The sequence below is a fragment of the Salmo salar genome, unplaced genomic scaffold, assembly GCF_905237065.1.
Source record: "Salmo salar unplaced genomic scaffold, Ssal_v3.1, whole genome shotgun sequence".
NCBI classification, from domain to species: Eukaryota; Metazoa; Chordata; class Actinopteri; order Salmoniformes; family Salmonidae; genus Salmo; species Salmo salar.
The window spans coordinates 17,182-89,270 of record NW_025550412.1 but is presented as its reverse complement, the minus strand read 5'-3'; the positions used below and the strand labels follow the sequence as shown (position 1 = coordinate 89,270).

General features: G+C 43.8%; 2 protein-coding genes across 2 annotated transcripts; both read left to right on the top strand.

Annotated features, from left to right (window-relative positions):
- The first annotated feature begins 948 nt into the window (after window positions 1–948).
- On the top strand, window positions 949–4,075 carry LOC106578235 (early growth response protein 1-B-like). Its single transcript, XM_014156885.2, has 2 exons — window positions 949–1,405; window positions 1,713–4,075. The coding sequence occupies exons 1-2, from the start codon at window positions 1,282–1,284 to the stop codon at window positions 2,915–2,917; spliced, it is 1,329 nt and encodes a 442-aa protein (XP_014012360.1). The 5' UTR covers window positions 949–1,281; the 3' UTR covers window positions 2,918–4,075.
- A 21,946-nt stretch (window positions 4,076–26,021) lies between these two features.
- On the top strand, window positions 26,022–54,929 carry LOC123724039 (low affinity immunoglobulin gamma Fc region receptor II-b). Its single transcript, XM_045713769.1, has 7 exons — window positions 26,022–26,226; window positions 33,307–33,351; window positions 38,697–38,972; window positions 39,544–39,786; window positions 49,599–49,739; window positions 53,194–53,235; window positions 54,289–54,929. The coding sequence occupies exons 1-7, from the start codon at window positions 26,193–26,195 to the stop codon at window positions 54,309–54,311; spliced, it is 804 nt and encodes a 267-aa protein (XP_045569725.1). The 5' UTR covers window positions 26,022–26,192; the 3' UTR covers window positions 54,312–54,929.
- Window positions 54,930–72,089: the final 17,160 nt, after the last annotated feature.

Here is a 72,089-nt window from a genome sequence, read left to right as displayed (position 1 = left end):
CTGTGTGTTCCATCTTTGTGTGTTCCATCTCTGTGTGTTCCATCTCTGTGTTCCATCTCTGTGTGTTCCATCTTTGTGTTCCATCTCTGTGTGTTCCATCTCTGTGTTCCATCTCTCTGTGTTCCATCTCTGTGTTCCATCTCTGTGTGTTCCATCTTTGTGTGTTCCATCTCTGTGTTCCATCTCTGTGTGTTCCATCTCTGTGTTCCATCTCTGTGTTCCATCTCTGTGTGTTCCATCTTTGTGTGTTCCATCTCTGTGTTCCATCTCTGTGTGTTCCATCTCTGTGTTCCATCTCTGTGTTCCTATCTGTGTTCCATCTCTGTGTTCCTATCTGTGTTCCATCTCTGTGTTCCTATCTGTGTTCCATCTCTGTGTTCCATCTCTGTGTGTTCCATCTTTGTGTGTTCCATCTCTGTGTTCCATCTCTCTGTGTTCCATCTCTGTGTTCCATCTCTGCGTGTTCCATCTTTGTGTGTTCCATCTTTGTGTGTTCCATCTCTGTGTTCCATCTCTGTGTTCCATCTCTGTGTTCCTATCTGTGTTCTATCTCTGTGTTCCATCTCTGTGTTCCATCTCTGTGTTCCATCTCTGTGTTCCTATCTGTGTTCCTCTCTGTGTTCCATCTCATGAAGGGGAAGCGGTATGTATTGTGTTTATTCCTCTAAATGGTCATCATTACTGTTCACCTGCATGCTGCAGTAGCACGACCCTTCAAACCGACATGTAGGTTTAACCCACTATGTGTTGTGTAATCGCCCCGGTGCTCTGGGCTCGGCAGGTGGGCGGGTTTCAGCGTAGAACACCAATCTTCAAGAGAATCCCCTCTTCTACGTCGCACACACACCCGTGTGTGTCCTTATAAGGCAGGGGATACCCGGCGTCATATCCTCTGTCCATGTTTGGGCATGATGCTACGCAGCGGGGGAATCCTCACGGACATAGAACCAATGGAGGGAGGAGGGGTTACCTAGCAGCCAGAAAAGTATAAAATGGAGAGGAGCAGAGCAAACCTCATTCAGACACATCTACCGGAATAACGGAATACAGCGACCATACAGCAAAGGACTTATCTTCCTCACCACTCCGAGGGAATCCCCACATTTAATAGAAGACTTAATTTGATTATCTTTTTTTTGTTTTGGGAGATTGATCAATCATTTAAATTGATTGATCGATTAATTTACCATTCAGGACCTAGCTTTTTATTAATATACGGAATTTAGCTTTAACGTTTTCCCTCTCGTTTTTATCGAGACCTACTTACCGGATCCGGTTAACATGCTGTTCACAGAGGAAGATATATTCATGTCGGAGTTCGAGGACGCATGTAGCGCCTGGGTGGACAGTGTCAGCTCAAGCAGTGACGGTACAGACTCTGATATCGGATCCCCAGCACAACAAGGTGGGTTTCTCTCTAGATTCTAACCCCCCCCCACCTGACTACAAGGATCAATGCATCAATGCATTATGAATAACATTTGAATACAGAACTCATAAAGAATGCATACGTATTCTCTGGTAGCTATTGTGCAATTGTTTTTTGTAGGCAAAAAAATACATAAGCTATAATTACATCTGTACAATAATATGTTACTTATGTAATGCAATGCAGCTAGAAGTTCCTCGTCGCCCACTGCTTGCTACCTTTGCTAATGTTAGCCTATCAGTTTATATAACGATAATAACCGCAGTTGTGTTGTCTCTCTCAGGTTGTGTGTTATCCCCGGAGACCGACGGATCCGATTCGGATTTCTTCTCCGACCTGAATGACTGTTCATCAGACAGCCTGTCCCTTCCTCTTGCCTACACCGGGAGCTTCTACACAGAGCCATTACAGGGGACGGTGCCACCCTGCAGCACAGAAGCTCTGCTCAACATGATCACTGAGATCGTTGGGATCTGCACGGTGGACGACCAGACGACCAGCGGGACTCCATCTGCCTCCCTTCCCACCTCTGAAACACCCTGCTCGGCCATGAGCATCGCCTCTCCCCCTCTTTACTCTCCCTCCATGGAGTCTGCCTCCAGCGGATACTGGAGCCAGGCTCTGACCGGAATTCCTTCTCTTTCCGCCGAGGTGGACATTCATACTCCCCCCGTTGCCCCTGTGGTGGTCAAGAACGAATTCAACAGCAACTGCGACGGCTGCGACAACGACCACTTCTCCCACCCTGGTCAGGATGCCTTCTCCCCGGGCAGCTTGGAACAGCTGTTCCCGCTGTCTGGTCAGTCTCTGGATCACCAGGTAGATGTAAAGAAGCTTCTGGACTCTCTGCTTCTGACTGACATTAAGACAGAGTGTATCATCAAGCAGGAGCCGTGCTACATGGGAGACTGGGCTCAGAATGACTCTGTACCTGTTAACGGAAGCTACGTCAACGAACCGGAGCCTCTGGAGTTCCAGACTGGGGACTCAGGGCCGCAGCAACCGGACGCTTGCAGCGACCTGGCCGCCTTCACCGCCTCTCTCTCCTCCTCCTCCCTGGATGCCATCCTCTCCTCCCTGCTGCCTAGCGTGTTCCCGAGGACCAGGGGCGTGCACGCCACCATTGGAGAGAGTAAAGCGACGACCCGCTCCAGTACCGGGGCCGTGAAGGTGAAACCGTTCCCGTGTCCAATAATCGGGTGTGAGAGGCGTTTCTCGCGCTCCGACGAGCTCAACCGCCACGTGCGCATCCACACGGGCCACAAGCCGTTCCAGTGCACAATCTGCCTGCGCAGTTTCAGCAGGAGCGACCACCTGACCACGCACACGCGCACGCACACTGGGGAGAAACCTTTCTCTTGCGAGGTGTGCGGGAAGCGGTTCGCGCGCAGCGACGAGAGGAAGAGGCATGGACGCGTGCACGTCAAGCAGCAGCTGAAAGCTCAGATGATGGCGGCTTATAACCTGGCCTTCCCCGGTGGAGTTTGAACTGAACTTTAACTCTCTAAAGCTGGCTTCGCTGCCCAGAGTTTAAACCTGCTCTTCAGAAGGCTTCGGTTGGTTCTGTCTGCCTGGTAACGTTGGCTGTTGGTCCGGTTCAGTTGGAGGTGTTGACTTCAAAACGGGCCATCGGTTGAAAAAAAAAAAATGGTGGAAAAGTTTCAACGAGAGAAAGAAAATAATCTCGTCTTGTCGGTTGGACATGGAACGTGGAACTATTTTAGAACGTCTGTACGTTGTACTTTGACATTATATCTAGCTGTTTGACTATATGTTGTGCTGAACAGCGGAAATGAACAGAAACTGATGAACTACGAGAGGATTAGTTGGTTTCAGCGCCACTGTGAGTGGACAGCTCCTTGTCTGTCAATCCGAACAGACTGAAACATACAGCACTTGTTTTGGTCACTCGACAGTTCTGGATTGTAAAACTGGTACAGTTTTCAGAGTTTTTTTTTCTTTTTGTGCAACATTGCATGATATTTGTTTTACATTGATGTGTTGATGTATATTTTATTATAGAAATCTCTAATGTAGAAGCTGGAATGTAACTTTTCTCTCTACGTTGAATCACATTTCTAGCCTTGATGTTTACTACATAGGCCTATATTTTATCATTCGAAATATATATTTGAAATCTTCATAACCAAAACACTATTTATATTCTATTCTCTCAATTGTATTTTTCTACCTGTATATATATATATATATTTATATTTGAAACTTCCTGTTTCCTGTGATAAACATTCTCTTTATTTTTTGGAACTTCCATTAGAACGTTGAACAGTCACAGATGTATTATGACATCACCGCTCTAATCAGCCTGACACGGTTTGGTGGCTCGTTGCTGCTCTGACACCTGTGGTTAACGGTAAATTAATAACAAGGGGTCTTGGAGTTTGATTGTACTTCTACATTCATACAAGACTCACCGGGGGGAAGAAAAAAAACAACAACAATATTCAACATTGTAGTTGATGAACCAAGTAGCACACATTGCTGTGCGTTTACGTACCATTAGTTCAACTGCTAACTCTTCTCTTGTTTGAGGCATGAAACGCAGATCTGTTTCTGTTGTAAATAGAAGACCTTGTGTTATTTTGTTTGCATGATGGTTATGAATAAAAAAAAACAGTGAAATGACAATTGAAAAGTTTCTATCGCTTAACTTCTTTATTCAGTACACACACACACACACACACACACACACACACACACACACACACACACACACACACACACACACACACACACACACACACACCACTCTGCGTGTATCTAGCACGCCTATATCGCCCCCTACTGTCTGACGAGTACTACAGCTCCATCATTGCAACTTATTATTTGAAACTATTTTGAATCAATAAAAAGGCAAATAACAGCCACAAATAAGGTCCATCACACAGATAACTACACAGCAGATAGACTACAGGACTGACCTACACAGCAGATAGACTACAGGACTAATCAGCAGATAGACTACAGGACTAACAGCAGATAGACTACAGGACTAACCTACACAGCAGACAGACTACAGGACTAACAGCAGATAGACTACAGGACTAACAGCAGATAGACTACAGGACTAACAGCAGATAGACTATAGGACTAACCTACACAGCAGATAGACTATAGGACTAACAGCAGATAGACTACAGGACTAACAGCAGATAGACTATAGGACTAACCTACACAGCAGATAGACTACAGGACTAACAGCAGATAGACTATAGGACTAACAGCAGATAGACTATAGGACTAACAGCAGATAGACTACAGGACTAACCTACACAGCAGACAGACTATAGGACTAACCTACACAGCAGATAGACTACAGGACTAACAGCAGATAGACTACAGGACTAACAGCAGATAGACTATAGGACTAACAGCAGATAGACTATAGGACTAATCTACACAGCAGATAGACTACAGGACTAACCTACACAGCAGATAGACTACAGGACTAACCTACACAGCAGATAGACTACAGGACTAACCTACACAGCAGATAGACTACAGGACTAACCTACACAGCAGATAGACTACAGGACTAACAGCAGATAGACTACAGGACTAACCTACACAGCAGATAGACTACAGGACTAACCTAGACTACAGGACTAACATAGACTACAGGACTAACATAGACTACAGGACTAACCTACACAGCAGATAGACTACAGGACTAACCTACACAGCAGATAGACTACAGGACTAACAGCAGATAGACTACAGGACTAACAGCAGATAGACTACAGGACTAACCTACACAGCAGATAGACTACAGGACTAACAGCAGATAGACTATAGGACTAACAGCAGATAGACTACAGGACTAACCTACACAGCAGATAGACTACAGGACTAACCTACACAGCAGATAGACTACAGGACTAACAGCAGATAGACTATAGGACTAACAGCAGATAGACTACAGGACTAACAGCAGATAGACTACAGGACTAACCTACACAGCAGATAGACTACAGGACTAACAGCAGATAGACTATAGGACTAACAGCAGATAGACTACAGGACTAACCTACACAGCAGATAGACTATAGGACTAACCTACACAGCAGATAGACTATAGGACTAACAGCAGATAGACTACAGGACTAACCTACACAGCAGATAGACTATAGGACTAATCTACACAGCAGATAGACTACAGGACTAATCTACACAGCAGACAGACTATAGGACTAACAGCAGATAGACTACAGGACTAATCTACACAGCAGATAGACTACATGACTAACCTACACAGCAGATAGACTACAGGACTAACAGCAGATAGACTATAGGACTAACCTACACAGCAGATAGACTACAGGACTAACCTACACAGCAGATAGACTACAGGACTAACCTACACAGCAGATAGACTACAGGACTAACCTACACAGCAGATAGACTATAGGACTAACAGCAGATAGACTACAGGACTAACCTACACAGCAGATAGACTACAGGACTAACCTACACAGCAGATAGACTACAGGACTAACCTACACAGCAGATAGACTACAGGACTAACAGCAGATAGACTACAGGACTAACAGCAGATAGACTACAGGACTAACCTACACAGCAGATAGACTACAGGACTAACCTACACAGCAGATAGACTACAGGACTAACAGCAGATAGACTACAGGACTAACAGCAGATAGACTATAGGACTAACAGCAGATAGACTATAGGACTAATCTACACAGCAGATAGACTACAGGACTAACCTACACAGCAGATAGACTACAGGACTAACAGCAGATAGACTACAGGACTAACCTACACAGCAGATAGACTACAGGACTAACCTACACAGCAGATAGACTACAGGACTAATCTACACAGCAGATAGACTACAGGACTAACAGCAGATAGACTACAGGACTAATCTACACAGCAGATAGACTACAGGACTAACAGCAGATAGACTACAGGACTAACCTACACAGCAGATAGACTATAGGACTAACAGCAGATAGACTATAGGACTAACAGCAGATAGACTACAGGACTAACAGCAGATAGACTACAGGACTAACCTACACAGCAGATAGACTACAGGACTAACCTACACAGCAGATAGACTACAGGACTAACAGCAGATAGACTACAGGACTAACCTACACAGCAGATAGACTACAGGACTAACCTACACAGCAGATAGACTACAGGACTAACCTACACAGCAGATAGACTACAGGACTAACAGCAGATAGACTACAGGACTAACAGCAGATAGACTACAGGACTAACAGCAGATAGACTACAGGACTAATCTACACAGCAGACAGACTATAGGACTAACCTACACAGCAGATAGACTACAGGACTAATCTACACAGCAGATAGACTACAGGACTAACAGCAGATAGACTACAGGACTAACCTACACAGCAGATAGACTACAGGACTAACCTACACAGCAGATAGACTACAGGACTAACAGCAGATAGACTACAGGACTAACAGCAGATAGACTACAGGACTAACCTACACAGCAGATAGACTACAGGACTAACCTACACAGCAGATAGACTATAGGACTAACAGCAGATAGACTACAGGACTAACAGCAGATAGACTACAGGACTAACCTACACAGCAGATAGACTACAGGACTAACCTACACAGCAGATAGACTACAGGACTAACCTACACAGCAGATAGACTACAGGACTAACAGCAGATAGACTACAGGACTAACAGCAGATAGACTATAGGACTAACAGCAGATAGACTACAGGACTAACCTACACAGCAGATAGACTACAGGACTAACAGCAGATAGACTACAGGACTAACAGCAGATAGACTATAGGACTAACAGCAGATAGACTACAGGACTAACAGCAGATAGACTACAGGACTAACAGCAGATAGACTACAGGACTAACCTACACAGCAGATAGACTACAGGACTAACCTACACAGCAGATAGACTACAGGACTAACAGCAGATAGACTACAGGACTAACCTACACAGCAGATAGACTACAGGACTAACCTACACAGCAGATAGACTACAGGACTAACCTACACAGCAGATAGACTACAGGACTAACCAGCAGATAGACTACAGGACTAACAGCAGATAGACTATAGGACTAACAGCAGATAGACTACAGGACTAACCTACACAGCAGATAGACTACAGGACTAACAGCAGATAGACTACAGGACTAACAGCAGATAGACTATAGGACTAACCTACACAGCAGATAGACTACAGGACTAACAGCAGATAGACTACAGGACTAACAGCAGATAGACTACAGGACTAACCTACACAGCAGATAGACTACAGGACTAACCTACACAGCAGATAGACTACAGGACTAACAGCAGATAGACTACAGGACTAACAGCAGATAGACTACAGGACTAACCTACACAGCAGATAGACTATAGGACTACAACAGCAGATAGACTACAGGACTAACAGACAGATAGACACAGGACTAACAGCAGATAGACTACAGGACAACAGACAGACAGACAGACTACAGGACTAACAGCAGATAGACAGACAGCAGACTAACAGACAGATAGACTACAGACTACTAGACAGAAGACAGATAGACTACAGGACTAACAGCAGATAGACTACAGGACTAACAGCAGATAGACTATAGGACTAACAGCAGATAGACTACAGGACTAACAGCAGATAGACTACAGGACTAACAGCAGATAGACTACAGGACTAACCTACACAGCAGATAGACTACAGGACTAACCTACACAGCAGATAGACTACAGGACTAATCTACACAGCAGATAGACTATAGGACTAACCTACACAGCAGATAGACTATAGGACTAACAGCAGATAGACTACAGGACTAACAGCAGATAGACTACAGGACTAACCTACACAGCAGACAGACTATAGGACTAACAGCAGATAGACTACAGGACTAACCTACACAGCAGATAGACTACAGGACTAACAGCAGATAGACTACAGGACTAACCTACACAGCAGATAGACTATAGGACTAACAGCAGATAGACTACAGGACTAACAGCAGATAGACTACAGGACTAACCTACACAGCAGACAGACTATAGGACTAACCTACACAGCAGATAGACTATAGGACTAACCTACGCAGCAGATAGACTACAGGACTAACCTACACAGCAGACAGACTATAGGACTAACCTACACAGCAGATAGACTACAGGACTAACAGCAGATAGACTACAGGACTAACCTACACAGCAGATAGACTACAGGACTAACAGCAGATAGACTACAGGACTAACCTACACAGCAGATAGACTACAGGACTAACCTACACAGCAGATAGACTATAGGACTAACAGCAGATAGACTACAGGACTAACAGCAGATAGACTACAGGACTAACCTACACAGCAGATAGACTACAGGACTAACCTACACAGCAGATAGACTACAGGACTAACAGCAGATAGACTACAGGACTAACCTACACAGCAGATAGACTACAGGACTAACCTACACAGCAGATAGACTACAGGACTAACCTACACAGCAGACAGACTATAGGACTAACAGCAGATAGACTATAGGACTAACAGCAGATAGACTACAGGACTAACCTACACAGCAGATAGACTACAGGACTAACCTACACAGCAGATAGACTACAGGACTAACCTACACAGCAGATGGACTACAGGACTAATCTACACAGCAGATAGACTACAGGACTAACCTACACAGCAGATAGACTATAGGACTAACAGCAGATAGACTACAGGACTAACCTACACAGCAGATGGACTACAGGACTAATCTACACAGCAGATAGACTACAGGACTAACCTACACAGCAGATAGACTATAGGACTAACAGCAGATAGACTACAGGACTAACCTACACAGCAGATGGACTACAGGACTAATCTACACAGCAGATAGACTACAGGACTAACCTACACAGCAGATAGACTACAGGACTAACAGCAGATAGACTATAGGACTAACAGCAGATAGACTACAGGACTAACCTACACAGCAGATAGACTACAGGACTAACCTACACAGCAGATAGACTATAGGACTAACCTACACAGCAGATAGACTATAGGACTAACAGCAGATAGACTACAGGACTAACCTACACAGCAGATAGACTACAGGACTAACCTACACAGCAGATAGACTACAGGACTAACCTACACAGCAGATAGACTACAGGACTAACAGCAGATAGACTACAGGACTAACCTACACAGCAGATAGACTACAGGACTAACCTACACAGCAGATAGACTACAGGACTAACCTACACAGCAGATAGACTACAGGACTAACAGCAGATAGACTACAGGACTAACCTACACAGCAGATAGACTACAGGACTAACCTACACAGCAGATAGACTATAGGACTAACCTACACAGCAGATAGACTACAGGACTAACAGCAGATAGACTATAGGACTAACCTACACAGCAGATAGACTACAGGACTAACAGCAGATAGACTACAGGACTAACCTACACAGCAGATAGACTACAGGACTAACCTACACAGCAGATAGACTATAGGACTAACCTACACAGCAGATAGACTACAGGACTAACAGCAGATAGACTACAGGACTAACAGCAGATAGACTACAGGACTAACAGCAGATAGACTATAGGACTAACCTACACAGCAGATAGACTACAGGACTAACCTACACAGCAGATAGACTATAGGACTAACAGCAGATAGACTACAGGACTAACCTACACAGCAGATAGACTACAGGACTAACAGCAGATAGACTACAGGACTAACCTACACAGCAGATAGACTACAGGACTAACAGCAGATAGACTACAGGACTAACCTACACAGCAGATAGACTACAGGACTAACCTACACAGCAGATAGACTACAGGACTAACCTACACAGCAGATAGACTACAGGACTAATCTACACAGCAGATAGACTATAGGACTAACAGCAGATAGACTACAGGACTAACAGCAGATAGACTACAGGACTAACCTACACAGCATAATGTTATTGTATGACCACAACAGACAGACAGACAGACAGACAGACAGACAGACAGACAGACAGACAGACAGACAGACAGATAGATAGATAGATAGATAGATAGATAGATAGATAGATAGATAGATAGATAGATAGATAGATAGATAGATAGATAGATAGATAGATAGATAGATAGATAGATAGATAGATAGATAGATAGATAGATAGATAGATAGATAGATAGATAGATAGACTCTTTCCACTCCTCTCCTCTTAGATCCAGAATTCCGTTACGTGACGTCAGCAGCAGCGGTTGGGCTCTGTCATCTACGGGAGGAAAGAGCGTCGCGTGTAGGGGAGGGATGCGCGCGTGGACACTACAGTGGACACTGCAGAGATCCACAGTGTTAGACCGGGCTGGTAAAGACCAGGTTAACTGTTTTTTTCAGAAAAACTGGCTTAAAATACTGGGATACAGGCGTGGTCAGACAGAGAGAGAGAGAGAGAGAGAGAGAGAGAGAGAGAGAGAGAGAGAGAAAGAGATCTGAGAGAGATCTTCTGCACAGATCCTGTCAGACCTGGACCCTGACAGTAAATCTCAGTTAGACAAAAATAATGGTGTTCCACAAAAGGTCCAGGTGCCAGGACTACGAAAACAAATTCCAATTAGACACTGTTTCCCTAGAGTACACAAAAAAACTATACATACCTCGGTCTAAACATCAGCGCCACAGGTAACTTCAACCATATGAGAGACAAGGCAAGAAGGGCCATCAAAAGGAACATAAAACTCGACATACGAATTAGGATCTTGGCAAAAAAATACATGAATCAGTTCGAGAGAGAGAGAGAGAGAGCGAGAGAGAGAGAGAGAGAAAGAGAGAGAGAGAGAGATCTGAGGAGAAGGGAGACTGGAGGTAAGATTTAACTTTTCTCTCTCTGTGATAATGAAGCTGATATTTATATATTTTCTACTATGTGTCTTTGATTCATCCTAGTTGTACCACGGCCTAAACCGCTGGAGGCTACAATTATCTAATACTATCACCATGAGTCCTTTACATAGTTCAATCCCTCCATCTATCACCATGAGTCCTTTACATAGTCGAATCCCTCCATCTCTCACCATGAGTCCTTTACATAGTTCAATCCCTCCATCTCTCACCATGAGTCCTTTACATAGTTCAATCCCTCCATCTATCACCATGAGTCCTTCATATAGTTCAATCCCTCCATCTCTCACCATGAGTCCTTTACATAGTTCAATCCCTCCATCTCTCACCATGAGTCCTTTACATAGTTCAATCCCTCCATCTCTCACCATGAGTCCTTTACATAGTTCAATCCCTCCATCTCTCACCATGAGTCCTTTACATAGTTCAATCCCTCCATCTCTCACCATGAGTCCTTTACATAGTTCAATCCCTCCATCTCTCACCATGAGTCCTTTACATAGTTCAATCCCTCCATCTCTCACCATGAGTCCTTTACATAGTTCAATCCCTCCATCTCTCACCATGAGTCCTTTACATAGTTCAATCCCTCCATCTATCATCATGAGTCCTTTACATAGTTCAATCCCTCCATCTATCACCATGAGTCCTTTACATAGTTCAATCCCTCCATCTATCTAATATTATTGCGGTCCATGTACGGTTCGTTAAAATCAATAATTTCTACTGCATGAATGGATTTTTCCATGTCCTCCACAAGATGTCGTTAATTAACAGAAACGTGTGGGCGTGGAGAGGAAGGGCTGTAACAGGATATATGTGTCAGAGGTTTTCAAAGTAAAAGCTGTGTGACTATTACAATGAACTGACCATCCGCTCCAGCTAGCTAGCTTTCTCCCAGGTTAGTTATAATAAGGGCCACCAACAAGTAACGTTAGTTAGTTAGCTAGCTGCTTCCTTCAACGCTTAGTGGCTTTACTGACAGACAACACAGGGAGCTTGTATCAAAAGCCATAAAGCATGGAGCTAATGGCTAAACTAGCTAGCGGGGCCATGCCTACCATGCCTTTTGGACCTCATAACTTTTTTTAGGGAAAAGTATAATCAGTGCTTTCGGAAAGTATTCAGACCCCTTGATTTTGTTACGTTACAGCCTTATTCTAAATTGTATTAAATTATTTTTTCCTCCATCATCAATCTACACACAATACTCCATAACGACAAAGCAAAAACAGGTGTTTAGAATTTTTTGCAAATTAATTAAACTTTTTTTTTTTTAAATATTACATTTACATAAGTATTATGACCCTTTAGTCAGTACTTTGTTGAAGCACCTTTGGCAGGAATTACAGCCTCAAGACTTCTTGGGTATGACGCTACAAGCTTGGCACACCTGTATTTGGGGTGTTTCTCCCATTCTTCTCTGCAGATCCTCTCAAGCTCTGTCAGGTTGGATGGGGAACGTCTGTCACATCTGCTCCTACTATGCCCTCTGGTGTTCATCTGGTGTCTTCTTGACCTGCAGTTACTCCCCCTGTACTCCCTCCCTCCCTCCCTCCCTCCCTCACTCACTCACTCACTCACTCACTCACTCACTCCCTCTCTCTCCCTCTCTGTGTGATTGTGTGGTCGGAGACAGGTCTGCTGGAGTCAGAGCAGATCCCTACCAGCTGCAAGTCATTCCATAATCAAGACCTCTACAAATACTCAGTCCTGCCAGATCGTAATCTCTGCTCAGTCAGTTTATTATTCTAGCCATTTATGGTTACTCAAGATTCTGTTACTCTGCTGTGCCTGTTTCCCTGCCTGACACCATTTATCCTCTTATTGCAGTGTCATGACGTTGGCCTGTGGGTAAGGTTTATGACCCCCCCCCCATAAATACCTTTCTCCCTTCCCTCTCTCTCTGACTCTACTGAAGGACTCTTGAATAGCCTTTGTTAAACATAGAGAGTCTGGGAACATCAAACAAGTCGGGGGAAAGGAACCATATTTCGGTAATAGAACCAGTTGAGAATATGCGTTGGTACTTAATGAATAGGATGTCTGTTCGGTTGTCATCTGAGACATTATGACTGATGACAGGACGACATAAACTGTATCTGAGAAAGTCTATACATTCTAGTTATCAGATTCATATGGATTTGTTGTGCAATTTAAATGCAATTTAAATGAAACTATTTGTGAAAAGATTAAATGTAATTTTAGCTTCCAAATGAGAGAATTGCGTTTTCATAAGGTTAGAGCCCTGCTCAAGCAGTGGCCCGCCCCTGTGAAGAGACAGGGGTTATAAACGATGAAACACACCCTTCTCCCCTCGCCACTATATAAGACAATGACACAATGTAACCAATGAGTGCCACTACGTGAGGTCTGCAGCCTCTGCGTTAAAAGGACACACATGTCAAGTACAGAACTAAGCCAACCTCAGCGTGAGCTTTGGTTGTGAATGGTATGAACTTTGAACTCTTATTCACTAAAGAAGTGAGACATCCTAGCCGTTGAGTTAGCAACAGCTGCTGTAAACGTTGGCTAGGAAAGGACGGACGACGTATCCAGTCTAACACACAACGAAGATACTACAACGTATCTAATTTACCACCAGAGACATTCTTCCGAGGACAGGAAGATCTCTGTTGGCCAACACGGCCAGCATCTACGACCAACCTACCGAAGCGCAGCTCAGAGTAAATATTTATTGCATTTTCCTTTTCCAAATGGGCGGTAATTTAGAATGCATAAGATTCTGTATTTACGATAGCATAGCTTCTCCCTTTGTTCCTCAGTCTTTCATTCAAGCCCAACCCCCTCTCTTTGTGTAACCAGCCGTCATACAGGTTCTGTCCCCCAGGGACGTTTTCTGTATGACATAATTTGCATTCTGTGTATATGTAATTCTGTGTGTTAGTTAGGTATTTAGTAAATAAATAATTAAACCCAATTTTGTATTGCTGATTCAACTTTTTAGCCAGGGTTCGTGAAGATAACCAAGAATTTACAACTTTCAGATGAGACTGAAATAAGGTGATGATTAATATTGACTGCTATTGATGTAAAATATTACTAGGTCTTTCAGAGTTTATTCGGAAGATAACAGCTCTATAAACACTCTTTCGTGGTGCCCCGACTTTCTAGTTAATTACATTTATATGATTAGCTCAATCAGGTAATATTAATTACAGAGAAATGATTTTATAGAATAGCATGTCATATCACTTAATCCGGCATAGCCAAAGACACGACAGCAGTTACCGCTCTGTCTGTGGCTCCTGTCTCCTGTTCCACATCTCACCACCCAACTACCTTGGATTCCCCTCAGGACCTGTTTTTCTACTCAGCTAACTCCAACCTCAGTCTCCACATCTGGTTTTTCCACAACTCATCCGAGTGTAACAATAAATATTTTGTTTCATCCCCGTTTCCTCATCTGAGTCTGCTCTTTGGTTCCACTTAATAACGTTGCTCCAGAGCTATTTTCAGGTCTCTCCAAAGATGATCCTCTCAAGTTCTGTCAGGTTGGATGGGGAGCATCGCTGCACAGCTATTTTCAGGTCTCTCCAGAGATGTTCAATCGGGTTCAAGTCCGGGCTCTTGCTGGGCCACTTAAGGACATGCAGAGACTTGTCCCGAAGCCACTGTTACGTTGTCTTGGCTGTGTGCTTAAGGTCGTTGTCCTGTTGGAAGGTGAACCTTCGCCCCCAGTCTGAGGTCCTGAGCACTCTGGAGCAGGTTTTCATCAAGGATCTCTCTGTACTTCACTCCGTGCATCTTTCCCTCGATCCTGACTAGTCTCCCAGTCCCTGCCTCTGAAAAACATCACCACCAAATGATGCTGCCACCACCATGCATCAAATCAAATTTTATTTGTCACATGCGCCTAATACAACAGGTGTTGTACACCTTACAGTGAAATGCTGAATACAACAGGTGTAGACCTTACAGTCCAATGCTTACTTACAGGCACTAACCAACAATGCAGTTTAAAGAAAAAAAAGTAAGAGATAAGAATAACTAATAATTAAAGAACAGCAGTAAAGAAAAATAGCGAGACTATATACCGATACAGAGTCAATCTGCCCTGGTATTGAGGTAATACGTACATGTAGGTAGAGTTATTAAAGTGACTATGCATAGATAATAACAGAGTAGCAGCAGTGTAGAAGGGGGGGGGCAATACAAATAGTCTGGGTAGCCATTTGATTAGCTGTTCAGGAGTCTTATGGCTTGGGGGTAGAAGCTGTTTAGAAGCCTCTTGGACCTAGACTTGGCACTCCGGTACCGCTTGCCATGCGGTAGCAGAGAGAACAGTCTATGACTAGGGTGGCTGGAGTCTTTGACAATTTTTAGGGCCTTCCTCTGACACCGCCTGGTATAGAGGTCCTGGATGGCAGGAAGCTTGGCCTCGATGATGTACTGGGCCATACGCACTACCCTCTGCAGTGCCATGCGGTCAGAGGCCGAGCAGTTGCCATACCAGTCAGGATGCTCACCTTAGGCATGGTGCCAGGTTTCCTTCAGACGTGACGCTTGGCATTCAGGTCAAAGAGTTCAATCTTGGTTTCATAAGACCAGAGAATCTTGTTTCTCATGGTCTGCATCCCTTAGGTGCCTTTTGTGAAACCACAAGCGTGCTGTCGTGCCTTTTACTGAGGAGTGGCTTCCGTCTGTCCACTCAACCATAAAGGCCTGATTGGTGGAGTGCTGCAGAGATAGATGGTTGTCTTTCTGGAAGGTTCTCCCATCTCCACAGAGGAACTCTGGAGCTCTGTCATAGTGACCATCAGGTTCTTGGTCCCTGACAAAGGCCCTTCTCCCCGATTGCTCAGTTTGGCCGGGCGCCCAGCTCTAGGAAGAGTCTTAGTGGTTTCAAAACTTCTTCCATTTAAGAATGATGGAGGCCACTGTGTTCCTGGGGACCTTCAATGCTACAGAAATATTTTGGTACAGAGTCGACACAATCCTGTCTCGGAGCTCTACAGACAATTCTTTCGACCTCATGCCTTGGTTTTTGCTCTGACATGCACTGTCAACTGTAGAACCTTATATAGACAGGTGTCTGCCTTTACAAATCATGTCCAATCAATTGAATTTATCACAGGTGGACTCCAATCAACTTGTAGAAAAATCACAAGGATGATCAATGGAAACAGGATGCAACTGAGGTCAATTTTGAGTCTCATAGCAAAGGGTCTGAATACTTACGTAAATAAGGTATTTCTGTTTTTAATTTTCATAAATCTGGAAAAAAGTTCTAAAAACCTGTTTTTGCTCTGTCATTATGAGGTATTGTGATGTCATTATGAGGTATTGTGATGTCATTATGAGGTATTGTGATGTGTGGACTGATGAGGAAAATGATTTATTTAATCCATTTTAGAATAAGGCTGTACCGTAACAAAAGTCAAGGGGTCTGAATACTTTCAGAACCTTCCCGGATGCACTGTATATACATATATACTGTATATATGAAACAATAACAATAATTCCATCAGAAAAAGGACATCTTTCAAAAAAACATACTGCTCAGGCTCTTGATTTTGTTTTAGGTTCATCTGTTAGGTGCATAACATTTTCTCTATAATTTAGCCGGTGTCATTTTTTCTTAAATGGAGAATTGCAACAAACTAACAGGGTGGAGGACACATAGAACATCTTAAATACAATAATAATAATGTAGTCTAACTAGGACTATAAAATAATGAAAACATGTTTTTAATATTTTATTATTTCATAGTTTATATTTCTTGTGGAAGTTGATGAATAACACCCGAGGACATAGCAAATCGTCAACATCCACTGAAAAAATATTGTTCAAAATGCATAAAAATTCTCTTTCAAGATGTATATGTTTGTGTTTTAAAGGTAATGGTCACCTGATGGATCACCACCTCAAGCTGAACCTCGGCAAGACGGAGCTGCTCTTCCTCCCGGGGAAGGACTGCCCTTTCCATGATCTCGCCATCACGGTTGGCAACTCCATTGTGTCCTCCTCCCAGAGTGCTAAGAACCTTGGCGTGATCCTGGACAACACCCTGTCGTTCTCTGCTAACATCAAGGCGGTGACCCGATCCTGTAGGTTCATGCTCTACAACATTCGCAGAGTACGACCCTGCCTCACACAGGAAGCGGCGCAGGTCCTAATCCAGGCAATTGTCATCTCCCGTCTGGATTACTGCAACTCGCTGTTGGCGGGGCTCCCTGCCTGTGCCATTAAACCCCTACAACTCATCCAGAACGCCGCAGCCCGTCTGGTGTTCAACCTTCCCAAGTTCTCTCACGTCACCCCGCTCCTCCGCACACTCCACTGGCTTCCAGTTGAAGCTTGCATCTGCTACAAGACCATGGTGCTTGCCTACGGAGCTGTGAGGGGAACGGCACCTCCGTACCTTCAGGCTCTGATCAGGCCCTACACCCAAAGAAGGGCACTGCGTTCATCCACCTCTGGCCTGCTCGCCTCCCTACCTCTGCAGAAGCACAGTTCCCGCTCAGCCCAGTCAAAACTGTTCGCTGCTCTGGCACCCCAATGGTGGAACAAGCTCCCTCACGACGCCAGGACAGCGGAGTCAATCACCACCTTCCGGAGACACCTGAAACCCCACCTCTTTAAGGAATACCTGGGATAGGATTAAGTAATCCTTCTAACACTCCCCACCCCCTACCCCCCCAAAAAAAAGATATAGATGTAATATTGTAAAGTGGTTGTCCACTGGATATCATAAAGTGAATGTACCAATTTGTAAGTCGCTCTGGATAAGAGCGTCTGCCAAATGACGTAAATGTAAATGATGTAAATGTATGTAGACCCCTTTCCTGCAGTCACATGACCAAATCACCCTCTAGTGGCCTCATGGGTGGTTCATCATGTTTTTTTATAATTTCATAATTAATTTACTTTATTTTAAAAACCTGCCCAAAATCCAGTGTTTCTACAGTATGTCAAACAGTTGTGTTATATTTCAGTCTAATGTGATGTATACAAAGTGTAATATTAGGATGCAAACTCAAAATGTAATACATTTCAACTCTGTATCTGACATGGTACAGGTGTCTTCTTTTCTTTAACACCATAACCATGTGTGTGAGGTGGATACTTTTGTTTAAAAGTAAATTTGTTTAAAACTACCAAGTAAAAGTCAGTGTGACCCTGATTTAGCCCACTGCAGTAAAAGGTTACAGCCTTTCGGAGTCCACATTTTACACTAAATAAGAAGGTATATTTCCTGGGGACAGAAAAGGCACTTCATTGTAGTAATGACCAAGCTAGCTAGTCATCATATAAAACAGGTGTGTGTATGTGTGTCAGTGGAGGCTCCTGATAAGAGAATTATCTAATAAAGGTAAATGAATAAAGAATCCATTACTAATTAGTAGTTATGTAGCATGGATAATGAATAATTAAAGTACTGAACGTTAGTCCCATTAAGGTCTAGTAGAGACCCGGAAGGGAGAGAGATGTGTGTGTGTGATTAGTGGGTCTAAGGGAACTGTGGAAATGTGTGTGGGTGAAGAGACCGGGAGTAGCCTTCAAGGTTCTCCTAATCTCTGGGGAAAGGAACAGGCAGCGCTGGATAGTGATTAACAGTGGTCGGAAGTCAAGGGAGGGATACTGTTCACCTACTGTTTGTGTGTATGTGTGTGCGTAGGTTATCAACTGTTGGTGTGGAGGTGTATGCGTAAGCGGAGAGAGAGGATAAAATGAACATCTGTTATTTGGACCTCAGAACATTCTCTGAATAAACTGAACAGACCTTTTGCAGAAAGCTTAGTCCTTGCCTAATTATTCTTTACCCAGTGTCATATAAACCTTGGGAATTAGTCAAGGCTTATTGATTGTTAATTATTATCATGGGGATAAAATAATTCCCACGACAGCTCCTCAGAGGAGTAAAGGGAGGACCATCCTCCACTATAAAAATAGAAACAGTGAAACATTAAAAAAGTTATACTCTTTAGATAAAACTATAATAAAAAAATATTCACGTCACCAAATAAATGATGAAAAAACACTGTTTTGCGATGAAGGTCTACAGTAGCCTCAACAGCACCATCGTGTAGCTAGCTTCCGTCCTCCTCTGGGTACATTGACTTCAATACAAAACCTTGGAGGCTCATGGTTCTCACCCCCTTCCATAGACTTACACAGTAATTATGACAGCTTACGGAGGACGTTCTCCAACCTATCAGAAATCTTGCAGCATGAACTGACATGCTGTCCACCCAATCAAAGGATTAGAAAATTAATCAAGTACTGAAAGCATAAGCTACACCTAGACCTGGAGCTGCTGCAGAAAATAGACCACTTCCTACAGGTAACATCCATAGACATGGAGCTGCAGCAGGTAGACCACTTCCTACAGGTAACATCCATGTCCTGTCTCAGCCTGGTCTCCATTGGCTCGGTGTCCTGGCTCAGCCTGGTCTCCAGCAGCTTGGTGTCCTGGATCAGCCTGGTCTCCAGCAGCTGGGTGACCTGGATCAGCCTGGTCTCCATTAGCTCGCTGTCCTGGATCAGCCTGGTCTCCATTGTCTCGGTGTCCTGGCTCAGCCTGGTCTGCAACAGCTCGGTGTCCTGGCTCAGCCTGGTCTCTATTAGCTCGGTGTCCTGTCTCAGCCTGGTCTCCATTAGCTCAGTGTCCTGGCTCAGCCTGGTCTCCATTAGCTCAGTGTCCTGGCTCAGCCTGGTCTGCAACAGCTCTGTGTCCTGTCTCAGCCTTGTCTCCATTAGCTTGGTGTCCTGGCTAAGCCTGGTCTGCAACAGCTCGGTGTCCTGGCTCAGCCTTGTCTCCATTAGCTCTGTGTCCTGTCTCAGCCTGGTCTCCTTCAGCTAAATTTATTGTACATAATTCTTGCCACCAACAAAAGGTTGAATATTTGGGGCATAAAACCATCGAAGCTCTGCATATTTTGTTGTGAGGATACAGAATCAATAGACCATTTGTTTTGGTATTGCCCTCAGGTAGCCTGTTTCTGGTCTCAGGTTCAGGAATGGCTGAAAATGCATAGCATTGATCTAAAATTGACCCTAGAAATACACGTGTGCACATGCGTATACATATGCTCGCATTAAAATGCACACACGGACACACACACACAAGGACACACACACACACAAGGACACACACACACAAGGACACAGGCGGGTTGGAGGTCTGGCCGTTGGGAGCTTGGGCTGGTGGCTGATAGGTCGTTGGTTCAGGTTGGGATGGTGGCTGATAGGTCGTTGGTTCAGGTTGGGATGGTGGCTGATAGGTCGTTGGTTCAGGTTGGGCTGGTGGCTGATAGGTCGTTGGTTTGGGTCTCCGTTTTGACTTGTTGGGAGATCTGTTGATGTGTCCTTGGGCAGGGCGTTGACCCTAGTTGCTTCTCTGGGTCGCTCTAGATGGGAGTCTGTTAGATGACTAATGTAATGTAAATGTTTCTCTGGGTCTCTCTAGATGGGAGTCTGTTAGATGACTAATGTAATGTAAATGGTTCTGTGGGTCTCTCTAGATGGGAGTCTGTTAGATGACTAATGTAAATGGTTCTGTGGGTCTCTCTAGATGGGAGTCTGTTAGATGACTAATGTAAATGGTTCTGTGGGCTCTAGATGGGAGTCTGTTAGATGACTAATGTAATGTAAATGGTTCTGTGGGTCTCTCTAGATGGGAGTCTGTTAGATGACTAATGTAAATGGTTCTGTGGGTCGCTCTAGATGGGAGTCTGTTAGATGACTAATGTAATGTAAATGGTTCTGTGGGTCTCTCTAGATGGGAGTCTGTTAGATGACTAATGTAATGTAAATGGTTCTATGGGTCTCTCTAGATGGGAGTCTGTTAGATGACTAATGTAAATGGTTCTGTGGGTCTCTAGATGGGAGTCTGTTAGATGACTAATGTAAATGGTTCTATGGGTCTCTCTAGATGGGAGTCTGTTAGATGACTAATGTAATGTAAATGGTTCTCTGGGTCTCTCTAGATGGGAGTCTGTTAGATGACTAATGTAAATGGTTCTGTGGGTCTCTCTAGATGGGAGTCTGTTAGATGACTAATGTAATGTAAATGGTTCTGTGGGTCTCTAGATGGGAGTCTGTTAGATGACTAATGTAATGTAAATGGTTCTGTGGGTCTCTCTAGATGGGAGTCTGTTAGATGACTAATGTAATGTAAATGGTTCTGTGGGTCTCTAGATGGGAGTCTGTTAGATGACTAATGTAAATGGTTCTGTGGGTCTCTCTAGATGGGAGTCTGTTAGATGACTAATGTAATGTAAATGGTTCTGTGGGTCTCTAGATGGGAGTCTGTTAGATGACTAATGTAAATGGTTCTGTGGGTCTCTCTAGATGGGAGTCTGTTAGATGACTAATGTAAATGGTTCTGTGGGTCTCTCTAGATGGGAGTCTGTTAGATGACTAATGTAAATGGTTCTGTGGGTCTCTCTAGATGGGAGTCTGTTAGATGACTAATGTAATGTAAATGGTTCTGTGGGTCTCTAGATGGGAGTCTGTTAGATGACTAATGTAAATGGTTCTGTGGGTCTCTCTAGATGGGAGTCTGTTAGATGACTAATGTAATGTAAATGTTGAGCGGCAGGTAGATTGTATCTTTAAATATTTGATAATAAAAATTAAAATAAATTGGAAAAATATATGATAATATTAATGTCAGGGGAGATATCAACACCCCCTCTGGTTCTCTGTGGTACTACAGCTACATCAAGGGGTAGTCTATTAATGTCAGGGGAGATATTAACACCCCCTGTGGTTTACTGTGGTACTACAGCTTCATCAAGGGGTAGTCTAGTAATGTCAGGGGAGATATCAACACCCCTGTGATTCTCTGTGGTATTACAGCTACATCAAGGGGTAGTCTATTAATGTCAGGGGAGATATTAACACCCCCTGTGGTTTACTGAGGTATTACAGCTACATCAAGGGGTAGTCTATTAATGTCAGGGGAGATATTAACACCCCCTGTGGTTTACTGTGGTATTACAGCTACATCAAGGGGTAGTCTAATAATGTCAGGGGAGATATCAACACTCCCTGTGATTTACTGTGGTATTACAGCTACATCAAGGGGTAGTCTATTAATGTCGGGTGAGATATCAACACCCCCTGTGGTTCTCTGTGGTATTACAGCTACAGAGGACAGGAACAAGGTAGTGTAGTGAACAACATTATATTGGTTCCTCTTTGGTTCTCTGTGGTATTACAGCTACAGATCAGGCTGATAACTAGTAAGATGTCAACTAGGCAAAGCTGCCTGAGCTGAACAGAAGAGGGAGCCATTTAGCAGAGTTGGGTCCAATGAAGAAAAGCACCATGGTCCAAACCAACCCTTAGCCCTACACCCTAGACCCTACTCCCTAGACCCTACACCCTAGACCCTACTCCCTAGACCCTACTCCCTAGACCCTACTCCCTAAACCCTACACCCTAGACCCTACTCCCTAGACCCTACTCCCTAGACCCTACTCCCTAGACCCTACACCCTAGACCCTACTCCCTAGACCCTACTCCCTAGACCCTACACCCTAGACCCTACTCCCTAGACCCTACTCCCTAGACCCTACACCCTAGACCCTACACCCTAGACCCTACTCCCTAGACCCTACACCCTAGACCCTACACCCTAGACCCTACTCCCTAGACCCTACTCCCTAGACCCTACACCCTAGACCCTACTTCCTAGACCCTACTCCCTAGCCCCTACTCCCTAGACCCTACTCCCTAGCCCCTACTCGCTAGACCCTACTCCCTAGACCCTACTCCCTAGACCCTACACCCTAGACCCTACTTCCTAGACCCTACTCCCTAGCCCCTACTCCCTAGCCCCTACACCCTAGCCCCTACTCGCTAGACCCTACTCCCTAGACCCTACACCCTTAGCCCCTACTCCCTAGACCCTACTCCCTAGACCCTACACCCTAGACCCTACTCCCTAGACCCTACTCCCTAGACCCTACTCCCTAAACCCTACACCCTAGACCCTACTCCCTAGACCCTACTCCCTAGACCCTACTCCCTAGACCCTACACCCTAGACCCTACTCCCTAGACCCTACTCCCTAGACCCTACACCCTAGACCCTACTCCCTAGACCCTACTCCCTAGACCCTACACCCTAGACCCTACACCCTAGACCCTACTCCCTAGACCCTACACCCTAGACCCTACACCCTAGACCCTACTCCCTAGACCCTACTCCCTAGACCCTACACCCTAGACCCTACTTCCTAGACCCTACTCCCTAGCCCCTACTCCCTAGACCCTACTCCCTAGCCCCTACTCGCTAGACCCTACTCCCTAGACCCTACTCCCTAGACCCTACACCCTAGACCCTACTCCCTAGACCCTACTCCCTAGACCCTACACCCTAGACCCTACTCCCTAGACCCTACTCCCTAGACCCTACTCCCTAGACCCTACACCCTAGACCCTACACCCTAGACCCTACTCCCTAGACCCTACACCCTAGACCCTACACCCTAGACCCTATACCCTAGACCCTACTTCCTAGACCCTACACCCTAGACCCTACTTCCTAGACCCTACTCCCTAGCCCCTACTCCCTAGCCCCTACACCCTAGCCCCTACTCGCTAGACCCTACTCCCTAGACCCTACACCCTTAGCCCCTACTCCCTAGACCCTACTCCCTAGACCCTACTCCCTAGACCCTACACCCTAGACCCTACTCCCTAGACCCTAACCCCTAGACCCTACTCCCTAGACCCTACTCCCTAGACACTACACCCTAGACCCTATACCCTAGACCCTACTCCCTAGCCCCTACACCCTAGACCCTACTCCCTAGACCCTACTCCCTAGACCCTACTCCCTAGACCCTACTCCCTACACCCTACACCCTAGACCCTACTCCCTAGACCCTACTCCCTAGACCCTACACCCTAGACCCTACACCCTAGACCCTACTCCCTAGACCCTACTCCCTAGACCCTAACCCCTAGCCCCTACTCCCTAAACCCTACTCCCTAAACCCTACACCCTAGACCCTACTCCCTAGACCCTACTCCCTACTCCCTAGACCCTACTCCCTAGACCCTACTCCCTAGCCCCTACTCCCTAGACCCTACTCCCTAGACCCTACTCCCTAGACCCTACTCCCTAGACCCTACTCTCTAGACCCTACTCCCTAGACCCTACTCCCTAGCCCCTACTCCCTAGACCCTAACCCCTAGCCCCTACTCCCTAGACCCTACTCCCTAGACCCTACACCCTAGACCCTACTCCCTAGACCCTACACCCTAGACCCTACTCCCTAGACCCTACTCCCTAGACCCTACTCCCTAGACCCTAACCCCTAGCCCCTACTCCCTAGACCCTACTCCCTAGACCCTACTCCCTAGACCCTAACCCCTAGACCCTACTCCCTAGACCCTACTCCCTAGACCCTACTCCCTAGACCCTACTCCCTAGACCCTACTCTCTAGACCCTACTCCCTAGACCCTACTCCCTAGACCCTAACCCCTAGACCCTACACCCTAGACCCTACTCCCTAGACCCTACTCCCTAGACCCTACTCCCTAGACCCTACTCCCTAGCCCCTAGACCCTACTCCCTAGACCCTACTCCCTAGACCCTACTCCCTAGACCCTACTCCCTAGCCCCTAACCCCTACACCCTACTCCCTAGACCCTACTCCCTAGACCCTACTCCCTAGACCCTACTCCCTAGACCCTACTCCCTACACCCTACTCCCTAGACCCTACTCCCTAGACCCTACTCCCTAGCCTCTACTCCCTAGACCCTACACCCTAGACCCTACTCCCTAGACCCTACTCCCTATCCCCTAACCCCTACACCCTACTCCATAGACCCTACTCCCTAGACCCTACTCCCTAGACCCTACTCCCTAGACCCTACTCCCTAGCCCCTACTCCCTAGACCCTAACCCCTAGACCCTACTCCCTAGACCCTACTCCATAGACCCTACTCCCTAGACCCTACTCCCTAGACCCTACTCCCTAGACCCTACTCCCTAGCCCCTAACCCCTACACCCTACTCCCTAGACCCTACTCCCTAGACCCTACTCCCTAGACCCTACTCCCTAGACCCTAACCCCTACACCCTACTCCCTAGACCCTAACCCCTACACCCTACTCCCTAGACCCTACTCCCTAGACCCTACTCCCTAGACCCTACTCCCTAGACCCTAACCCCTACACCCTACTCCCTAGACCCTACTCCCTAGACCCTACTCCCTAGACCCTACTCCCTAGACCCTACTCTCTAGACCCTACTCCCTAGACTCTCAAGCCTTTAGCTCCTCCTCCCTATAATAGTGGCTGATAGTAGGGGTTAGGGGTCAATCCTCTCAGATCTACAGTAGTGACTGATAGTAGGGGTTAGAGGTCAATCCTCTCAGATCTACAGTAGTGACTGATAGTAGGGGTTAGAGGTCAATCCTCTCAGATATACAGTAGTGACTGATAGTAGGGGTTTTGAGGTCAATCCTCTCAGAATAACACAGTTTAACGGACATGACCCAGAGGTGGGAGAAGTGGCAATGAAGAAATATACAGCGGTAGAGGAAGTATAGACAAAATAATCTAGTCTCTCTTCCTCGGTTTCATCACGTCATCTGCAGGGCCTAGTGTGTGGTCAGAACAGGAAGGAGGAGGAGTACTGTCTATAACTGGAGATCAGTCTCACTCAGAACTCACACCACTCTGCTGGCTACTCTGTTAGTAGTCTACTGTTTCCTCCTCTAGGGGGGTCAGGGTCTCAGTGTGTCAGAACAGGAAGGAGGAGGAGGAGGGTCTATAAGTCTATAACTGGAGATTACAGAGTCTCACTCAGCATCAAGACATGAGAGAACTGACACCACTCTGCTGGCAGCTCTGTAAGTACTCTCTCTCTCTGTCTCTCTCTCTCTCTCTCTCTCTCTCTCTCTCTCTCTCTCTGTCTCTCTCTCTCTCCCCCCCCTCTCTCTCTCTCTCTCTCTCTCTCTCTCTCTCTCTCTCTCTCTCTCTCTTTGTCTGTGTGTCGCGGCAGGTGAGATGGAGCACATCTGTCTTATACTCTGTGATTATCTGGTTTAATATCTGTATAGTTTAATATCTATATAGTTTAATATCTATATGGTTTAATATCTGTATAGTTTAATATCTGTGTGGTTTAATATCTGTATGGTGTAATATCTGTATAGTTTAACACCTCAGCCACGCTCAAGGTCATAAACGATATCTTAACCGCCATCGATAAGAAACAATACTGTGCTGCTGTTTTCATTGACCTGGCCAAAGCTTTCGACTCTGTCAATCACCACATCCTCATCGGCAGACTCAACAGCCTTGGTTTCTCAAATGACTGCCTCGCCTGGTTCACCAACTACTTCTCTGATAGAGTTCAGTGTGTCAAATCGGAGGGCCTGTTGTCCGGACCTCTGGCAGTCTCTATGGGGGTGCCACAGGGTTCAATTCTCGGGCCGACTCTTTTCTCTGTATACATCAACGATGCCGCTCTTGCTGCTGGTGAGTCTCTGATCCACCTCTACGCAGACGACACCATTCTGTATACGTCTGGCCCTTCTTTGGACACTGTGCTAACTACCCTCCAGACGAGCTTCAATGCCATACAACTCTCCTTCCGTGGTCTCCAACTGCTCCTAAATACAAGTAAAACTAAATGCATGCTCTTCAACCGATCACTAGCACGCGCTCCAGCAGGTATATCTCTCTGGTCACCCCCAAAGCCAATTCCTCCTTTGGCCGCCTCTCCTTCCAGTTCTCTGCTGACAATGATTGGAACGAACTACAAAAATCTCTAAAACTGGAAAAACTTATCTCCTTCACTAGCTTTAACCTGATATGGATAGGGGGCAGTATTTTCACGGCCGGGTGGAAAAAACGTGCCCTTATTAATCTGGTCACTATTCTTGCCCAGAAACTAGAATATGCATATAATTAGTAGATTTGGATAAAAAGCCTCTAAAGTTTCTGAAACTGTTTGAATGGTGTCTGTGAGTATAACAGAACTCATATGGCAGGCCAAAACCTGAGAAGATTCCATACAGGAAGTGCCCTGTCTGACCATTTCTGGTCCTTTAAGGTTATCTCTATCGAAAATACAGTATCTCTGCTGTAACGTGACAATTTCTAAGGCTTCCATAGGCTCTCTGAAGGTGCCAGAAAGTGGACTGAGATCTCTGCAGTCTCTGGGCAGGGTTCAGCAGCTCTGTTTGTGAGTGGACAGCCTAGTGGCTCAGAGCCTGGAGATGCACGCGCACGACAGTACTCCATGTTTTTCTTCACCTGTTTGAATGAAAACAACATCGTCCGGTTTGAATATTATCGCTATTTTATGAGGAAATTGATTTTAAACAGCGTTTGCTTCTAAGTAAGGTAAAGGAACATTTTGAAATGTTTTGTCACGATACGCGCCCGCACGTCACCGTTCGAATAGTGACCTGAACGCACGAACAAAACGGAGGATATTTGAACATAACTATGGATTATTTTGAACCAGAACAACATTTGTTGTTGAAGTAGAAGTCCTGGGAGTGCATTCTGACGAAGAACAGCAAAGGTAATCCAATTTTTCTTATAGTAATTCTGATTTAGTGAACGCCAAACTTGGTGGGTGTCAAATTAGCCAGCCCGTGATAGCGAGCTATCTACTCAGAATATTGCGAAATGTGCTTTTGCCGAAAAGCTATTTTAAAATCTGACACCGCGATTGCATAAAGGAGATCTGTATCTATAATTCTTAAAATAATTGTTATGTATTTTGTAAACGTTTATCAAGAGTAATTTAGTAAATTCATCGGAAGTTTTTGGTGTGTATGCTAGTTCTGAACAGCACATGCTAATATAAAAAGCTGGTTTTTGATATAAATATGAACTTCATTGAACAAAACATGCATGTATTGTATAACATAATGTCCTAGGAGTGTCACACACATGAAGTTTTGAAAAGATGTTACCTTTTTAACCCTTCGAAACAGCCCCTATGACCCCAATTTAACCTGTTTAGGATAGGGGGCAGTACTTCCTGCATGAAATCTTCTCAAGGTTTTGGCCTGCCATATGAGTTCTGTTATACTCACAGACATCATTCAAACAGTTATAGAAACTTGAGGGTGTTTTCTATCCAAAGCCAATAATTATATGCATATTCTAGTTACTGGGCAGGAGTAGTAACCAGATTAAATCGGGTACGTTTTTTATCCGGCCGTGCAAATACTGCCCCCTATCCCCAACAGGTTAATGCCACACGGTCAAGGTCAAGGTTAGGCTTGCACAGATCGGGAGGACCTCAGGAACGTTCCTGAGGTTGAATTGTGCTTCTAACCCTAACGGTTCTCCCGCTGTCACCCAAAATCACCTAAAATTTAGGGCCAGGCTTCATTTTGGGCCTACTTTTTTTCACGGTCGCTGTGCTCAGAGCGAGCTACGGTCAAGCGGGGCATCTCGTTGAACTCGGCACGGCCTAGATATTATGGTGATGCCATTGCAGGCTACTTTTTTCACCGTCGCTGCGCTCAGAGCGAGCTACGGTCAAGCGGGGCGTCTCGTTGAACTCGGCACAGCCTAGAGATAATGGTAATGCCATTGCAGGCTCTGTGTGTCTTTAAGTACCGCACTCTGTCACTCCATCCTTGCTGTGTTCGTGTGTGTGTGTGTGTGTGTGTGTGTGTGTGTGTGTGTGTGTGTGTGTGTGTGTGTGTGTGTGTGTGTGTGTGTGTGTGTGTGTGAGAGAGAGAGCTTTTCTTTGACATCTGTTGGGAGAAATGACTGATTTGCAGTTCATGAGGGTTGCCTAATCACACATATGAAGTTTTGAAAAGATCTGACCTTTTTAACCCTTCGAAACAGCCAGAATGACCCCAATTTAAGGCACTTCCGGTTGACACAGGAAGCTGAAAGTGAACACATATCCTCCATGGGGTAGGTTCTTACAGAATTATGAGTTTTAAATCTTTATGTTAAGAACTGACTGATTTACAGAGGGTTGAATGTGTGTGATTTCAGAAAATCACAGAAAATCACAGAAAATCACAGAAAATCACAGAAATCTCACAGAGCTCCGAAACCCACCTTAACGGATTCGTCTGAACATGCTGCAACTGGATCTGTAACTTTTTTGAAAAAATAAAATTTCTTTGAGCATCACCAATTGTACATTGTACTATTTCTCGTAATTTACGATAAATAAATGGCTAGTTCTTTTTTTCCTGACACCGTAGGTTCATGTACTTTGACGTGAAGTGGTCAAATTAGCGCTCTATTTTCGTTTTTGACCTTTCATCCCAGAGAAATGGTCTTAACTCAAAAAGCATCGACGCCATCTTGTTTCTGGGCTAACAACCCATTAGGCCAAACCTACGCTCACCAAGTTTCGTCTGTGAAGTCTTTTCCATTTAGGAGAAATTGCCATGTCGTGATTGGTGATATTTGTATATTTGCAATAAGATTCCATTCGCCATCTGGTGGAATTTACCGGGACAAAATTTTAACATTTTATAAAACGGAAACCGAATGTTCGTGAGACTTTATTTGATGACTTCCCGGAAGATCTTGCCCTGGTACACGGCCCGACGCCATCGGCAAATTTTAAAAACCAGTCACGGACATCTAGTAAGGGTCCGTACATTTGCAATATGGAGATTCTCATCGATCATACAGCAAATGCCGAAAAGTGCCCTTCATGTATGGTAAGGCAATAAATAGGCCATACTTCAGTGATTTTTGCAATTTGAGTGAAGGATGCTTTGTTGCGAAATAGGAAGCCTATTCTAGATTTGGATTGGAGATGCTTAATGTAGTAGTAAAACTATTTAGTAAAACTAAATGCATGCTCTTCAACCGATCGCTGCCTGCACCTGCCCGCCCGTCCAGCATCACTACTCTGGATGGTTCTGACTTAGAATATGTGGACAACTACAAATACCTAGGTGTCTGGTTAGACTGTAAACTCTCCTTCCAGACTCACATCAAACATCTCCAATCCAAAGTTAAATCTAGAATTGGCTTCCAGATTTGTACCTTGTCAGCTGGGGGATTTGAACTTAAAACCTTTCAGGTTACAAATCCAACGCGCTAACCACTAGGCTACGCTGCCGCCCCGGCATGGAACTCCCATCTTTTTAGCGCAGGTGAACAGCAAACCTGGTATTTAAGTGTAAGTAAATTGTAAAGTCTTCTGTCTGTAATGTATTTTCATTATATGTCGGACCCCAGTAAGAGTAGCTGTCTCCATGGCATCAGACCCCAGTTAGATTAGCTGTCTCCATGGCATCAGACCCCAGTAAGACTAGCTGTTGCCATGGTATCAGACCCCAGTAAGACTAGCTGTCTCCATGGTATCAGACCCCAGTAAGACTAGCTGTCTAGATGGTATCAGACCCCAGTTAGACTAGCTGTCTCCATGGTATCAGACCCCAGTAAGACTAGCTGTCTAGATGGTATCAGACCCCAGTTAGACTAGCTGTCTAGATGGTATCAGACCCCAGTAAGACTAGCTGTCTCCATGGTATCAGACCCCAGTTAGACTAGCTGTCTCCGTGGTATCAGACCCCAGTTAGACTAGCTGTCTCCATGGTATCAGACCGCAGTTAGACTAGCTGTCTCGATGGTATCAGACCCCAGTTAGACTAGCTGTCTCCATGGTATCAGACCCCAGTTAGACTAGCTGTCTCCGTGGTATCAGACCCCAGTTAGACTAGCTGTCTCCATGGTATCAGACCGCAGTTAGACTAGCTGTCTCGATGGTATCAGACCCCAGTTAGACTAGCTGTCTCCATGGTATCAGACCCCGGTAAGACTAGCTGTCTCGATGGTATCAGACCCCAGTTAGAATAGCTGTCTCCATGGTGTTAGACTAGCTGTCTCCATGGTGTTAGACTAGCTGTCTCCATGGTATCAGACCCCAGTTAGCCTCTCTGGGCTAGGCGGGACGAAATCGTCCCACCTACGCAACAGCCAGTGTAATCCCGTGGCGCGATTTTCAAATACCTTAGAAATGCTATTACTTCAATTTCTCAAACATATGACTATTTTACACCATTTTAAAGACAAGACTCTCGTTAATCTAACCACACTGTCCGATTTCAAAAAGGCTTTACAACGAAAGCAAAACATTAGATTATGTCAGCAGAGTACCCAGCCAGAAATAATCAGACACCCATTTTTCAAGCTAGCATATAATGTCACAAAACCCCAGAAGACAGCTAAATGCAGCACTAACCTTTGATGATCTTCATCAGATGACACACCTAGGACATTATGTTATACAATACATGCATGTTTTGTTCAATCAAGTTCATATTTATATCAAAAACCAGCTTTTTACTTAGCATGTGATGTTCAGAACTAGCATACCCCCCGCAAACCTCCGGTGAATTTACTAAATTACTCACGATAAACGTTCACAAAAAGCACAACAATTATTTTAAGAATTATAGATACAGAACTCCTTTGTGCAATCGAGGTATCCGATTTTAAAATTGCTTTTCGGTGAAAGCACATTTTGCAATATTCTGAGTACATAGCCCAGCCATCACGGCTAGCCATTTAGACACCGACCAAGTTTAGCCCTGACCAAACTCCGATTTACTATTACAAAAGTTTGATTACCTTTGATGTTCTTCGTCAGAATGCACTCCCAGGACTGCTACTTCAATAACAAATGTTGGTTTGGTCCAAAATAATCCATCGTTATATCCAAACAGCGGCGTTTTGTTCGTGCGTTCAAGACACTATCCAAAGTGTAAATCAGGGTCACGAGCATGGCGCAATTCGTGACAAAAAAATTCTAAATATTCCATTACCGTACTTCGAAGCATGTCAACCGCTGTTTAAAATCCATTTTTATGCCATTTTTCTCGTAAAAAAGCGATAATATTCCGACCGGGAATCTGCGTTTAGGTAAACAGACAAAAGAAAACAAAGCATTCTGTTGACGCGGGCACGCGCCTGAGTCTCACAGTACTGTGACCAGCCACTACCCAAACGCGCTACTTTTTTCAACCAGAGCCTGCAAAGCCACGATTCAGCTTTTTGCCGCCTTCTGAGAGTCCATGGGAGCCGTAGGAAGTGTCACGTAACAGCAGAGATCCTCTGTAATGGATAGAGATAATCAAGAAGGGCAAGAAATTGTCAGACAGGCCACTTCCTGCATGGAATCTTCTCAGGTTTTGGCCTGCCATATGAGTTCTGTTATACTCACAGACACCATTCAAACAGTTTTAGAAACTTTAGGGTGTTTTCTATCCAAAGGCAATAATTATATGCATATTTTAGTTTCTGGGCAGGAGTAGTAACCAGATTAAATCGGGTACGTTTTTTATCCAGCCGTGTCAATACTGCCCCCTAGCCCTAACAGGTTAGACTAGCTGTCTCCATGGTATCAGACCACAGTTAGACTAGCTGTCTCCATGGTATCAGACCCCAGTTAGACTAGCTGTCTCCATGGTATCAGACCCCATACTACCATTCATTTGTATGGATTACCTTCAGATGAAGGTTTAATATCTATATATATCTCCATACTTCCATTCATTTGTATGGGTTACCTTCAGATGAGTCCTGTGACACTTGTGGGGGTCGTAGAGCAAAACACACTTTCTACAGCAGATGAGTAAGGCCATCGTAGGGGATGTGTTGGAGTGAAAGCAAAAAAATAGATACCTCTTAAACAGAATGATTTTGTTGGGGATGTTTGTATTATGTTAATTAGATTGACGCACAAATGTGTCACTATACTATTAAGGAAATTAATATCTGTGGTACAGCCCAGTGTTTACATCATGTACCATAGTGATAGTTCTCTCTGTGTGTTTCAGTGTTTACACCATGTACCATAGTGATAGTTCTCTCTGTGTGTTTCAGTGTTTATATCATGTACCATAGTGATAGTTCTCTCTGTGTGTTTCAGTGTTTACATCATGTACCATAGTGATAGTTCTCTCTGTGTGTTTCAGTGCTGTTGAGTACACTGGTATACTGTAGCCTCGGACAAGGTGGAGGTGAGTACATTTATCTATATTCATCACCTGTTCTATAATAGTAACATTTATCTATATTCATCACCTGTTCTATAATAGTAACATTTAACTATATTCATCACCTGTTCTATAATAGTATCATTTCTTCCTGGTCTCTTCATTGGTTCTTCATGTCTCCAGTCCTTATTCTCTTAGTAAAGAAGGTTCCATAAAGGTTCCAATTGTTCTAGCTGCTCTCAGAAATGTTAGTCTGTGATGTGAGATACAGACTGAAATAGCTACATATTGACTATAGCCTCTTCCTCATTGATTCCCCGGCGTTTCAGGTGGTACTGGGGATTCCCCGGCTGGCCAATCACAATCCTAAGATTTCGTGGAAACAGAGGGCTTTTAAGGGGTGGTTGAAGGAGTGCTCGGGCAGATGTATAGGGGTTTCCATCGGTGCGACTACGTTGGAGAGTCCAGACCAAGTCTCTACCGTGCACATTCCCTCAGAGTATGCTGATTTGGCTATCGCCTTCAGTAAAACGAAGGCGACTCAATTACCACCTCATCGACGAGGAGATTGTGCGATAAACCTCCAGGTTAACGCTGCACTTCCCAGGAGTCACGTGTATCCCCTGTCTCAGGAAGAGACAGTGGCTATGGAAATATACGTCACTGAGTCCTTGAGGCAGGGATACATTCGGCCATCCAAATCACCTGTCTCCTCGAGCTACTTTTTTGTGAAGAAGGAGGAGGGAGGTTTGCGTCTGTGCATTGACTATAGAGGTCTAAATTCCATCACGGTGGGCTTCAGTTACCCGCTACCTCTCATCACTGCGGCGGTGGAGTCATTTCACGGGGCACGCTTCTTCACAAAACTGGATCTCAGGAGCGTGTACAATTTGGTGCGTATCCGAGATGGGGACGAGTGGAAAACCGCATTTAGTACCACATCTGGCCATTATGAGTACCTCGTCATGCCATATGGGTTGAAGAATGCTCCAGCCGTCTTCCAATCCATTGTGGACGAGATTCTCCGGGACCTGCTCGGTCAGGGTGTGGTGGTGTACATCGATGACATTCTGATCTACTCCGCCACACGCGACTGTTGGAGCATGACCTGTACGTCAAAGCCGTGAAATGTGAGTTCTCCAAACAAGCCGTCTCTTTTCTGGGGTATCACATTTCCACATCCTGGGTGGTGATGGAATGTTACCGCATTTCGGCCGTGCGTAATTGGCCGACTCCGACCATGGTTAAGGAGGTGCATCGGTTCTTAGGGTTTGCCAATTACTACCGGACGTTTATCCGGGGCTTTGGGCAGGTGGCGGCTCCCATTACCTCACTGATGAAGGCGGGGCCGGTGCGGCTGCGGTGGTCGGCGGAGGCGGACAGAGCCTTTTGTCGGCTGAAAACTCTGTTTACCGATGCTCCAGTGCTGGCGCATCCGGACCCCTCTTTGCCATTCATAGTGGAGGTGGATGCGTCCGAGGCTGGGGTTGGAGCCGTGCTGTCATAGCGCTCGGGCTCGCCCCCGAAGCTTCGCCCCTGTGCTTTCGTTTCTAAGAAGCTGAGTCCGGCGGAGCGTAACTATGATGTGGGGGACAGGGAGTTGCTGGCTGTGGTAAGGGCCCTGAAGGTGTGGAGACATTGGCTTGAGGGGGCGCGACACCCTTTTTTCATCTGGACTGATCACCGTAATCTGGAGTACATCCAGGCGGCGAGGAGACTGAACCCTCGTCAAGCCAGGTGGGCTGTGTTTTTCACGAGATTCCAGTTCACTATCTCGTATATCCCAGGTTCCCGGAACACTAAGGCCGACGCACTGTCTCGTCTCCATGACGCCGAGGAACGGTCCACCGATCCCACGCCCATACTTCCAGCCTCCTGCCTGGTGGCACCGGTGGTCTGGGAGGTGGATGCGGACATCGAGCGGGCGCTGCAGTCAGAACCTACTCCACCTCAGTGTCCCGCGGGTCGGAAGTACGTCCCGCTTGGTGTCCGCGATCGGTTGATTCGGTGGTCGCACACGCTACCCTCCTCGGGTCATCCAGGGATTGAGCGGACGGTGCGGGGTCTTAGAGGGAAGTACTGGTGGCTCACATTGGTGAGGGACGTGAGGCTCTATGTCTCCTCCTGTTCGGTGTGCGCCCAGTGTAAGGCTCCTAGACACCTGCCTAGAGGGAAACTACAGCCCCTCCCCGTTCCACAGCGGCCATGGTCCCACCTGTTGGTGGATTTCCTCACCGATCTCCCGCCGTCTCAGGGGAACACCACGATCCTGGTCGTTGTGGATCGGTTCTCTAAGTCCTGCCGTCTACTCCCTTTGCCCGGTCTTCCTACGGCCCTACAGACCGCGGAGGCCCTGTTTACTCACGTCTCACTGCGCCGCTGACAACTCTGGGCTGCAGACCACCGCTGAAGGCTCTGGGCTGCGGACCGCCGCTGAAGACTCCGGACTGCGGAGCGTCGCTGGAGGCTCCGGACTGAGGAGCGTTGCTGGAGGCTCCGGACTGAGGAGCATCGCTGGAGGCTCCAGACTGAGGAGCGTCGCTGGAGGCTCCGGACTGGGGAGCATCGCTGGAGGGTGCGTACTGGTGAGCGTCACTGGAGGCTCTGTACTGGTGAGCGTCACTGGAGGCTCCGGACGGAGGAGCGTCGCCGGAGGCTCCGGACTGGGAAGCGTCATTATCGGTTCCGGACTAGTGACCGCTGCTGCTGGCTCCATGCCATGGATAATCTCTACAGGTTCCGCGCCATGGATCATCACCGGAGGCTTCATACCATGGATGATCTCTACAGGTGCCGGGCCATGGATTATTCCTACAGGCTTCGTGCCAGGGTTTATCCCTACAGGCTCTGGACCATTTATAATCCCTTCAGGCTTTTTGCCAAGGATTATTTCTACAGGCTCCGGGCCATGGATTACCTCTCGAGGCTTCGTGCCATGGAACATCCCTACAGGCTCCGGGCTATGGATCATCACTGGAGGCTTCGTGCCATGGATCATCTCTATAGGCTTCAGACCATCGCTTATCACTGGAGGCTTAGATCGTGGAGCTGAAACAGGTCTCACCGGACTACGAAGACGCACTGAGGACCGAGTGCTCAAAAGCAGGCACCGGCCTTACTGGGCTACGGAGGCGAACTGGAGGGAGAGTGCGAGGAGCAGGCACAGGACGTACTGGATTATGGAGGCGCACTGGAGGGAGAGCACGATGAGCAGACACAGGACGTACTTGGCTACGGAGGCGCACTGGAGAGAGAGCGCGGGAGGCAGGCACATGCTCACCACAATAAGCACAGAGAGTTGGCTCAGGTCTCAGTCCTGGCCCAGCCAAACTCTCCGTGTGCCCCCCCCAAAAAAACTTTTGGGGGTTCCTCCCGTTCTTCCCCGGTAGTCTCCGATATCTCTCTATCACTTGCCCCCAAGTCCAGTTTCTCCTTTCCATCCACTCCTCATGTGACCAGGTGTCCATTTCTGCCTGGGCAAGCCGCTTGATCCAATCATGGTGGGTAGTTCTGTAACGTGGGTCGTATAAAGGGGTCCAAGGCGCGGCGTGTAGAGTGCTCATATTTACTTTAATGATAATACTTAACAAAAACAACAAAACGACAGCCAAAAGTTCCGTCAGGTGATAGTCACAAAACGGAAAACAACTACCCACAAAACCCCATAGACAAACCCCAACTTAAATATGATCTCCAATTAGAGACAACACGAACCAGCTGCCTCTAATTGGAGATCATCCAAAACTCAACCTAGAAATAGAAAAACAAGAACAAAACAGAAACAAAAAACATAGACTGCCCACCCATATCACACCCTGACCTAACTAACCAGAGAAAACACAGCTCTCAGTCAGAGCGTGACACTATATACAACCTATTGACTCCCCAAACTACCTCCTACCTACCCTACATAACCCTACACTAACCCTACCTACCCTACACTAACCCTACCTACCCTACACTAACCCTACACTAACCCTACCTACCCTACACTAACCCTACATAACCCTACACTAACTCTACATAACCCTACCTACCCTCACTAACCCTACCTTCACTACACTAACCCTACCTACCCCTACACTAACCCTACCTACCCCTACACTAACCCTACCTACCCTACCTAACCTACACTAACCCTACCTACCCTACACTAACCCCACCTACCCTATACTAACCCTATCTACCCTTACAATAACCCTACCTACCCCTCCCCCAACCCTACCTACCTTACACTAACTCTTTCTACCCCTACACTAACCCAACATACCAATAAACTAACCCTACCTACTCTACACTAGCCCTACCTACCCCTACACTAACCCTACCTACTCTACACTAATCCTACCTACCCCTACACTAACCCGACCTACTCTACACTAATCCTACCTACCCCTACACTAACCCTACCTACCCTACACTAACCCTACTTACCCCTTCACCAATCCTATCTACCCCTACACTAACCCTACCTACTCTACACTAATCCCACCTACCCCTACACTAACCCTCCCTACCCCTACACTAACCCAACCTACCACTACACTAACTCTTCCTACGCCTACATTAACCCTATCTACCCCTACACTAACCCTACCTACCCCTACACTAACCCTACCTACCCTACACTAACCCTACCTACCCTACACAAACCCTACCTACCCTACACTAACCCTACCTACCCCTACACTAACCCTACCTACCCCTACACTAGCCCTACCTACCCCTACCCTAACCCTACCTACCCTACCTAACCCTACCTACCCTACACTAACCCTACCTACCCCTACACTAACCCCACCTACCCTACACTACCCCTACCTAACCCTACACTAACCCTACCTTCCCCTACACGAACCCTACCTACCCCTACACTAACCCTACCTACCCTACACTAACCCTACCTACCCTACACTAACCCTACCGTCCCCTACACTAACCCTACCGTCCCCTACACTAACCCTACCTACCCTACACTAACCCTACCTACCTACTCTACACTATCCCTACCTACCCCTACACTAACCCCACCTACCCCTACACTAACTCTACCTACCCCTACACTAACCCTACCTACCTTACACGACAGAGATGTCTCTATATTTACAGGGTCAAACATGTCACCATTTGTGTATCTAGGTGTAATAAAGCCTTGTCTCCAGGTCTCAGGATAGTATCCTACCCTCATCACCAGGTTAAACAGCTAGAAAATAGCCTCTCTCTGCTGTGTTTCAGTATCTCTGTTCCAATACAGGCTCTACTGCTCTTGAGGGCCTATATTTAATAATCTTACTTTACTCACTCACTCTCTTTCTCTCTCTCTCCCTCTGTCTGTCTTCTCTCTCTCTGTCTCTCTGTCTCTTTCTCAGATCTCTCTCTTCCAGCCTCTCTGAGTGTCAGTCCTGACAGATCTCAGTTCTTTAAATATGAGTCTGTCTCTCTGAGCTGTGAGGTTCAGGGGAACTCTGCTGGATGGAGAGTGGTGAGGAACACATCGAGAGGAATCCTTTCAGAGTGTCATACTGACTGGGGAAAACAACAAGGGTCTTCATGCATCGTGTCACTAATACCATCAGACAGTGGAGTGTACTGGTGTGAGTCTGGGTCTGGAGAACACAGCAATGCTGTCAACATCACAGTACATGGTATGTCCACAAACACCATCTACTAACATTATAGTGTTTAGTGGTTCATCTGGTTTCAGATAGCTGATGTTATGTTTATATATGATGTTTATATATTATATACAGCTGGAGCTGTGATCCTGGAGAGCCCTGTTTATATATGATGTTTATATATTATATACAGCTGGAGCTGTGATCCTGGAGAGCCCTGTTTATATATGATGTTTATATATTATATACAGCTGGTGCTGTGATCCTGGAGAGACCTGTTTATATATGATGTTTATATATTATATACAGCTGGAGCTGTGATCCTGGAGAGCCCTGTTTATATATGATGTTTATATATTATATACAGCTGGAGCTGTGATCCTGGAGAGACCTGTTTAAATATGATGTTTATATATTATATACAGCTGGAGCTGTGATCCTGGAGAGACCTGTTTATATATGATGTTTATATATTATATACAGCTGGAGCTGTGATCCTGGAGAGCCCTGTTTTATATATGATGTTTATATATTATATACAGCTGGAGCTGTGATCCTGGAGAGACCTGTTTTATATATGATGTTTATATATTATATACAGCTGGAGCTGTGATCCTGGAGAGACCTGCCCTTCCTGTGACTGAGGGAGATTCTGTGACTCTGCGCTGCAGATATCAGGGAACTCCCTCTGACCTCACAGCTGTTTTCTACAAAGATGGATCCCTCATCAGGACTGAGACTACAGGAGAGATGACCATCCCTGCAGTATCCAAGTCAGATGAAGGACTCTACAAGTGTACCAACTCTGAAGGAGAATCACCAGACAGCAGGATGACTGTGACAGGTGAGGAGAGAGTTACCTTATTTATATAAGATACAACATTTCAACCTTTTCCATTTCAATATAGTATAATACACTACACGACCACAAGCATGAGAACAAATCAGACAGAAGAAAAAAGCATGGAAAGATCGTACCTCATCAACTTACCTTGAACTCCTCAATTTCATCTTCCTAGAACAGTGAAGTGTGGAGGGCAAAGAGTGGATGGAGAGAGAAAGAGAGAGAGAGAGAGATAAAGAAAGATGGAAAGAGAGAACTAAAGAAAGATGGAGGGAGGGAGACAAGTTCAGACAGGATTGACCACCAAGATGAGCCAGTTTACCAGAGGCCGACCGAGAGAAAGAGAGAAGAGGGAAAGAGAGACACATTGATAAGAACACCAGACCCAGAAGTGACATGGCAACATGAAAATTCTCATGACCACTGGGTCTGGTGTTCTTATCAATGTGTCTCTCTTTCCCTCTGACCACTGTGTGGTTTATATTGACCACTGTGGGGTTTATATTGACCACTGTGGGGTTTATATTGACCACTGTGGGGTTTATATTGACCACTGGGGGTTTATATTGACCACTGTGGGGTTTATATTGACCACTGGGGGGTTTATATTGACCACTGGGGGGTTTATATTGACCACTGTGGGGTTTATATTGACCACTGGGGGTTTATATTGACCACTGGGGGTTTATATTGACCACTGTGGGGTTTATATTGACCACTGTGGGGTTTAACATTGACCACTGTGTGGTTTATATTGACCACTGTGGGGTTTATATTGACCACTGGGGGGTTTATATTGACCACTGTGGGGTTTATATTGACCACTGTGGGGTTTATATTGACCACTGTGGGGTTTATATTGACCACTGTGGGGTTTATATTGACCACTGGGGGGTTTATCATGACCACTGTGGGGTTTATATTGACCACTGGGGGGTTTATATTGACCACTGGGGGGTTTATATTGACCACTGGGGGGTTTATATTGACCACTGTGGGGTTTATATTGACCACTGTGGGGTTTATCATGACCACTGGGGGGTTTATATTGACCACTGTGGGGTTTATATTGACCACTGTGGGGTTTATATTGACCACTGGGGGGTTTATCATGACCACTGTGGGGTTTATATTGACCACTGGGGGTTTATCATTGACCACTGTGGGGTTTATATTGACCACTGTGGGGTTTATATTGACCACTGTGGGGTTTATATTGACCACTGGGGGGTTTATATTGACCACTGTGGGGTTTATATTGACCACTGTGGGGTTTATATTGACCACTGTGGGGTTTATATTGACCACTGTGGGGTTTATATTGACCACTGGGGGGTTTATATTGACCACTGTGGGGTTTATATTGACCACTGGGGGGTTTATATTGACCACTGTGGGGTTTATATTGACCACTGTGGGGTTTATATTGACCACTGGGGGGTTTATATTGACCACTGGGGGTTTATATTGACCACTGGGGGGTTTATATTGACCACTGTGGGGTTTATCATGACCACTGTGGGGTTTATATTGACCACTGTGGGGTTTATATTGACCACTGGGGGGTTTATATTGACCACTGGGGGTTTATATTGACCACTGGGGGGTTTATATTGACCACTGTGGGGTTTATATTGACCACTGTGGGGTTTATATTGACCACTGTGGGGTTTATATTGACCACTGGGGGGTTTATATTGACCACTGTGGGGTTTATCATGACCACTGTGGGGTTTATATTGACCACTGTGGGGTTTATATTGACCACTGGGGGTTTATATTGACCACTGGGGGGTTTATATTGACCACTGTGGGGTTTATATTGACCACTGTGGGGTTTATCATGACCACTGTGTGGTTTATATTGACCACTGTGGGGTTTATATTGACCACTGGGGGTTTATATTGACCACTGGGGGTTTATATTGACCACTGGGGGGTTTATATTGACCACTGTGGGGTTTATATTGACCACTGTGGGGTTTATATTGACCACTGTGGGGTTTATATTGACCACTGGGGGGTTTATATTGACCACTGGGGGTTTATATTGACCACTGTGGGGTTTATATTGACCACTGGGGGTTTATATTGACCACTGGGGGTTTATATTGACCACTGGGGGTTTATATTGACCACTGGGGGGTGTATATTGACCACTGTGGGGTTTATTTTGACCACTGTTCGGTTTCTCAAAAAGAATAAGCTGGTAATATCAACAATCTACCTGTGGACAACCATGGACAATCTACAGTGATGTGATTGGTCCTGAAGGGGATGATGGTAGTATTCTACAGTGATGTGATTGGTCCTGAAGGGAATGGTGGTAGTATTCTACAGGATGTGATTGGTCCTGACGGGGATGGTGGTAGTATTCTACAGGATGTGATTGGTCCTGAAGGGGATGGTGGTAGTATTCTACAGGATGTGATTGGTCCCGAAGGGCATGGTGGTAGTATTCTACAGTGATGTGATTGGTCCTGAAGGGGATGGTGGTAGTATTCTACAGTGATGTGATTGGTCCTGAAGGGGATGGTGGTAGTATTCTACAGTGATGTGATTGGTCCTGAAGGGGATGGTGGTAGTATTCTACAGTGATGTGATTGGTCCTGAAGGGGATGGTGGTAGTATTCTACAGTGTTGTGATTGGTCCTGAAGGGGATGGTGGTAGTATTCTACAGTGATGTGATTGGTCCCGAAGGGGATGGTGGTAGTATTCTACAGTGATGTGATTGGTCCTGAAGGGGATGGTGGTAGTATTCTACAGTGTTGTGATTGGTCCTGAAGGGGATGGTGGTAGTATTCTACAGTGATGTGATTGGTCCTGAAGGGGATGATGGTAGTATTCTACAGTGATGTGATTGGTCCTGAAGGGGATGGTGGTACTATTCTACAGGATGTGATTGGGTTTTCTTTGTTCTGTCTAGGTTGGGTGTTTCTATGTAGAGGTAATTGGGGTGGACTTCCAATTGAAGGCAGCTGTGTGGTGTTGCCTTTGATTGGAAGTCCTATATTAGTTGGGTGTGTTTGTGTGGTATTTGTGGGAGATTGTTTTTGCACTGCGTATGTTTAGCGTGTGTTTAGCCTGCAAAACTGTCATTTGTTGTTTTCTTGTTTTTTCGTGTTCGTTAATAAATTAAGAAAATGAACACCAACTCTGGTCCACATTTTCAGACGACGATTTCGCTATATCGTCGGAAGATGAAGAAAGTCGTGACAGTAGACCTTACAGTGATATGCTTATTTACAAGCATTTTATTTAACTTTAAATTTTATTTAACTTTTTTATTTAATTTTATTTAACCAACAATGCATTTAAAAAGAATACTACTAATAATAAGAAATAAAAGGAACAATTAAAGAGCAGCAGTAAAATAACAATAGTGAGGCTATATACAGGGTGTTACGGTACAGAGTCAATGTGGAGGCTATATACAGGGTATTACGGTACAGAGTCAATGTGGAGGCTATATACAGGGGGTACCGGTACAGAGTCAATGTGGAGGCTATATACGGGGGGTACCGGTACAGAGTCAATGTGGAGGCTATATACAGGGGGTACCGGTACAGAGTCAATGTGGAGGCTATATACAGGGTGTTACGGTACAGAGTCAATGTGGAGGCTATATACAGGGGGTACCGGTACAGAGTCAATGTGGAGGCTATATACAGGGTGTTACGGTACAGAGTCAATGTGGAGGCTATATACAGGGTGTTACGGTACAGAGTCAATGTGGAGGCTATATACAGGGGCTACCGGTACAGAGTCAATGTGGAGGCTATATACAGGGGGTACCGGTACAGAGTCAATGTGGAGGCTATATACAGGGTATTACGGTACAGAGTCAAAGTGGAGGCTATATACAGGGTATTACGGTACAGAGTCAATGTGGAGGCTATATACAGGGTGTTACGGTACAGAGTCAATGTGGAGGCTATATACGGGGGTACCGGTACAGAGTCAATGTGGAGGCTATATACAGGGGGTACCGGTACAGAGTCAATGTGGAGGCTATATACAGGGGGTACCGGTACAGAGTCAATGTGGAGGCTATATACAGGGGGTACAGAGTCAATGTGGAGGCTATATACAGGGTATTACGGTACAGAGTCAATGTGGAGGCTATATACAGGGGTACCGGTACAGAGTCAATGTGGAGGCTATATACAGGGTGTTATGGTACAGAGTCAATGTGGAGGCTATATACAGGGGGTACCGGTACAGAGTCAATGTGGAGGCTATATACAGGGGGTACCGGTACAGAGTCAATGTGGAGGCTATATACAGGGGGTACCGGTACAGAGTCAATGTGGAGGCTATATACAGGGTATTACGGTACAGAGTCAATGTGGAGGCTATATACAGGGGGTACCGGTACAGAGTCAATGTGGAGGCTATATACAGGGGGTACCGGTACAGAGTCAATGTGGAGGCTATATACAGGGTGTTACGGTACAGAGTCAATGTGGAGGCTATATACAGGGTGTTACGGTACAGAGTCAATGTGGAGGCTATATACAGGGGGTACCGGTACAGAGTCAATGTGGTGGCTATATACGGGGGTACCGGTACAGAGTCAATGTGGAGGCTATATACAGGGGGTACCGGTACAGAGTCAATGTGGAGGCTATATACAGGGGGTACCGGTACAGAGTCAATGTGGAGGCTATATACAGGGGGTACCGGTACAGAGTCAATGTGGAGGCTATATACAGGGGGTACCGGTACAGAGTCAATGTGGAGGCTATATACAGGGGTTACCGGTACAGAGTCAATGTGGAGGCTATATACAGGGGCTACCGGTACAGAGTCAATGTGGAGGCTATATACAGGGGGTACCGGTACAGAGTCAATGTGGAGGCTATATACAGGGGGTACCGGTACAGAGTCAATGTGGAGGCTATATACAGGGGGTACCGGTACAGAGTCAATGTGGAGGCTATATACAGGGGGTACCGGTACAGAGTCAATGTGGAGGCTATATACAGGGGGTACCGGTACAGAGTCAATGTGGAGGCTATATACAGGGGTTACCGGTACAGAGTCAATGTGGAGGCTATATACAGGGGCTACCGGTACAGAGTCAATGTGGAGGCTATATACAGGGTGTTACGGTACAGAGTCAATGTGGAGGCTATATACAGGGGGTACCGGTACAGAGTCAATGTGGAGGCTATATACAGGGGTACCGGTACAGAGTCAATGTGGAGGCTATATACAGGGTGTTACGGTACAGAGTCAATGTGGAGGCTATATACAGGGGGTACCGGTACAGAGTCAATGTGGAGGCTATATACAGGGGGTACCGGTACAGAGTCAATGTGGAGGCTATATACAGGGGGTACCGGTACAGAGTCAATGTGGAGGCTATATACAGGGGTACCGGTACAGAGTCAATGTGGAGGCTATATACAGGGGGTACCGGTACAGAGTCAATGTGGAGGCTATATACAGGGGGTACCGGTACAGAGTCAATGTGGAGGCTATATACAGGGGTACGCAGAGTCAATGTGGAGGCTATATACAGGGGGTACCGGTACAGAGTCAATGTGGAGGCTATATACAGGGGTACCGGTACAGAGTCAATGTGGAGGCTATATACAGGGGGTACCGGTACAGAGTCAATGTGGAGGCTATATACAGGGTGTTACGGTACAGAGTCAATGTGGAGGCTATATACAGGGGGTACCGGTACAGAGTCAATGTGGAGGCTATATACAGGGGGTACCGGTACAGAGTCAATGTGGAGGCTATATACAGGGGTACCGGTACAGAGTCAATGTGGAGGCTATATACAGGGGGTACCGGTACAGAGTCAATGTGGAGGCTATATACAGGGGGTACCGGTACAGAGTCAATGTGGAGACTATATACAGGGGGTACCGGTACAGAGTCAATGTGGAGGCTATATACAGGGGGTACCGGTACAGAGTCAATGTGGAGGCTATATACAGGGGCTCCTCGCTGTTGGCGGGGCTCCCTGCCTGTGCCATTAAACCCCTACAACTCATCCAGAGCGCTACAGCCCGTCTGGTGTTCAACCTTCCCAAGTTCTCTCACGTCACCCCGCTCCTCCGTACACTCCACTGGCTTCCAGTTGAAGCTCGCATCTGCTACAAGACCATGGTGCTTGCCTACGGAGCTGTGAGGGGAACGGCACCTCCGTACCTTCAGGGCTCTGATCAGTCCCTACACCCAAACAAGGGCACTGCGTTCATCCACCTCTGGCCTGCTCGCCTCCCTACCCCTGAGGAAGCACAGTTCCCGCTCAGCCCAGTCAAAACTGTTCGCTGCTCTGGCACCCCAATGGTAGAACAAGCTCCCTCACGACGCCAGGACAGCGGAGTCAATCACCACCTTCCGGAGACACCTGAAACCCCACCTCTTTAAGGAATACCTGGGATAGGATAAAGTCATCCTTCTAACCCACCCCCCCTACCCTCCCCCCCAGAAAGAGATATAGTTGTACTATTGTAAAGTGGTTGTTCCACTGGATATCATAAGGTGAATGCACCAATTTGTAAGTCGCTCTGGATAAGAGTGTCTGTTAAATGACGTAAATGTAAATGTATATACATGGGGTACACGTACAATGTGGAGGCTTTATACAGGGGGTACCGGTACAGAGTCAATGTGGAGGCTATATACAGGGGGTACCGGTATAGAGTCAATGTGCGGGGGCACCAGTTAGTCGAGGTAATTGAGGTAGTATGTACATGTAGGTAGAGTTATTAAAGTGACTGTGCATAGATAATAACAGAGAGTAGCAGCAGCGTAGAAGAGGGGTGGGGGGGCAATGCAAATTGTCTGGGTAGCCATTTGATTAGATCTTCAGGAGTCTTATGGCTTGGGGGTAGAAGCTGTTTAGATGCCTCTTGGTCCTAGACTTGGCATTCCGGTATCGCTTGCCGTGCGGTAGCAGAGCGAACAGTCTATGCCTAGGGTGGCTGGGGTCTTTGACAATTTGTAGGGCCTTCCTCTGAAACAACCTGGTACAGAGGTCCTGGATGGCAGGAAGCTTGGCCCCAGTAACGTACTGGGCCGTGCGCACTACCCTCTGCAGTGCCTTGCGGTCAGATGCCGAGCATTTGCCGTACCAGGCAGTGATGCAACCAGTCAGGATGCTCTCGATGGTGCAGCTGTAGAACCTTTTGAGGATCTGAGGACCCATGCCAAATCTTTTCAGTCACCTGAGGGGGAATAGGTTTTGTCGTGCACTTCTTCACGACTGTCTTGGTGTGCTTGTACCATGTTAGTTTGTTAGTGATGTGGACACCAAGGAACTTGAAGCTCTCAACCTGCTCCACTACAGCCTCTTTGATGAGAATGGGGGCATGCTCGGTTCTCTTTTTCCTGTAGTCCACAATCATCTCCTTTGTCTTGATCACATTGAGGGAGAGTTTGTTGTCCTGGAACCACACGGCCAGGTCTCTGACCTACTCCCTATAGGATGTCTCATTGTTGTCGGTGATCAGGCCTACCACTTGTATCATCAGCAAAATTAATGTTGGAGTTGTGCCTGGCCATGCAGTCATGAGTGAACAGGGAGTACAGGAGGAGACTGAACACGCACCCGTGAGGGATCCCTGTGTTGAGGATCAGCCTGGCAGATGTGTTGTTACCTACCCTTACCACCTGGGGGCGGCTCGTCAGGAAGTCCAGGATCCAGCTGCAGAGGGAGGTGTTTAGTCCCAGGATCCTTAGCTTATTGATGAGCTTTGAGGGCACTATGGTGTTGAACGCTGAGCTGTAGTCAATGAATACCATTCTCACATAGGTGATCCTTTTGTCCAGGTGGGAAAGGGCAGTGTGGAGTGCAATAGAGATTTCATCATCTGTGAATCTGTTAGGGCGGTATGCAAATTGGAGTGGGTCTAGGGTTTCTGGGATAATGGTGTTGATGTGAGCCATGACCAGCCTTTCAAAGCCCTTCATGGCTACAGACGTAAGTGCTATGGGTCTGTAGTCATTTAATCAGGTTGCCTTTGCCTTTGTGTTCTTGGGCACAGGGACTATGGTGGTCTGCTTGAAACATGTTGGTATTACAGACTCAGACAGGGAGAGGTAGATAATGTCAGTGAAGACACTTGCCAGTTGGTCAGCACATGCTTGCAGTACACATCCTGGTAATCCATCTGGTCCTGCGGCCTTGTGAATGTTGACCTGTTTAAAGGTCTTAATCACATCAGCTACGGAGAGTGTACCGGAACAGCTGGTGCTCTCATGTGTGTTTCAGTGCTATTTGCCTAGAAGCGAGCATAGAAGGAATTTAGCTTGTCTGGTAGGCTCTAGTCACTTGGCAGCTCGCAGCAGTGCTTCCCTTTTTCGTCTGTAATACTTTTGCAAGTCCAGCCACATCCGACGAGCATTGGAGCCGGTTGTAGTACGATTCAATCTTAGGCCTGTATTGACACTTTGCCTTTTTGATGTTTTGTCGGAGGGCATAGTGGGATTTCTTATAAGCTTCCAGGTTAGTCTCGCTCCTTGAAAGCGGCAGCTCTAGCCTTAAGCTCAGTGCCGATGTTGTCTGTAATCCATGGCTTCTGGTTGGGGTATGTACGTACGGTCACTGTGGGGACGACATCATTGATGCACTTATTGGTGAAGCCAATGACTGATGTGGTGTACTCCTCAATGCCATCGGAAGAGTCATGGAACATATTCCAGTCTGTGCTAACTAAACAGTCCTGTAGTTTAGCATCTGATTCATCTGACCACTTTTTTATTGACCGTGTCACTGGTGCTTCCTGTTAATTTGTGGTGGTATGTAGACAGCTACGGAAAATACAGATGTAAACTCTCTAGGTAGATAGTGTGGTCTACAGCTTATCATGAGATACTCTACCTCAGGCGAGCAAAACTTTGAGCCTTCCTTAGATATCGTACACCAGCTGTTGTTTACAAATATACATAGTCCGCCCCCCTTGTCTTACCAGACGCCGCTGTTCTATCCTGCTGATACAGTGTATAACCATCCAGCTGTATGTTGGTAATGTCATCATTCAGACACGACTCAGTGAAGCGTAAGATATTACAGTTTTTAATGTCCCGGTGGTAGTTTTATCTTCCTCGTAGGTCGTCAATTTTATTTTCCAATGATTGCATGTTAGCTAGTAGAATGGAAGACACTCGGGGTTTATTCGATCTTCCTCCAACAGCAGTCCCAGTGTTGTCCATGTCTCTACCCATCACCATCTCCAGTGTTGTCCATGTCTCTGCCCAGCACCATCTACAGTGTTGTCCATGTCTCTGCCCAGCACCATCTCCAGTGTTGTCCATGTCTCTACCCAGCACCATCTCCAGTGTTGTCCATGTCTCTACCCAGCACCATCTCCAGTGTTGTCCATGTCTCTGCCCAGCACCATCTACAGTGTTGTCCATGTCTCTCCAGCACCATCTACAGTGTTGTCCATGTCTCTCTCCAGCACCATCTCCAGTGTTGTCCATGTCTCTACCCAACACCATCTCCAGTGTTGTCCATGTCTCTACCCAGCACCATCTCCAGTGTTGTCCATGTCTCCCTCCAGCACCATCTCCAGTGTTGTCCATGTCTCCTACCCAGCACCATCTCCAGTGTTGTCCATGTCTCTACCCAGCACCATCTCCAGTGTTGTCCATGTCTCTACCCAGCATCATCTCCAGTGTTGTCCATGTCTCTACCCAGCATCATCTCCAGTGTTGTCCATGTCTCTACCCAGCATCATCTCCAGTGTTGTCCATCTCTCTCCAGCACCATCTCCAGTGTTGTCCATGTCTCTGCCCATCACCATCTCCAGTGTTGTTTTAAATTGTTTTCTTTCTCCATCTGCAGTTCCAACTCCCATTCCATCTCCAGCAGTCCCAGTGTTGTCCATGTCTCTACCCAGGCTGCTGTGTAGTCTACTGGTGGGGTCTCCCTACCTGCTGGTGACCATCATACTGCTGGTGAAAGGCTGCAGGAGTAGGACTCAAGGTGAGATCCTGAGTTTATACAGGATCGCCTCATTTGTAAATCAGAATTATATTATTATGGCCATTGAAATGCTAGCTATTAAAATTAGATCCAACAAGAACATCAAGGGGTTAGAAATCCAGAGGATAAAAACAAAAGTGTCGATGTATGTTGATGACTCTAGTCCACAATCTGGATCCCTGCACAGTCTCAATGTATGTTGATGACTCTAGTCCACAATCTGGATCCCTGCACAGTCTCAATGAATGTTGATGACTCTAGTCCACAATCTGGATCCCTGCACAGTCTCAATGAATGTTGATGACTCTAGTCCACAATCTGGATCCCTGCACAGTCTCAATGTATGTTGATGACTCTAGTCCTCAATCTGGATCCCTGCACAGTCTCAATGAATATCTTGGTCACTTTTCTAGCCTCTCTGGACTAAAACCTAATTATGACAAGTATTATGTATTGGATCGTTAAAAAATACAGTGTTTACACTACCTTGTAGTTTATAAATAAAATGGGCGGATGGTGGAGTAGACATAATTGGTATTCACATCTCAAAAAATATAAATGAACTTACCACAATTCATTTCAATCTATAGTTAGCAAAAATAGATACGATTCTGCAACCATGGAGAGGTAAAAACTTGTCTATTTATGGAAAAATCACATTGATTAACTCTTTGGTCCTATCACAGTTGACTTACTAATGGTCCTATCACAGTTGACTTACTAATGGTCCTATCACAGTTGACTGACTAATGGTCCTATCACAGTTGACTGACTGACTAATGGTCCTATCACAGTTGACTGACTGACTAATGGTCCTATCACAGTTGACTGACTGCCTAATGGTCCTATCACAGTTGACTGACTGACTAATGGTCCTATCACAGTTGACTGACTGACTAATGGTCCTATCACAGTTGACTGACTGACTAATGGTCCTATCACGGCTGACTGACTGACTAATGGCTCTGCCTACTCCAGATGACTCGTTTGTTAAATCATATGAGCGAAAAATTTCATTTTATTTGGAATGCTAAGCCAGACATAATTAAACTTGCCTATTTATATAATAAATATGAGTTTATACAGATTACGTCTCATTTCCGACTAATTGAAAATGAAATGTTGCTTAAGGTATTGCCCTTTCTTAAACAAGCTATACAAAGCAGGTTACAATTTCGGTTTTATCCTCCAGAAAAGAGAGAACAAATATTACAACAAATGTTATGGTTAAACTCAAATATTTTGATGAATAAAAAATCAAATCAAATGTATTTATAAAGCCCTTCTTACATCAGCTGATATCTCAAAGTGCTGTACAGAAACCCATAAAACCCCAAACAGCAAGCAATGCAGGTGTAGAAGCACGGTGGCCAGAAAAACTCGCTAGAAAGGCCAAAACCTAGGAAGAAACCTAGAGAGGAACCAGGCTATGAGGGGTGGCCAGTCCTCTTCTGGCTGTGCCGGGTGGAGATTATAACAGAACATGGCCAAGATGTTCAAATGTTCATAAATGACCAGTATGGTGAAATAATAATAATCACAGTAGTTGTCGAGGGTTCAACAAGTCCGCACCTCAGGAGTAATGTCAGTTGGCTTTTCATAGCCGATCATTCAGAATATCTCTACCGCTCCTGCTGTCTCTAGAGAGTTGAAACCAGCAGGTCTGGGACAGGTAGCACGTCCGGTGAACATGACAGGGTTCCATAGCCGCAGGCAGAACAGTTGAAACTGGAGCAGCAGGACGGCCAGGTGGACTGGGGACAGCAAGGAGTCATCATGCCAGGTAGTCCTGAGGCATGGTCCTATGGCTCAGGTCCTCCGAGAGAAAGACAGAAAGAGAGAATTAGAGAGAGCATATTTAAATTCACACAGGACACCGGATAAGACAAGAGAAATACTCCAGATCTAACAGACTGACCCTAGCCCCCCGACACATAAACTACTGCAGCATAAATACTGGAGGCTGAGACAGGAGGGGTCAGGAGACACTGTGGCCCCATCCGATGATACCCCCGGACAGGGCCAAACAGGCAGGATATAACCCCACCCACTTTGCCAAAGCACAGCCCCCAAAACACTGGAGTGATATCTTCAACCACCAACTTACCATCCTGAGACAAGGCTGAGTATAACCCACAAAGATCTCCGCCACGGCACAACCCAAGGGAAAAATTAAGAAACATTTAAATGAAGAAAAACAATATTATATTTATTAATGATATTATGAGTTATGTCACATATGCAGTTATTGTAAATATGTGGGAATATCTGCTCAATCCAAACTTACAACCAACTGATTGCAGCACTACCACAAAATGGAGGAGGCAGGAGGAAAAGGGAGACGGTAGGGAACTGGTTTGCCGGCGAAATATATTAAAGATACAAATTGGCTGAAAGGAACTGGCATAAATAGAAAAATATACCAGTTTCATCTGAGGACAAAAAGGTAGACAGCTACACCATACAGGTTGCAGAATAAATGGAAGGAGATGTTCAATGTACCAATTCCATGGCACATGGTTTATGAACTGGTACAAACAACTACACTTGATATGTATAATAGATCATTTATTCTGGTATTGCCCCTATGTAGCTTGTTTCTGGTCACTGGTTCAGGAATGGTTAAAAAATCACAACATGCACTTCAAATGAACCTTACAAATAGCAGTGTTGGGAGATTTGGAAAGCCAGTCAGTCAATCAATAATATAATAATACTCGTTGGAAAGGTTTTCATCTTTAGCTCACAATCTGTAGATAATATACGATTAGAAAGGTTAAAACATTTTGCAAAACATCACAGCACAATTGAAAATATATGTCACATTGAAACCAAACGAGGCCAATGGTGATAGGTGGGAGGGGCTGAGAGTGGCTGAGGGTTGGGATTAAAGAGCTGATGTTTGGTAATGTATTATTGTTATGTGACTGCTTTATAGAAGTGTTGATAACTGTATCTCTGATTGAACCATGTTGTAAAGTGTTGATAACTGTATCTCTGATTGAACCATGTCTTAAAGTGTTGATAACTCTATCTCTGATTGAACCATGCTTAGAAGTGTTGATAACTGTATCTCTGATTGAACCATGTTGTAAATTATTGATAACTGTAGCTCTGATTGAACCATGTTTACAGTGTTGGTAACTGTATCTCTGATTGAACCATGTTGTAAAGTGTTGATAACTGTATCTCTGATTGAACCATGTTTAAAGTGTTGATAACTGTATCTCTGATTGAACCATGTTATAAAGTGTTGATAACTGTATCTCTGATTGAACCATGTTATAAAGTGTTGATAACTGTTGCTCTTTAACCTTTGTAAAGTGTTGATAACTGTATCTCTGATTGAACCATGTTATAAAGTGTTTAACTTCTCTGTTGAACCATGTTTAAAGTGTTGATAACTGTATCTCTGATTGAACCATGTTTACAGTGTTGATAACTGTCTGTTTAGGTGAAACCAGGGTACCCAGGAAGACCCACCAAGACCAATTAGGTGAGTTTCTACCTCACATCACAACATCTGCAGTGGAACAATATGGTATTCTGAACACAGTGTGTACTATATTATGTTACCTCTTAGTAGTAGTAGATAGTAGGATGGATTAGAGTCAACTACCACAATATGTAATGTAACTGATATGAATTAATTCATTTAGGAGTAAATATTCTGGGTATTGTCGTGGAAATCCCCCCAAATAATGGGAGAGGTCAATCACCAATCAGCATATTACTTTATTCAAAACGTATGGAATAATACATTATGGCCGTTCTCTTGCATTTCAAAGATGATGGTACAAAAATACAAAAGAACGGTTGTTTTTTTCTTTGTATTATCTTTTACCAGATCTATTGTGTTGTATTCTCCTACACTCCTTTCACATTTCCACAAACTTCAAAGTGTTTCCTTTCAAATGGTACCAAGAATATGCATATCCTTGCTTCAGGGCCTGAGTTATAGGCAGTTTGATTTAGGTATGTTTAGGATAACATTTAAAAAAGGGTCCGATCCTTAAGAGGTTTAATAAGGAAGCAGGTCACAATACACACACAGGTGAATACATGAATAGTGAATAGAGTGCTCTGCAATAATGAGGCTGGTTCACCCAAGTACACAAACACCAACCCATTCTATGGAATGCAGGCTCCGTCAGACCGGAGGATTAGAACTACCACAACATATGTCACTGATATGAATGAATTCTTTTTTTAACCTTTATTTAACAAGTCAGTTAAGAACAAATCCTTATTTTCAATGACAGCCTAGGAACAGTGGGTTAACTGCCTTGTTTATGAGTCCAACACTCTAACCACGAGGCTAGCTGCAATTAGAAGTAAATAGCCTGGGTATTGACAAGGAGTAAATATCCCAGGTATTGATAAGGGAGAACTGGACATAAGCATGAACCCATTGGAAGTAATTTGATAGGATTCTAAGTAGCACAGTATTGACTAGTAAATCATCTGATATGATTTACATTTCGAAGTGGTTCTGTACTGGATAAGTAAATACATGGCCACACTGATGAACTACTTCTGTGTTGAACAGGTGATCATGTTGAAGAAGAGTGAGGCTGAGATCACCTGATCACCATAACAACCATCAGAATGGAACTCATGGAATTCTAATATAGAACTGTGAGTCACAATGCTGTATGTTGTTACATTGTAGCTCCACCTGCTGGAACAATAGTGGCATTTGATCAAATGTGATCTATTAACTGATACATGTATTATTCTGATTGGAATGTGTTTTAATATAATGTGTGTTGTATTATTCATTCAGCAGCTGTCCTTTAACATCAGTCATATACTGGTCATATACTGTATAGCATTATGGTTGATACATTGTAAATGCCTTCACTTTTCATGTCTATACAGATCAACTGATAGGTGTTGAGGTTCAGGCATTATTGTTACAGGTTCAGTATAATGTTATACCGTTACATGTTACAGAGATAGAAAACATACAGGAGAGGAGAATTCAATTATTATAATTATTTACTTTATTTTTCCCATTTTGGTCTCTATAGTTGTTCATCATTATTTGATTTAAACATGAAACTAATGTAGTCCTTTTGTTTTATTGTGGTTGTTTTGTGCAAAACCATTATTTTTCAATGAATCATCCAGGTAAGATATTGCTTTTGTCTTTGTAGCATATAGAATGAAATAAATGATTTTCTTCAATCATGTAGCCTGTTTTTTAATCTGTTCTGAATGACATCACAACCACTCTGTTTTTCATTTCACTCACTTCCCTTTATGTATCTTCTAAATACTCCATTCCAGGTTTCCCCTACAGCCCCCAGGGCCTTGAGTATCTTCTAAATGCTCCATTCCAGGTTTCCCCTACAGCCCCCAGGGCCTTGAGTATCTTCTAAATGCTCCATTCCAGGTTTTCCCTACAGCCCCCAGGGCCTTGAGTATCTTCTAAATGCTCCATTCCAGGTTTCCCCTACAGCCCCCAGGGCCTTGAGTATCTTCTAAATGCTCCATTCCAGGTTTTCCCTACAGCCCCCAGGGCCTTGAGTATCTTCTAAATGCTCCATTCCAGGTTTCCCCTACAGCCCCCAGGGCCTTGAGTATCTTCTAAATGCTCCATTCCAGGTTTCCCCTACAGCCCCCAGGGCCTTGAGTATCTTCTAAATGATCCATTCCAGGTTTCCCCTACAGCCCCCAGGGCCTTGAGTATCTTCTAAATACTCCATTCCAGGTTTCCCCTACAGCCCCCAGGGCCTTGAGTATCTTCTAAATGCTCCATTCCAGGTTTCCCCTACAGCCCCCAGGGCCTTGAGTATCTTCTAAATACTCCATTCCAGGTTCCCCCTACAGCCCCCAGGGCCTTGAGTCATTTCTGCCATACTGATCAACAACTGACAGTGAAAGTCACATTTATTTTATATGATCAATGTTCTTCGCACATCCCTAGTTGTTGTAAATTGAAATATTTACCACAGCCTACTTGTTGTCCAGTGGCGATTTTAGCTGTAAATCTTGGTGGGTCAAGGACATTTTTTTTCGATTCATGCCAACAAAGCCACTACACTACACAACACAAAACTAAACAATACATTAATTGCACTATAACGGTGACAAACGTTTCACATAAACTATTTAGGGCCTACATGAAGCTGTCCCAACAGCAGAGACTTCTTTTCAGCACCACGGAGTGACTCCTTACCACCACTACCCATGAGCCTCAGTGGAGCCTTGTCTGGCAGCGAAACAGTTCATTCAGCCTCATTAACTGCCTTTAAAAAAACATAGCTGATATGGCTGACTTGTTTAAACAAATGTGGTTTCTGCTGACAATTGAGATGTACAACTATGGCATAAGGGAACGATGAGTGGATAAGAGGCAGTCGTAATTTTGATTAAGACAATGAGTGAGCTGAGACGGACGTAATGCAATATAACTATTTGTTCAGCACTTTTGAAATGTACAGCGACAGAATTCATAACATGGGCCGTTCTTACAGTATTCTACCTGTACACCAAGTCAGAACCTTGGGATATAAAAAGGGGGCATATAAGCAGACAATAAAAGCTTATTATAAACATTTTTGGGGTGGCACGGCGGTCCTTCTTGTGGGCAAATTTTCTCATGAAACTTTGTCATCAAAGTCTGTCGTTCTCTGTATTTATGGTGCTTTCAAGACAACTGGGAACTCTGGAAAAAAACAAGGTCGAATCATGACGTCAGTTATCTTCAGGTCGGAGCTCTAGAAAGAGGCCATAGTTGAATTTTCTAGCTCTCCCTGTAGATTTTGCGGCGACGTTGTGTCCCCATGAGTGACAGAACACTGAGCCAATCACGGCGCAACTACAGAACATTACCAACCCCTACGCTCTGTATTTTCCGCTGGCTGCCCCTCCACCACAGAAAGCACTGAGCTATGCGGAAACACCTGCATTTTGGAGCTGCCTTAAGAAAGAACAAAAGAGACCATGTTTGTATGCGGTTTTATTGACCGACCTTCATGTCTTAAAGTAATGATGGACTGTTGTTTCTTTTTGCTTATTTGAGCTGTTCTTGCCATAATATGGACTTGGTATTTTACCAAATAGGGCTATCTTCTGTATACCACCCCTACCTTGTCACAACACAACAATCAACACTGTTTCCATAAACACTGAGCAGACACTGTTGTCGGTGTCAGGAGAGGAGAATGGCTGCCGTTTTACAGTCCCCTAACCAATTGTGCTATTGTGTGTGTTTTTGTACATCCTGACCATGTCTGTAATACCCATGTTTCAAGCAGACCACCATAGTCCCTGTGCCCAAGAATGCGAAGGTAACCTGCCTAAAAGACTACCGCCCAGTAGCACTCACATTGGTAGCCATGAAGTGCTTTGAAAGGCTGGTCATGGCTCACATCAACACCATCATCCCAGAAACCCTATACCCACCCAATTTGCATACCGCCCCAACAGATCCACAGATAACGCAGTCTCTATTACAAACCATACTGCAGTTCCCCACCTGGACAAAAGAAACACCTATGTAAGAATCCTGTTCATTGCCTACAGCTCAGCGTTCAACACCATAGATCCCTCAAAGCTCCTCAATAAGCTAAGGATCCTGGGACTAAACACCTCCCTCTGCAACTGGATCCTGAATTTCCTGTCAGACTGCCCGCAGGTGGTGAGGGTAGGCAACAACACATCTGCCACACTGATCCTCAACCCCGGGAACCCACAGGGGTGCGTGCTTAGTCCCCTCCTGTACTCCCTGTTCACCCACAGCTGATTGACCAAGCAGGACTCCAACACTATCATTAAGTTTGCTGACGACACAACGGTGGTAGGCCTGATCACCGACAAAGATGAGACAGCCTATAGGGAGGAGGTCAGAGACCTGCAGTGTGGTGCTAGGACAACAAGCTCCCCTCAATGTGAGCAAGACAAAGGAGATGATCGTAGACTACAGGAAAAGGAGGGCTGTACACGCCCCCATTAACATTGACAGGGCTGTAGCGGGACGGGTCGAGAGCTTCAAGTTCCTTGGTGTCCACATCACCAACAAACTGTCTGGTCCGAACACACCAAGACAGTCATCAAGAGGGCACGACAATAGCTTTTCCCCCTCAGGAGACTGAAAAGATTTGGCATGGGTCCCCAGATCCTCAAAAAGTTCTACAGCTAAACCATCGAGAGCATCCTGACCGGTTGCATCCCCGCCTGGTATGGCAGCTGATCGGCCTCCGACAGCAAGGCACTACAGAGGGTAGTGAGAACAGTACATCACTGGGGGCAAGCTTCCTGCCATCTAGGACCTTTATACCAGGCGTTGTAAGAGGAAGGCCCAAAAAATGGTCAGAGACTCCAGTCATCAAGTCATAGACTGTTCTCCCTGCTACCACACGGCAAGCAGTACCAGAGCGCCAAGTCCTGGTCTAAAAGGCTCCTTAACAGCTTTTACCCCCAAGCTGTAAGACTTCTGACAAATGTATAAAATGGCCACCCGGACATTTACATTTGTTTTTGCACTGCTACTATTCACTGTTCATTATCTATGCATAGTCACTTTACCCCTACCTACCATACAAATTACCTGGTCTAACCTGTATCCCCACATATTGACTTGGTACCAGCACCCCCTGTATATAGCCTCATTATTGTTATGTCATTTTATTGTGTTACTCTATATTTTCTTTTTGACTTTAGTTAATTTTGTAAATATATTCTTAACTCTATTTCTTGAACTACATTGTTGGTTAGGGGCTTGTAAGTAAGCATTTCACGGTAAAAGTCTACACCTGTTGTATTCAGCATGTGACAAATAAAATGTTATTTAATTTGATAGCATGGCGTCAGAAATGGAGGTAGAGTAATCTGATCCTAGATCTGTGGGACAACTTCTACCGAAAGTATCATCCATGTCTGCAGCCAGGGAATGTAATAGATGTATCACAGTGTACAGTATTACACCGTTACAACACATGGAGCACTGCCATCTAGTGGACAAATCAGGACACAACACATGGAGCACTGCCATTTAGTGGACAAATTAGGATACAACACATAGAACCTCTAGGTATTGGAAGCTTTATTTGGCAAGTTGGCAACCATAAACTGGTGTTGCTCAAGATAAACACACAAAACGACATTATAGAAAAATGGTTCCAGTCAGTGGTGTCTGTATGTTCTCATAAACTAACTCTAACTCTGTTGATGGAGGTCAAGGCTGCAGCGTCTAAAGAGAAGTACATGATAAACTGACTCTAACTCTGTTGTGGAAACTTCACACCTCTCTGTTTCTGATACTGTTGACGGCGGTCAAGGCCCCAGCGTCTAAAGATAATTCTGTTGGTCACGAAAAGGGAAGGAGGGAGAAAGAAGATTAGAGAAAGGAGAAGTAAAGTTGTTCACCGCTGCTGAAGAAAGCATATTTTTCCACCCACCATTTTTCCAACAATTGTTTAAAGACAGATTATTTAACTTATAACTCACTGTATCACAATTCCAGTGGGTCAGAAGTTTACATACACTAAGTTGACTGTGCCTTTAAACAGCTTGGAAAATTCCAGAAAATGATGTCATAATCAATTGGAGGTGTACCTGTGGATGTATTTCAAGGCCTACCTTCAAACTCGGTGCCTCTATGCTTGACATCATGGGAAAAAACAAAAGAATCAGCCAAGACCTCAGAAAATAAATTGTAGACCTCCACAAGTCTGGTTCATCCTTGGGGGCAATTTCCAAACACCTGAAGGTACCACGCTCATCTGTACAAACAATAGTAAGCAAGTATAAACACCATGGGACTAAGCAGCCGTCATACAGCTCAGGAAGGAGACGCGTTCTGTTTCCTAAAGATGAACGTACTTTGGTGCAAAAAGTGCAAATCAATCCCAGAACAACAACAAAGGACCTTGTGAAGATGCTGGAGGAAACAGGTACAAAAGTATCTATATCCACAGTAAAACGAGTCTTATATCAACATAACCTGAAAGGCCGCTCAGCAAGGAAGAAGCCACTGCTCCAAAACCGCCATAAAAAGCCAGACTACGGTTTGCAACTGCAGATGGGGACAAAGATCATACTTTTTGGAGAAATGTCCTCTGGTCTGATGAAACAAAAATAGAACTGTTTGGCCATAATGACCATCGTTATGTTTGGAGGAAAAGGGGAGGCTTGCAAGCCAAAGAATACCATCCATCCCAACCGTGAAGCACGGGGTGGCAGCATCATGTTGTGGGTGTGTTTTGCTGTAGGAGGGACTGGTGCACTTCACAAAATAGATGGCATCATGAGAAATGAAAATGATGTGGATATATTGAAGCAACATCTCAAGACATCAGTCAGGAAGTTAAAGCTTGGTTGCAAATGGGTCTTCCAAATGGACAATGACCCCAAGCCTACTTCCAAAGTTGTGGCAAAATGGCTTAAAGACAACAAAGTCAAGGTATTGGAGTGGCCATCACAAAAAGCTGACCTCAATCCTATAGAAAATTTGTGGGCAGAACTGAAAAAGCTTGTGCGAGCAAGGAGGCCTACAAACCTGACTCAGTTACAACGGCTCTGTCAGAAGGAATGGGCAAAATTCACCCAACGTATTGTGGGAAGCTTGTGCAAGGCTACCCGAAACATTTGACCCAAGTTAAACAATTTAAAGGCAATGCTACCAAATACCTATTGAGTGTACGTAAACTTAAGACCCACTGGGAATGTGATGAAAGAAATAAAAGCTGAAATAAATCATTATCTCTACTATTATTCTTACATTTCACATTCTTAAAATGAAGTGGCGATCCTAACTGACCTAAAACAGAGAATTGATACTGGGATTAAATGTCAGGAATTGTGAAAAACTGAGTTTAAATGTATTTTGTGGAAACTTCCGACTTCAACTGTGTCTCTCTCTCTCTCTCACACAGACATGTAACACACAACACAACCTCACAATGCTAAATGCTACCAGCTAGGCCTCTGGCTGTAGTGGCTTGTGTGTTTGACTTTCAGATAAAAAGCCTCTGGGGGTGAAAGTGAGACAGACAGACTAGTTCAGAAGAGATGGTAGAACATGCTAAATCATTCATAACACAACATGCTACATCAATATTAGCAAACACAACATGCTACATCATTCATAACGAACACAACATGCTACATAATTCATAACAAACACAAAATGCTACATCACTCATAACAAACACAACATGCTACATCATTCATAACACAACATGCTACATCATTCATAACACAACATGCTACATCATTCATAACACAACATGATACATCACTCATAACACAACATGCTACATCACTCATAACACAACATGCTACATCACTCATAACAAACACAACATGCTACATCATTCATAACAAACACAACATGCTACACCATTCAATACAAACACAACATGCTACATCATTCATAACAAACGCAACACGCTATAACATTCATAACACAACATGCTACATCATTCATAACAAACACAACATGCTACATCCTTCATAACAAACACAACATGCTACATCATTCATAACAAACACAACATGCTACATCATTCATAACAAACGCAACACGCTACATCATTCATAACACAACATGCTACATCATTCATAACAAACACAACATGCTACATCCTTCATAACAAACACAACATGCTACATCATTCATAACAAACACAACATGCTACATCATTCATAACAAACACAACATGCTACATCATTCATAACACAACATGCCATCATTCATAACACAACATGCTACATCATTCATAACACAACATGCTACATCATTCATAACACACACAACATGCTACATCATTCATAACACAACATGCTACATCATTCAAAACACAACATGCTACATCATTCATAACAAACACAACATGCTACATCATTCATAGCAAACACAACATGCTACATCATTCATAACAAACACAACATGCTACATAATTCATAACACAACACAACATGCTACATCATTCATAACAAACACAACATGCTACATCATTCATAACAAACACAACATGCTACATCATTCATAACAAACACAACATGCTACATCATTCATAACACAACATGCTACATCATTCATAACAAACACAACATGCTACATCATTCATAACACAACATGCTACATCATAACAAACACAACATGCTACATCATTCATAACAAACACAACATGCTACATCATTCATAGCAAACACAACATGCTACATCATTCATAACAAACACAACATGCTACATAATTCATAACACAACACAACATGCTACATCATTCATAACAAACACAACATGCTACATCATTCATAACAAACACAACATGCTACATCATTCATAACAAACACAACATGCTACATCATTCATAACACAACATGCTACATCATTCATAACAAACACAACATGCTACATCATTCATAACACAACACGCTATATCATTCATAACACAACACGCTACATCATTCATAACAAACACAACATGCTACATCATTCATAACACCAACATGCTACATCATTCATAACACAACATGCTACATCATTCATAACACAACATGATACATCACTCATAACACAACATGCTACATCACTCATAACACAACATGCTACATCACTCATAACAAACACAACATGCTACATCATTCATAACAAACACAACATGCTACACCATTCAATACAAACACAACATGCTACATCATTCATAACAAACGCAACACGCTATAACATTCATAACACAACATGCTACATCATTCATAACACAACACGCTACATCATTCATAACAAACACAACACGCTACATCATTCATAACAAACACAACATGCTACATCATTCATAACAACACAACATGCTACATCATTCATAACACCAACATGCTACATCATTCATAACAAACACAACATGATACATCACTCATAACACAACATGCTACATCACTCATAACACAACATGCTACATCACTCATAACAAACACAACATGCTACATCATTCATAACAAACACAACATGCTACACCATTCAATACAAACACAACATGCTACATCATTCATAACAAACGCAACACGCTATAACATTCATAACACAACATGCTACATCATTCATAACAAACACAACATGCTACATCCTTCATAACAAACACAACATGCTACATCATTCATAACAAACACAACATGCTACATCATTCATAACAAACGCAACACGCTACATCATTCATAACACAACATGCTACATCATTCATAACAAACACAACATGCTACATCCTTCATAACAAACACAACATGCTACATCATTCATAACAAACACAACATGCTACATCATTCATAACAAACACAACATGCTACATCATTCATAACACAACATGCTACATCATTCATAACACAACATGCTACATCATTCATAACACAACATGCTACATCATTCATAACACACACAACATGCTACATCATTCATAACACAACATGCTACATCATTCAAAACACAACATGCTACATCATTCATAACAAACACAACATGCTACATCATTCATAGCAAACACAACATGCTACATCATTCATAACAAACACAACATGCTACATAATTCAAAACACAACACAACATGCTACATCATTCATAACAAACACAACATGCTACATCATTCATAACAAACACAACATGCTACATCATTCATAACAAACACAACATGCTACATCATTCATAACACAACATGCTACATCATTCATAACAAACACAACATGCTACATCATTCATAACACAACATGCTACATCATAACAAACACAACATGCTACATCATTCATAACACAACACGCTACATCATTCATAACACAACACGCTACATCATTCATAACAAACACAACATGCTACATCATTCATAACAAACACAACATGCTACATCATTCATAACACAACATGCTACATCATTCATAACAAACACAACATGCTACATCATTCATAACACAACATGCTACATCATCAACAAACACAACATGCTACATCATTCATAACACAACACGCTATATCATTCATAACACAACACGCTACATCATTCATAACACAACATGCTACATCATTCATAACACAACATGCTACATCATTCGTAACACAACATGCTACATCATTCATAACACAACATGCTACATCATTCATAACACAACATGCTACATCATTCATAACACAACATGCTACATCACTCATAACAACACAACATGCTACATCACTCATAACAAACAGAACATGCTACATCATTCATAACAAACACAACATGCTACATCATTCATAACAAACACAACATGCTACACCATTCATAACAAACACAACATGATACATCATTCATAACAAACACAACATGCTACATCATTCATAACAAACACAACATGCTACATCATTCATAACACAACATGCTACATCATTCATAACACAACATGCCACATCATTCATAACACAACATACTACATCATTCATAAGACAACATGATACATCATTCATAACACAACATGCTACGTCAATCATAACAAACACAACATGATACACCATTCATAACAAACACAACATGCTACGTCAATCATAACAAACACAACATGCTACATCATTCATAACACAACATGCTACATCATTCATAACAAACACAACATGCTACATCATTCATAACACAACATACTACATCATTATTAACAAACACAACATGCTACATCATTCATAACACAACATGCTACATCATAACAAACACAACATGCTACATCATTCATAACACAACACGCTATATCATTCATAACACAACACGCTATATCATTCATAACACAACACGCTACATCATTCATAACAAACACAACATGCTACATCATTCATAACAAACACAACATGCTACATCATTCATAACACAACACGCTATATCATTCATAACACAACACGCTACATCATTCATAACACAACATGCTACATAATTCATAACACAACACAACATGCTACATCATTCATAACAAACACAACATGCTACATCATTCATAACAAACACAACATGCTACATCATTCATAACAAACACATGCTACATCATTCATAACAAACACAACATGCTACATCATTCATAACACAACATGCTACATCATTCATAACAAACACAACATGCTACATCATTCATAACACAACATGCTACATCATTCATAACAAACACAACATGCTACATCATTCATAACACAACATACTACATCATTATTAACAAACACAACATGCTACATCATTCATAACACAACACGCTACATCATAACAAACACAACATGCTACATCATTCATAACACAACCCGCTATATCATTCATAACACAACACGCTACATCATTCATAACACAACATGCTACATCATTCATAACACAACATGCTACATCATTCGTAACACAACATGCTACATCATTCATAACAAAACATGCTACATCATTCATAACACAACATGCTACATCATTCATAACACAACATGCTACATCATTCATAACAAACACAACATGCTACATCATTCATAACAAACACAACATGCTACATCATTCATAACAAACACAACATGCTACATCATTTATAACAAACACAACATGCTACATCATTCATAACAAACACAACATGATACATCATTCATAGCAAACACAACATGCTACATCATTCATAACACAACATACTACATCATTCATAACACAACATGCTACATCATTCATAACACAACATGCCACATCATTCATAACACAACATACTACATCATTCATAACACAACATGATACATCATTCATAACACAACATGCTACATCATTCATAACAAACACAACATGCTACATCATTCACAACACAACATGCTACGTCAATCATAACAAACACAACATACTACATCATTCATAACACAACACAACATAATTCATAACACAACATGCTACATCATTCATAACACAACATGCTATGTCAATCATAACAAACACAACATGCTACATCATTCATAACACAACACAACATAATTCATAACACAACATGCTTCATCCTTCATAAAACAACATGCTACATAATTCATAACAAATTCAACATTATACATCATTCACATCACAACATGCTACATCATTCATAACACAACACAACATAATTCATAACACAACATGCTTCATCCTTCATAAAACAACATGCTACATAATTCATAACAAACACAACATTATACATCATTCACATCACAACATGCAAACATCATTCATAACACACCATGCTACATCATTCATAACACAACATGAAACATCATTCATAACACAACATGCTACATCCTTCATAACACAACATGCTACATCCTTCATAACAAACACAACATGCTACATCATTCATAACACAACATGCTACATCATTCATAACACAACATGATACATCATTCATAACACAACATGCTACATCATTCATAACAAACAGAACATGCTACATCCTTCACAACACAACATGCTACATCATTCATAACACAACATGCTACATCATTCATAACACAACATGCTACATCATTCATAACACAACATGCTACATCATTCATAACACAACATGCTACATCATTCATAACACAACATGCTACATCATACATAACAAACACAACATGCTACATCATTCATAACACTGATATGAGATGGTGTCGACTGAGATGGTTGACTCGCTTCGCGTTCTTAGGACACTATGCAGTATTTTGTATTGTGTTTTGTATTGTATTTTGTATTATGTTTGCTGGTGTTTACGGACATATTCAATCAGTCCCTATCCCAGTCTGCTGTTCCCACATGCTTCAAGAGGGCCACCAACATACTGAGCTAAATGACTACCGCCCCGTAGCATTCACTTCTGTCATTATGCTTTGAGAGACTATTCAAGGATCATATCTCCTCCACCTATTGCTTACCACACCAATAGGTCCACAAATGACGCAATCACAATCACACTGCACACTGTCCTAACCCATCTGGAAAAGAGGAATACCTATGTTAGAATGCTGTTTACGAATTACAACTCAGCATTTAACACCGTAGTAACCTCCAAACTCGTCATTAAGCTTGAGACCCTGGGTCTTGACCCGGCCCTGTGCAATTGGACTTTCTGACGGGCCGCGCCCAGGTGGTGAGGGTCGGAAACAACATCTTCACCCCGCTGATCCCCCACACACAAACTGGACCTGTTGAAAATACCTGCTTTAATCAGTCAGTTGATTACAAAGATGACATTGAATGTTCCTGAGTGGCCTAGTTACAGTTTTGACTGAAATCAGCTTGAAAATCTATGACAAGACTTGAAAATGGCTGTCTAGCAATGATCAACAACCAACTTGACAGATATAGAAGATTTTTTAAAAGAACAATGTACAAATTTTGTACCATCCAGGTTTGCAAAGCTCTTAGAGACTTACCCAGAAATACTTACAGCTCTTAGAGACTGACCCAGAAATACTTACAGCTCTTAGAGACAGAAATACTTACAACTCTTAGGGACAGAAATACTTACAGCTCTTAGACACAGAAATACTTACAGCTCTTAGAGACAGAAATACTTACAGCTCTTAGAGACAGAAATACTTACAACTCTTAGGGACAGAAATACTTACAGCTCTTAGAGCCTTACCCAGAAATACTTACAGCTGTAATAACTATTCGCTGCCAAATGTGATTCTAACATCAAATCACATGCGCCGAATTCAACAGGTGTAGGTAGACCTTACCATGGAATGCTTACTTACAAGCCCATAACCAACAATGCAGTTTAACAAAGACAAAAAAGAATAAGAAATAAAAATAACATTGAAGAGCAGCAGTAAAATAACAATAGAGTGACTATATACAGGGGGTACAGAGTTAATGTATTGAATCAGGGGTGTGAATTAGATATTATGTTTCATTTCATTTTCAATAAATTACATTTCTAAAAACATGTTTTCACTTTGTCATTGTGAGGTATTGTGATGTCATTGTGAGGAATTATGATGTCATTGTGGGGTATTGTGATGTCATTATGGGGTATTGTGATGTCATTGTGGGGTATTGTGATGTCATTGTGGGTTGATGATTAGGTTGAGATGTGGGGTACTGTGATGTCATTATGGGGTATTGTGATGTCATTGTGGGGTACTGTGATGTCATTATGGGGTATTGTGATGTCATTGTGGGGTATTGTGATGTCATTGTGAGGTATTATGATGTCATTGTGGGGTACTGTGATGTCATTGTGGGGTACTGTGATGTCATTATGGGGTATTGTGATGTCATTGTGGGGTATTGTGATGTCATTGTGGGGTATTGTGATGTCATTGTGGGTATTGTGATGTCATTGTGGGGTATTGTGATGTCATTGTGGGGTATTGTGATGTCATTGTGGGGTATTGTGATGTCATTGTGGGGTATTGTGATGTCATTGTGGGGTATTGTGATGTCATTGTGGGGTATTGTGATGTCATTGTGGGGTATTGTGATGTCATTGTGGGGTATTGTGATGTCATTGTGGGTTATTGTGATGTCATTGTGAGGTATTGTGATGTCATTGTGGGGTATTGTGATGTCATTGTGGGGTATTGTGATGTCATTGTGGGGTATTGTGTGTAGGTGGGTGAGAAATAACATCTATTTAATGCATTCTGAATTCAGGCTGGAACACAACAAAATGTGGAATAAGTCAAGGGGTAAAAACTTTCTGAAAGGCACTGTATTTAATTGCAAATAAACAATTATGTTTTAAGTGAGTAGGCATTGGTCTTTCGCCAAAAAAGAAAGGAAATTCACATGAGCATCACAATGCCTTCTACACCCATGCTCTACCAAGTTTTTCCAGCACACAGCTTTGACCTACTATAGTAGCTATGTTGCTCTATTGTACTTCAAACAATGTGGAGGCAGGTTGCTTAGGATTCAAACATTATCTGTTGGTGCTAATACCCATCAGACATTTCTAAACCCAGAGGCACAATATCGCCAGACTTTGGGTAATGGTTGTGAAACAGACCAATGAGACCAGGCCGGGTTTTGGGGTTGGAGAAGTCAAAAAGAGAAGTGAAACATTCTTCTTTAGTTGTTCATTTTCTAGAAATATAAAGGCACAACCTAGATTAGAGACAATGTCTTCAGTAGTGGAACATGTTATTACTCCAACCTAGATTAGAGACAATGTCTTCAGTAGTGGAACATGTTATTACTCCACTAGATTAGAGACAATGTCTTCAGTAGTGGAACATGTTATTACTCCAACCTAGATTAGAGACAATGTCTTCAGTAGTGGAACATGTTATTACTCCAACCTAGATTAGAGACAATGTCTTCAGTAGTGGAACATGTTATTGCTCCACTAGATTAGAGACAATGTCTTCAGTAGTGGAACATGTTATTACTCCACTAGATTAGAGACAATGTCTTCAGTAGTCGAACATGTTATTACTCCACTAGATTAGAGACAATGTCTTCAGTAGTGGAACATGTTATTACTCCACTAGATTAGAGACAATGTCTTCAGTAGTGGAACATGTTATTACTCCAACCTAGATTAGAGACAATGTCTTCAGTAGTGGAACATGTTATTACTCCACTAGATTAGAGACAATGTCTTCAGTAGTGGAACATGTTATTACTCCAACCTAGATTAGAGACAATGTCTTCAGTAGTGGAACATGTTATTACTCCACTAGATTAGAGACAATGTCTTCAGTAGTGGAACATGTTATTACTCCACTAGATTAGAGACAATGTCTTCAGTAGTGGAACATGTTATTACTCCAACCTAGATTAGAGACAATGTCTTCAGTAGTGGAACATGTTATTACTCCACTAGATTAGAGACAATGTCTTCAGTAGTGGAACATGTTATTACTCCACTAGATTAGAGACAATGTCTTCAGTAGTGGAACATGTTATTACTCCACTAGATTAGAGCCAATGTCTTCAGTAGTGGAACATGTTATTACTCCACTAGATTAGAGCCAATGTCTTCAGTAGTGGAACATGTTATTACTCCACTAGATTAGAGACAATGTCTTCAGTAGTGGAACATGTTATTACTCCACTAGATTAGAGACAATGTCTTCAGTAGTGGAACATGTTATTACTCCAACCTAGATTAGAGACAATGTCTTCAGTAGTGGAACATGTTACTACTCCAACCTAGATTAGAGCCAATGTCTTCAGTAGTCGAACATGTTATTACTCCACTAGATTAGAGACAATGTCTTCAGTAGTGGAACATGTTATTACTCCACTAGATTAGAGACAATGTCTTCAGTAGTGGAACATGTTATTACTCCACTAGATTAGAGACAATGTCTTCAGTAGTGGAACATGAAAGTGACAAACTGACACATTTTCTAACACATTTTAGGAAGCTTTATTTGACAAGTTAGCAACCATACAATGGTGTTGCTCAAGCTAAACACACACAATGACATTATAGAAAAATACCATTTCCAATTTCACATGAACAAACAGAATTTAACAGAGCAGCTCAATATAAAACACATTGAAACCTTTACATCATTCATCATGGACATAACACTACAACTTTCCTTCTGTTAGTAGTAATGAAGCCTTTACATCATTCATCATGGACATAACACTACAACTTTCCTTCTGTTAGTAGTAATGAAGCCTTTACATCATTCATCATGGACATAACACTACAACTTTCCTTCTGTTAGTAGTAATGAAGCCTTTACATCATTCATCATGGACACTACAACTTTCCTTCTGTTAGTAGTAATGAAGCCTTTACAACTGATACTGTCAGCTGGTTCCAGTCTGTGGTGTCTGTATGTTCTCATGATAAACTGACTCTAACTCTGTTGATGGAGGTCAAGGCTGCAGCGTCTAAAGATAAGTGTGTTGGTGTGAAAACGGAAGGGGGAGAGAGAAGATAAGAGAAATGAGAAGTAAAGAGATGGACCGACAGGGTTGTGGTTTTTCACCGCTGCTGAAGACAGCATCTTTTTCCACCCACCATGACGTTCTGATGAACAGGGTTACTAGGTAAAGAGAGAGGAGAGAGAGATGAGTGAGGGACAGAGGAGCTGATCCAGTCTACTACAGTGAAGACCTCCAACACCACAGGAACAGTTATACACCCCAACAGGTCTCAGTGTTTAATGTGTAGTTAGATACATTTATACACCCCAACATACAGTCAAATTATAATGACTGATTCAATCAGGTGTTTGACTTGTGTTTTAAGTGTTTAGAACTCTGAATGTACATCATACAGAATACGTACAGTTGAAGTCGGAAGTTTACATACACCTTAGCCAACTACATTTAAACTTAGTTTTTCACAATTCCTGACATTTAATCCCAGTAAAAATGTCCTGTCTTAGATCAGTTAGGATCACCACTTTATTTCAAGAATGTGAAATGTCAGAATAATAGTAGAGAGAATTATTTATTTCAGCTTTTATTTCTTTCATCATATTCCCAGTGGGTCAGAAGTTTACATACACTCAATTAGTATTTTTTATTTTTATTGTTTAACTTGGGTCAAACGTTTCAGGTAGCCTTCCACAAGCTTCCCACAATAAGTTGGGTGAATTTTGTAACTGATTCAGGTTTGTAGGCCTCCTTGCTCTCACACACTTTCAGTTCTGCCTACAAATTTTCTATAGGATTGATGGCAGGGCTTTGTGATGGCCACTCCAATACCTTGACTTTGTTGTCCTTAAGCCATTTTGCCACAACTTTGGACGTATGCTTGGGGTCATTGTCCATTTGGAAGACCCATTTGCGACCAAGCTTTAACTTCCTGACATATGTCTTGAGATGTTGCTTCAATATATCCACATCATTTTCCATCCTCATGATGCCATCTATTTTGTGAAGTGCACCAGTCCCTCCTACAGCAAAGCACCCCCACAACATGATGCTGCCACCCCCGTGCTTCACGGTTGGGATGGTGTTCTTTGGCTTGCGAGCCTCCCCTTTTTCCTCTAAACATAACGATGGTCATTATGGCCAAACAATTCTATTTTTGTTTCATCAGACCAGAGGACATTTCTCCAAAAAGTACGATCTTTGTCCCCATGTGCAGTTGCAAACCGTAGTCTGGCTTTTTATGGCGGTTTTGGAGCAGTGGCTTTTTCCTTGCTGAGCGACCTTTCAGGTTATGTCAATATAGGACTCGTTTTACTGTGGATATAGATACTTTTGTACCTGTTTCCTCCAGCAACTTCACAAGGTCCTTTACTGTTGTTCTGGGATTGATTTGCACTTTTTGCACCAAAGTATGTTCAGAACGCGTCTCCTTCCTGAGCGGTATGATGGCTTCGTGGTCCCATTGTGTTTATACTTGCGTACTATTGTTTGTACAGATGAACGTGGTACATTCAGGCATTTGGAAATTGCAAAAAGGATGAACCAGACTTGTGGAAGTCTTCAATTTTGTTTCTGTGGTCTTGGCTG

Excerpts from the sequence above, each read along its gene's own strand:
- LOC106578235 (XM_014156885.2), top strand. The coding sequence starts at position 1,282 with ATGCTGTTCACAGAGGAAGATATATTCATGTCGGAGTTCGAGGACGCA. Across the intron at positions 1,406-1,712 it reads CGGATCCCCAGCACAACAAG|GTTGTGTGTTATCCCCGGAG; the intron begins GTGGGTTTCTCT and ends TGTCTCTCTCAG.
- LOC123724039 (XM_045713769.1), top strand. The coding sequence starts at position 26,193 with ATGAGAGAACTGACACCACTCTGCTGGCAGCTCT. Across the intron at positions 33,352-38,696 it reads TAGCCTCGGACAAGGTGGAG|ATCTCTCTCTTCCAGCCTCT; the intron begins GTGAGTACATTT and ends TCTCTTTCTCAG. Across the intron at positions 38,973-39,543 it reads TGTCAACATCACAGTACATG|CTGGAGCTGTGATCCTGGAG; the intron begins GTATGTCCACAA and ends TATTATATACAG.